At 53.2% G+C, this 69,723-nt stretch overlaps 2 protein-coding genes across 2 annotated transcripts in view; one reads left to right on the top strand and one right to left on the bottom strand.

Annotated features, from left to right (window-relative positions):
• Positions 1-16,069: 16,069 nt before the first annotated feature.
• On the bottom strand, positions 16,070-28,067 carry MMP9 (matrix metallopeptidase 9). Its single transcript, XM_056845656.1, has 13 exons — positions 27,918-28,067; positions 24,967-25,205; positions 23,821-23,969; positions 23,500-23,631; positions 22,474-22,647; positions 21,623-21,796; positions 20,153-20,326; positions 19,763-19,918; positions 19,075-19,363; positions 18,177-18,316; positions 17,256-17,406; positions 16,367-16,470; positions 16,070-16,179 (listed from the first exon to the last, which is right to left on the bottom strand). The coding sequence occupies exons 1-13, from the start codon at positions 28,065-28,067 to the stop codon at positions 16,070-16,072; spliced, it is 2,142 nt and encodes a 713-aa protein (XP_056701634.1).
• A 32,446-nt stretch (positions 28,068-60,513) lies between these two features.
• The window catches only part of ZNF335 (zinc finger protein 335), a 16,722-nt gene continuing 7,512 nt past the window's right edge, over positions 60,514-69,723 (top strand). The window contains 14 exon segments of the mRNA XM_056844345.1: positions 60,514-60,728; positions 60,928-61,204; positions 61,385-61,462; positions 63,357-63,632; positions 64,268-64,405; positions 64,487-64,645; positions 66,722-66,971; positions 67,056-67,233; positions 67,327-67,439; positions 68,155-68,173; positions 68,390-68,506; positions 68,604-68,680; positions 69,282-69,442; positions 69,639-69,723. The exon segment at positions 69,639-69,723 is cut by the window's right edge and continues 152 nt beyond it. Of these exon segments, the coding sequence (XP_056700323.1) occupies positions 60,522-60,728; positions 60,928-61,204; positions 61,385-61,462; positions 63,357-63,632; positions 64,268-64,405; positions 64,487-64,645; positions 66,722-66,971; positions 67,056-67,233; positions 67,327-67,439; positions 68,155-68,173; positions 68,390-68,506; positions 68,604-68,680; positions 69,282-69,442; positions 69,639-69,723 (2,135 nt within the window). The 5' untranslated portion in view covers positions 60,514-60,521.

The raw sequence follows: 69,723 nt of genomic DNA, 5'->3' as shown, positions 1-69,723 counted from the left end.
GCCGCTGGTGGGCCAGTCCTCCATGAATTCATCTAGGTCCCTTTTCAAGCAGTCTGTGCCTGTGGCCATCCCCACATCCTCTGGCAGCGAGTTCTAAATTTTAATCACTCGCTGAGTAAAGCATTTCCTTTTGTCCATCCTGAACCGACTGCCCATCCGCTTCACTGGGTGGGGGCCCTCAAGTCCTGGTATCTGCGGCATGCATCATTTTACAAACAAAGACTGTATCCCCCTTAATCTGCTACCAGACAGGCCCAAACAAAACAGCAACAGAACACCTCTGGTGGTCACCTGCAGCTCTCAGCTCAAACCAGCTCATAGCATCATTAACAACCTATGCTGGACAATGATACTCCTCTCTCACAGGCGTTGGGAGGCAAATCTTTTCTTGCCTACAGACAGCCTCCTAACCTTAAACAACTTCTCACCCTTGACAATGTCCTTCTTACATGATCATGGGTTCTGCGACCAGGGCCTGCAACAAACCACAATGCCAACTGTGCCCCAGTAGTCACTCTGACAACACAATTACCAGACCTAACAAGACCAGCCACATCATCGTAGGTTCAGCTACATTCAAGTCCAGTAGCACTTTAAAGGCCAACAAGACTATTGTGGTCTAAGTTTTCAAGAGTCAAAACTCTCCCATCGGTCTCTAAGGTCCTACTGGACTTGAATCAAGCTGTTCTGCGGCAGACCAACATGGGGCCTACCCTCTGAAACGATCATGTATCACCCTTTGGTCATCTCTTTTCTAAACCGAAATGTCCCAGATTCTTCAGCCTTTCCTCAAAGGGAAGGGGCTCCAACCCCCTAATCATCTTGGTTGCCCCTGTCCTGTAATGTCTCCAGCTCGTTGATGTCCTTTTCAAAATATGATGTCCAGAACTGCGCACAGTATTCCAGAGGAGGTTGCCCCATACAGAGGAACTAGAATATTGTCAATTTTATTTTCAGTCTCATTCCTAATAATCCCCAACACAGAGTTTGCCTGTGGCAGACGGGGTTGACATTTTCATCGAGCTATATCCACTATAACCCCAAAGTCTCTTTCCCTCTCAGTCTCAGCCAGTTCAGACCCTATTAGCCTATACTTGACGATGGGATTTTTGTCCCAACATGCAGCACCTCACACTTACCAACACTGAACATTTATTCCTACTCTCTGCTTCCTGTTATTTAAACTATTTTAATCCATAAAAGGTCCTGTTCTCTTATCTCGTGACTGCTAAGTTTACTCAGAAGTCTTTGGAGAAGTAAAAAGGTAAAGGTAAAGGTCCCCTGTGCAAGCACCGGGTCATTCCTGACCCATGGGGAGACGTCACATCCCGACGTTTTCTAGGCAGACTTTGTTTGCGGGGTGGTTTGCCAGTGCCTTCCCCAGTCATCTTCCCTTTACCCCCAGCAAGCTGGGTACTCATTTGACCGACCTCGGAAGGATGGAAGGCTGAGTCAACCTTGAGCCGGCTACCTGAAACCGACTTCCGTGGGGATCGAACTCAGGTCGTGAGCAGAGCTTTTGACTGCAGTACTGCAGCTTAACACTCTGCGCCACAGGGCTCCTTTTGGAGAAGTACCATGTTAAAATGTCTGCGGGATAATCCTTGTCCGCCTGCTTGTTCACTTTCTCAAAGAACTCCAGGAGTGAGTCAGGAGGTGGAAACGAAGAGCCCCGAAGCCCCTCGCCAGGACCGGCGGGAGGAAAAGCTACCCCTGATTCTCTGCAAAGAAAGGAAGCCCTCAGACGTCCGCTCCTGTCCGAAGCTGCCACCAGCTAAAGGTGAAACAAATATTTACAAAAGCTGGCCAGAGTGGTCAATTACAACACATTTTTGACCGAGAAATGCTGAGATGAGTGAGAAATGAGTAAGATGATTTGCATCTTGAAGGGGAAAATGTTAATTCAGATGCTTTGGACGCCAGCTTTTCTTTGGCAGGCTTCGAAAGTGAACTCTGAGAAGCCTTGTGTCGCCATGATATTTATCAAGGGCCGCAGTACAAAGACGGCATCCTGTCAACAACCATCAGAACATCTAACGTGCAATGCGACTAGAGTGTGCCCACAATACGAAAGTGGTGGTTTTCAGCCTGTCTTCCAGAAAACCCCAGAGCCTCCTTCTCTGCCCCACTGCCTCTCCTCCTTCTTTGCCCCTCAAAAGGCATACTTAGTCCTCCCTCTGTCTCTGCCCCGTTCCCCATGTCTGCCCCTCCTTGCCGAATCCAACACACAGGGCAGCTGACAGCCACAGGGTGGGAAACAGGGGCCAGGTCTCAATCCCGGGAGGAGCAGAAGCAACACAGACGCAGCAGCACAGATGTTCTCTCATCTCTGGGCCCACTTTGGATGGGCAGGCCTGAGCTCGGTCATTCTTAAACCGGTCCCCCACCCTCAGGCTTACCTAAGAATCTTACAAGATTCTTCAGAATTTTGGGGGACATTTGGGATCTTAGCTGGCCCTTTCCCCTCACTTGCAATGGTGTCCAAAAACAGCGGAGAGTTATTTTATACTATTCACCCCGTGTTGAGGATAAAAGCCTAACTCTACGGTTCCACCCCAACATCTTCACGCAGCAAATAGGAATCAAGCAGAACATCAAAGAGTTGGCTGAAATCCAAGGGGGGCAAAGCTCTCAGGAGATGTATGGCCAAGATCTGCGCATCGCATGCATAGATCATACACATAGGATCCCTCTCTGCTTAAACGACCATCTCTCCCAGTATGGATCTGTGCACCTGTTGGAAGTGAAGGACTTTGTGCTGTCTGTTAACCTCCAACTTCAGAGGGGGACTCAAGAGAGAGTCAGAGAGCTAGAGAGGTCAGGACCCTGAACATCCTTCCTTTCCACTGCTCTGATGCTATCCCTTTGATGTGTAGATTGCTGCTCTGAGGAATCTTCCTTCCTTCCTTCTGACACCTTCTCTCCACACGTCTCTCTCTTCTCCATCTTGGCACCATGAGGGCAGGCCGTGCCTCCTTCATCTCTATCCATCCTACTTAGTTAGTCTAGATTAAAATCTTGTCTCTACTCTATCCTCTCTAGAAGGAAGTTCCTTACAATAAAGGGCTTGTATCTGTTTTGGAAAGTTAAAGAGGCTTCATGTGTAACTTTGATTCTTAGCAGCACACTCAAACTGGCTCTTGTACAATTCATTAGTGGGAGAACTCAATTTTAAGTTACTTTTTGCCAGGAAAGGCCATTCAAAGCGTGAAGTCCAGTACCCTGAGCATGGTGGAAAGTTGGAGGTTGTTGACAGAATGGAAATGAATCCCGTCCCTTTGCCAAGGAAAAGCCTGGAGGGGGCAGGAGACACCGAGTCCATTGGCAGAATGACATCAAGGTCTGACAAACAACGACACGGTTCCAGGTAGGCGCTTCAGAGACAAGGCCTCGGAGGTCTTGCTGTGCCAATCCAGAGAACAGCCAGGTGCCCCGTCAGTCCCCATCTTCATGGCAAGGCTGTTCTGCTCTCCAGAGAAGTAGTGAAAGAGCGGGCAGGAACCGTGAAGTCTGTCCTTTGGAGGCATGAGCCCCCACCATCCCTCCTTTAGCTGGGGAAGGGCAGCAAGCCTCGCCCTCCAACCTCCCCCCTCTCACTCTTCTCTCCTGAGCTGGGTGGGGGTGCAGAGTTCTCCATCACGGCTCTCTGCCTGCCTCCCTCCATGTCACAGGCGTGCCAGGCGATGCAAGGGCCAAGCGGCCAGTGAGGAGGTCAGAATTCCAGCACCTGAAGGGACTATAACTTCATTAACTGTATCTGCATGCAACTTGGCTTTTTGCCAGCCTTCCTGCATCAGTGACGCAGTTTAAAAAACTTTTGATGGACAGAGGGTTTGATTCAGTATAAGGCAGCTTCATGAGGTGCCTTGTAGGTTGTCTTGGAGCCTTTGGCTAGAAAGGGGCTGAGGGCATTTGCAGCTAAGGTGGCTCCCCAGGCCGGGAGGTCCTGGACCGCAGGGGCAGCCTGTCCAGCACCGTGACAATTGGAAACCACCAAACACCAAGCACTGCCAGCTGGAGCAGCACAGAGGCCAGTGGAGTGGTGGTGCTCAAGAGCAGGGCACGGTGGCTGTTAGATGGAGGTAAATTGTTGTGTCGAGCTACGGCAGGCGCACCCAACCAAAGTAACAAAGCAGCACAAGCAAGCCAGGCACTAACCCTGCAAGGTAGGAAAGGAAAATCCCAGTTCTGCCAGTAGCTGGGCAAGTCTGCAAGGGAGTGCTCCACAGTGTAAAAGTGAAAGCGGACCCCTGCTGACGCCCTCCCCCCAAAAGGCAAAGGGCCCCACAGAAATGCTGTTCCAAGCTCTGCTCATGGCGGCTACTTCACACCTTGTCTTGAAAGCACCAGACAACCCACAAGCACCAGAGCATGACTCAGGTGTGCGCGCAACCTGCCCCAATGCACACACAGAACCCCACCACCCACTGCCTAATTTTGTCCCCACTTAAACCATGCTGGATCCGGGCTTGGAGTTTTGTCAAAACTGGTAAGGCAAGAAGGGCTTGGAAAACGAGTAGCAGGTAAAAGGAAGAAAGCCCAACCCCAGGGCAGCCCACCCAACCCAAAAGGATTTCTACACAGAACTGCGTCCATCTCATACTCCACACATGGGTGCGGCCACACATTTACTGCCAGGCCTCACCTGGCGAAATTGGCACAGCAGAATCATTTGCTCTTTCTGAAACATTTACACTGCCTATCCAGAGACCTTCACAAAGTTTTAAAAAGTCATAAAAACCACTACTGTAACATTATAAATATTAAAACAAGTCATTAAAAATTCAGTAACAGTCTAAAACAAGATACCCGAATCAGACCTGAGACTAGAAGTGGGCCATAAAGACGGCTTAAAAGGGTGGCACAGAGGCTAGATGGCCATCTGTCAGCAATGCTGATTCTATGACCTTAGGCAGATGATGAGAGGGAGGGCATCTTGTCCGTCTTCTGGGCATGGAGTAGGAGTCACTGGGGGTGTGGGGGGGTAGTTGGTGTGTGTGGGGAGCGGTGGAGTCTGATCTGGAGAACCGGGTTTGAGTCCCCACTCCTCCACATGAGTGACGGAGGCTAATCTAGTGAATTGGATTTGTTTCCCCCACTCCTACACATGAAGCCAGCTGGGTGACCTTGGGCAAGTCATTCTCTCTCAGCCCCACCTACCTCACAGGGTGTCTGTTGTGGGGAGGGGGAGGGGTGATTGTAAGCCGGTTTGACTCTCCCTTAAGTGGCAGAGAAAGTCGGCACATAAAAACCAACTCTTCTTCTAGTTGTGAATTTCCTGCATTTTGCAGGGGGTTGGACTAGATGACCCTGCTGGTCCCTTCTAACTCTATGATTCTATGAACTCTTTCTGTTCAAATGCTGGACAAAGAGAAACCTTTTGGCCGGACACCTCAAGAAGGTGCCAGGCAAGCCTCAAGGGAGGGGACTTCTAGGGGCAGGCTGCCAGCCCTAGAATCATAGAATCATAAGAGTTGGAAGGGACCACAGGGTCATCTAGTCCAACCCCCTGCACAATGCAGGAAATTCCAAACTACCTCCCTGGGCAAGTCCTGCTTCTGGTTGACCCTGTGGGATAGGATCCTCTCCTTTGAGAGGGTTTGGGAAGAAGGTCGTAACTAGCAGTCTGGACAGTAGAGGAGAAGACTGTCCTTCAAGTACTTATTTATTTATAGCCCACCTTTCTCACTGAGACTCAAGACACAATTAGAAACAAAAAGAAAAGAAAATACATGCAACAAATAAGCGCAATCCACCATGCAGTGTTTTTGCATTGGGTTTACCTTGCATTGCCATAGCCAAACACGCTGAAACTGAATCCTAACAAAACTGAGGCGAGGCTGGTCAGAACATCTGAGGTCTTGGAAGGTCCTGCGCTGTCTACATCTGATGGATCAACTGACCCTCCCGGACTCAGCTAAGAGGGTTATACTGGACCTGGCAGACTTGCTGGAGAAGCAAGAGATTTCAACTGTGAAAAATTGTTCTTCCATCTTCACTTCACCCAGGGAATGGCTCCCGACCTTGACCTGGCCAACCTGGCCATGTGGACCCATGCAAAACTGACCTTGAGGCTTGACTACTGTAATGCACTCTACATGGGTCTGGCCTTGAAGACAACTTGGAAACTCCACCTGCCACTGAATACCGTGGCCCATTTACTATCAGGAGCTGGGCAGCGTCTGCACATGGGCATACCCGGTCTGCAGGGCAGCTGTGCCGGTCTGCAGTAGAACAGCTAGATTTGAGTGCAGGAGCATCTTAGATGCGTCAAACAGGAATGTTCAGGAGGGCATTTTTATAATAGGGTGGCAGTTAATGTCTGAAGGGTGCCAGGCACTCTTCGTTGTGTATTTTATGCAGGGCATACTGCGTCGTTCTCTAACTTTGTAATCCAGCTTTATTACATGCAACATAATTTTCACTGCCTTCTTCTCCAGTCCTGCAATTCCTGCTCTCCTGTGTTGTGTGTGTGGAGGCCTCTAATTTTGTTTGTTGTGTTACACTTTTTGCACTACATGGTTTTTAGCTGTAATCTGCCTCGAGTCTCAGAAGAAAAGCTGGGCTATAAACTAAGTAAATACTGGGTTACTGAATTATAGCAGGGCTTCTTAATTTTTTTCCACTCACGACCCCTTTTTGCCCGAGAAATTTTTATGCGACCCTGGGTATATAAGTATATAAAATAGGTATACAACCAAACATTTACTGATAATAAATCATAAAGAAATTTATTTTAAAACAATTCTTTGGTATAGGTTCGGAAACCTTTTACTGTTGACAAATTTTTTGCGACCTCCACATTCAGTTACGGTACCCCATATGGGGTCACAACCCATAGTTTAAGAAGCTTTGAATTAGAGAACAATGTAAAAAAAAAAAAAAGCAATATAATACATTCCATACCCAATGCAATATTAAAAAAACCACTTATAAATTTCCAGACATCAAAACTGCAGCTGTATTCCCAGCACTCTAACTGGGCCCAGGAAAAAGCGAGCACCCTCTGCCCATCTCCCAACACCAGCATGATACAGTCCTGGCATCCCCTCTCCCAGCAGTAGCCTGGTTGCCACATTTTAGACCAACTGAAATTTCCAGTCTTCAAAGGCAGCCTCAAGTAGAGCTCATTACAGTAATCCAGCCTAGATGTAATCACAGCATGGATCAACAAGGCCAGATCACGCTTTTTCAAATAACAGCCGTAGCTGGCGCCTCAGCCAAAGGTCATACATGGCACAGAGAACTGAGCCTCCAATCATAAGCCACGATCCAGCAACACCTCCAAGCTATGAACCTACTCCTTGGGGGGGGGGGGAATGCAACTCAAGGACCAGATGACCTCATAGAATCATAGAGTTGGAAGGGTCAGTAGAGGCCATCTAGTCCAACCCCCTGCTCAATGCAGGATCAGCCTAGAGCATCCCCGACAAGTGCTTGTCCAGCAGCTGCTTGAAGACTGCCAGGAAGGGGGAGTTCATCACCTCCCTAGGTAACCGATTCCACTGTTGAACAACTCTTACTGTAAAAAAAAAAAATTCCCTAATATCCAGCCAGTACCTTTCCTCCTGCATTTAAACCCATTATTGCGAGTCCTATCCTCTGCTGCCACCAGGAATAGCTCCCTGCCCTCCTCTAAGTGACAGCCCTTCAAAGACTTCAAGAGAGCAATCATGTCCCCCCTCCACCTCCTCTTCTCCAGGCTGAACCTTCCCAAGTCCCTCAGCCTTTCCTTGTAGAGCTTGGTCTCTAGACCCCTGATCATCCTCATCATAGAATAATAGAGTTGGAAAGGGCCATAAAGGACATCTATTCCAACCCCCTGCTCAATGCAGGATCAGCCTAGAGCATCCCTGACAAGTGTTCATCCAGCTGCTGCTTGAAGACTACCAGAGAGGGGGAGCTCACCACTGCCCTAGGTAGCTGATTCCACTGTCGAACAACTCTTACTGTAAAAAAAAAAAAAAAAAAAATGCCCTAATATCCAGCCGGTACCTCTCTGCCTGCAATTTAAACCCATTCTTGCTGCCAACAGGAACAGCCCCCCAGTCCTTGAGCATCTTCTCCGCTGACCAAGAGCACCTCAGTCTTGTATGCACTGAGCTCCATTTACCTGGCCCTGGTCCAACCCATCATCTCCCCTGGGCATCTGTTCAGGACTTCCTGCAGACCCAACTGACGGAGCTCACCAGGAGAAACAGAGCTGGGTGCCACCTGCATATCCACACCCCCAGGTGATTCCTCCCATCGTTGAACAGCTTCGAGGCCACTTAACCAAGTGGCCACAAGAAAAGCAACTTCTGTAGAGCGCGCATCTTCTCCTGCACCCCGTGAGTCTGGGTCCTGCTGCCCCAAAAGTGTGGTTGCTCTCACCAGAGACCTAGTTCTGGTCCCCCTCTCTCCTCATCTCCCAGCGCTGCCTTTCTTTTGACCACTGTTCCTCTACAGCACTGCTAGAAACTTTCTGAGAGCTGAGCTTGCGGCGTCTCAGCAATGACAGCTCCTGTGCCAGGAAACTAGAATCAGCTTTCCCAGACCAGAACTGAACAGCCCCTTTGAAAGATCTCCTGTCCTTGGTAGGCTGTGTTATGAGTGAAGGGCCATCAAGTCGCAACCCATTTACGGCAGTCCCAGCAAGGGGCTTCCAAGGCGGGTGAGAAGAAGAGGTGGTGTGCCGTCGCATTCCTCTGCAGAGCCTTCCTTGGTGGTCTCCCTTCCAAGTACCCACCCTGCTTCGCTTTTGAGGTCTGATGAGACCGGGCTACACCACGGCTGCCTTCTCTCCCTCCCTCTCTCAGTAGGTTAATACATTAAAATAAACCTTACTAAACGGGGTTTATCTCAGGTCTTGCAAGCCATGTAAAGGTAAAGGTCAAGGTCCCCTGTGCAAGCACCGGGTCATTCCTGACCCACGGGTTACATCACATCCTGACGTTTACTAGGCACCCTGTGTTTACGGGGTGGTTTGCCAGTGCCTTCCCCAGTTATCTTCCCTTTACCCCCAGCAAGCCGGGTACTCATTTCACCGACCTCAGAAGGATGGAAGGCTGAGTCGACCTTGAGCCGGCTACCTGAAACCGACTTCCGTGGGGATCGAACTCAGATCATAGGTCAGGTCTTGCAAGCCAGTCTTGACCTTATTTTCCACCAAGCTGCACGGGTGACAGCCAGGCAGTAATATGCAAACAGCGGGGACAGTAGACAGCCGGGGGGTAGGGTGGGGGACCCAGTGCCTGGAACCAGGGCTTCGCCTTTGGGGGATCCAGGCTCAAATCACTGCTCCAACACAAAGCTCACGGAACCGTCTTTGCCCCTCACCAGACTGCTGCCTGCTTAAAACACCACCCTTTGCTCCTTGGAGGAAGCCTGTAGGAAAGCTCTCCTCCTGTTAAGCCTCCACCCAGGACGGCGGGCAGCTCCCTCCCAGATGTTCCCAGCAATGTCAACAGAGTCATGTCTCAGTTCCAACCACTGCGGCTCCTGGGCACCCCAGAAGAAGAAGAGTTAGTTTTATATGCTGACTTTCTCTACCACTTAAGGCAGACTCAAACCGGCTCACAATCCCCTTTCCTTCCCCTCCCCACAACAGACACCCTGTGAGGTAGGTAAGGCTGAGAGTGCTGTGACTAGCCCATGGCCTCCCAGATGGCTTCGTGTGGAGGAGCGGGGAATCGAACCAGGTTCTCCAGATCAGACTCCACTGCTCCAAACCACTGCTTCTAACCACTACACCATGCAGGGCTCGAGACCACACCAAGCATCCCTTACCCCCTTGGTGGGCTCGCCCTTCCCTTGGGCCCCCATCCTGGAGACCCCAGAGGACAGTCCTGGCACCACTGCCTCCACCAGGCATTCCCATAACAGTGACAGGGTGGCAGGGGCTGAGGCAAAACATTTCGGGGGCACCGACTCTGCCCCCCATGCAATGTGGGCTCAGGACTGTCTGAGAAGGGGCACGCCCTCCCTGCCCAGTCCAGGTTGAGAGAGGCTCCCAGGCCGGAAAGGTGATTCAGGTACAGAGAGTGACACCTCATCATCAAGAATGCCCCTGAGCACATGCAGAGTGCCGTTTCTGCCACCACCCCACCTCTGAGATTAAAAGTTGGTTTGCACTTCAGCTCCCCCCCCCCGCAATTTGTTACAGAAGTTCCCATCACGCTGCCCGCCCGGGACTGCCTGGCCCTCTGCCTAGGCTCAGAGGCCCCGGGCCCCGGCCCCACCGCGCCGCCCGGCAGCCCTCCCCTTCCCTCCCCTTCCCTTCGCGCCAGCCAGTCGCCCTTCCGCGGGGGAAGAAGGTCGCGGCGGGAAGCGCGGCGGCGGCGGCCGGGCTCGGGTGGCCACGATCGATAGCGCGCCGGTAACGGGAGCCGGGAGCCGGCCGGGCGGCACAGACGCCGCAGCGGGGGGGTGGGGGGGTGGGTTTGGGGCTGGGGGGGGTCTGCCTGCCTGCCTGGTGCCAAGCGGCGGGGGGGGGGGCAGGGCCGGGGACCCCAGGACGCCTCCCCCAGCCGCGCCGCCAGCAGCCGCGCTCCCCGGGCGCCGGCGGGCCGGCTGCCTGGGCCGGGGGGGGGGCGTGCCTCCTCGACGGGCGGGGCGGGGCGGGGCGGCCCCCAGAAGGGCGAGCCGGCCGGGCCCCTCCTCGGCCGCCCCGCCCCAGCGCCAGCCGCCGCCCCCGGCACGGGCAGCCCGGCCTCGGCGCAGCCCACCTGCCGCCCGACGGCGGGAGGCTCGGCCCGGCGCCGGGTCCCGCCAAGAGCCCCCCGCCCCGCCCGCCTCCCCCCGCGCCCAGCCCCTCACCTCGGCGGCCCGGCGGCGCTCCGTCCCCTCCGCCTCCGCCCGCCGCGGCGCCCGGGCGCGGCTCCTCGCCGGCGGTGACCGTGAAGCGGCGGCTCATGGCCCCCCGCGCCGCTCCCTCCGGCCCGCCACAAGTGGCTGCTCCGCCCGCCCGCCCGTCCGGGACCGTGCGGCTCGCTGCCCGCCCGCGGCTCCCGCTGCTGCCGCCGCCGCCGCCGCCGCTGCTCCGCCCGCGGCCTCGGAGCGCCACCCGCCCCGCGCGGTCCTAGCGCGGCTCTGCTCGCGCGCGCCCCCGCCGCGCCCCCGGGGCCGGAGCGCTCCTCTTGCGCCCCGAGCCGGGGGGGGGGCGGGAGGCTCGACGCCGCCGACGGCAAAAAAAGCAACGCCCAGGAAGCCCCCCTTGGCGCCGCCTCGGGGCCTCTCCGCCAGAGGATGTGGGGCGAAGACTGGACGGTGGGGTGGGGGGCAGCCTAGCCGAATGGCACTTCCATGCTCAGAGGCAGTAGACCTGCTGGGGGCCAGCGTCAGAGGGGGGTTGCTCCTGACCCTTCCAGGAAATCTGGCCTGCCCGCGCAGGAAGCAGGATGCCCGACTCAGGGAACCCTCCGTAGACTCGGAAGGGGCCACCAGGGACATCTAGTCCAACCCCCTGCACAATGCAGGACATTCACAACTACCTCCCCCACCCACACCCCAGTGACCCCCTACTCCATGCCCAGAAGATGGCCACGGTGCCCTCCCTCTCATCATCTGCTCCAGCAGGGCTGCTCAGACGTTCCTCTGGGAGAACTGCCTCATGCCCTGGGACTAGGATGTTGCCACAGTATGTTGTGGAAGGGAGTTCCACAGTCCCCAGGCAAACTCCTGGCAACAAGCATCCCTCTGCATGAAATAGCAGCTGGAGAGGGGCAACGGGTGCCCTGATTCACCCCTACCTGTCTTGTAGATGATGGTTTATTGGTGGTGGTGGTGGAAAATGACAAAAAATACAGTAGCACAAGAGCCACACCAAAAGTATAAACATGGCACAAAGTACCTGGTTGTAGGACAAAACCAATTACATCATCTAAGCCATTTATTTAAACAAATTGACATCAATAAACAAGTTGGTACATAATCAAATATACGTATATCTGTGTAACTAGTTTTGCCCTGACCTGGATGGCCCAGGCTAGCCTGAACTCGTCAGATCTCAGAAGCTAAGCAGGGTCAGCCTTGGTTAGTATGTGGATGGGAAACCACCAAGGAATACCAGGGTTGCTGTGCAGAGGAAGGCACTGGCAAGCCACCTCTGTTAGACTCTTGCCATGAAAACCCCAAAAGGGGTTGCCATAAGTCGGCTGTGACTTGACAGCACTTTACACACACACTGGTTTTACAGAAGTCAAACCTCCTCCTCCTCCCTTCTCTAAGCCTTCCTTGACATGAAATCCTTTCAGAGATAAGTGGAAGTCCTTTTCCATTCTGTAATCTTTCTCAAAGATAAATTCTTGGCAATGATCAATTAAATCCATAGGATTGCCAGCTCCGGGTTGAGAAATACCTGGCGGGAGATTTTTGGGGTGGAGCCTGAGGAGGGCGGGGGGACTTCAATGCCATAGAGTCCAATTGCCAAAGCGGCCATTTTCTCCAGGTGAACCGATCTCTATCAGCTGAAGATCAGTTGAAATAGCAGGGGATCTCCAGCTGGTACCTGGAGGGTGGCAACTCTACCTTCTGTAGCCACCACCTTCTCTCTTCAGGAGGGGTTTCTCAGCTGCCTCTTCCAAAGCTGTCAGAATTGGACCCTCCCACAAGAAGGCATTTCTTTCCTCCTGGGTCCAGTCAAACACCCCTGACCAGCAAAATACTCTTAGCCACAAGGCCCAAGGAGGAGGCCCAGGTAGGGTGGGCTGGGCAGTGTGAAGCAGCTTGTCCACGTGTCTCCGCCCCAAAAACCTCCCACCAGTGGCAAAGAGGGACCCGGCAACCCTAACAGAAAATCTTGGAGGAGATGGATTATCTGGACCCCTTTCAGCTTGGATTCAGGCCCAAGATTGGGATGGAAATGGTCCTGGGGGCCCTGACTGACCTTCGCTGGGAAGTGCAAGAGTCCAGAAACACCTCAAAGACTAACAAAATTGCTGGCAGGGTGTGAGCTTCCGTGAGTCACAGCTCACTTCTTTGGATACCTCTTCAGTGTGTCCCGGTGGTTCCTCCTGGACCTCTCCGTGGCGTTCGATACCATCAACCTCGGTATCCCTCTGGAGAGGCTGGCTGGGCTGGGAGTTGGGGGCACAGTGCTTTGGTGGTTCTGCTCTTACGTGACAAAACAACTCCAGATGGTGGTGTGGGGACAATGCTGCTCAGCCCCATGGCATTTATGACATGAGGTCCCACCAGGTTCTATCTTGTCCCCCATGTTGTTTAACATCTGCATGAAACCACTGGGAGAGGTCCTCAGAGTATTTGGAATAAACTGCCACCAATAGGCAGAGGACATGGAATATAATTACGTTGTTTTAATTGTACGCTGCCTTGAGCAGGAATATGAAGCGGCAGCAAGGGAATATCCTAAATATAAATAAATAAATAACCCCAAGAGGTCTCCTTAAACCAAATGAATTCTTTTCACTGTGGAAAATGTGGTGCGTGTACTCATGCAGAGATGCTGCTTTGGGGAAAGTGTGCCTGAAGAACTGAGTCAAATTGAGGTGTAGAGATGAAGTTTTAGGACTACTGGGCAAACTCAAAACTGTGTCTTCAGGTCCAGGTGGCACACCACATGCTGGAGGGTTCTTCAAGAGCTTGAATGTGGGTTTTTTGATCTATGAAAAAGTACATGTCACTGTTCGCTAAAATCAGCCTCCAGTTCGTGCCAGAGGGCTGGAAAGTAGCTTTTTTTAAAAAGCAGCCCAGAGGAAATCCAAGGAATTAAAGGCCAGGTGGCCTAATGTCTATTGCAAGTGAATTAGTAGAATGTTGATATTAAAGAGAGAATTATTAAGCACATTGAGCAACAAAGCACACTGAGAGAAAATCCACATGGATTCTGCAAAGGGAAGTCCTACCTTGTGTATCAGTGAGAAAGGCACACTAGAAGTAACATACAGTGAAATCCGGCAGGGGGGGATGTGCTCAGGGATAAGGGTCAGTTATGCCGGCATGGGCCCCCAGCGCAGCTCTGCCGCTCTTGGGAGCCGGTGCAGCCCCATGGTGGCAGCTGGTCAGCGCAACATAAGAACATAAGAAAGGCCCTGCTGGATCAGACCAAGGCCCATCAAGTCCAGCAGTCTGTTCACACAGTGGCCAACCAGGGGCCTCTAGGAAGCCCACAGACAAGATGACTGCAGCAGCATTCTCCTGCCTGTGCTCCACAGCACCCAAAATAATAGGCAGGCTCCTCTGATACGAGAGAGAATAGGTATGCAGCATAACCAGTATCCATTCTAACTAATAGCCATGAATACCCCTCTCCTCCATGAATATGTCCACTCCCTCTTAAAGCCCTCCAAGCTGGCAGCCATCACCACATCCAGGGGCAGGGAGTTCCACAATTTAACTATGCGTTGTGTGAAAAAATATTTCCTTTTATCTGTTTTGAATCTCTCGCTCTCCAGCTTTAGCAGATGACCCCGTGTTCTAGTATTATGAGAGAGGGAGAAAAACGTCTCCCTGTCCACTCTCTCCAAACCATGCATAATTTTATAGACCTCTATCATGTCTCCCCTCAGCCGCCTTCTTTCCAGGCTAAACAGCCCTAAGCGTCTTAACCGCTCCCCATTGGACAGTTGCTCTAGTCCCCTAATCATTTTGGTTGCTCTTTTCTGCACCTTCTCAAGCTCTGTAATATCCTTTTTGAGGTGTGGTGACCAGAACTGTACACAGTATTCCCAGTGTGGTCTCACCACAGATTTGTACAAGGGCAGTATGATACCAGCAGTTTTATTCTCTATTCCTCATCTAATTATGGCCAGCATGGAATTTGCCTTTTTTACAGCAGCCGCACACTGGGTTGACATCTTCATTGAGCTATCCACTACCACCCCAAGATCCCTTTCTTGGTCTGTCACGGCCAGCACAGATCCCATCAGTGTATATGTGAAGTTGGGATTTTTTGCCCTAATATGCATCACTTTACACTTACATTGAATCTCATTTGCCATTTTAATGCCCATTCTTCCAGTATGCAGAGATCCTTCTGGAGCTCTTCACAGTCCAATTTTGTTTTAACCACCCTAAATAATTTGGTGTCATCTGCAAACTTGGCTACTTCACTGTTTAACTCCAACTCCAGGTCATTGATGAACAGGTTGAAAAACACCTGTCCCAACACAGATCCCTGAGGCACCCCACTGCTCACATCCTGCCATTGGGAGAACTGGCCATTGATTCCTACTCTCTGCTTCCTATTTTTCAGCCAGCTCTCAATTCATAAGAGGACTTGTCCTCTTATCCCATGACTATGAAGTTTGCTTAGCAGTCTTTGGTGGGGGACTTTGTCAAAAGCTTTTTGGAAATCCAAATACACAATATCCACAGGCTCATTCCTGTCCACATGCTTATTGACACTTTCAAAAAACTCTAATAGGTTAGTGAGACAGGACCTACCTTTACAGAAGCCATGTTGGGTTTTGCCCAGCAGACCTTGCCCTTCTATATGCTTGACAATTCTATCTTTAATAATGCTTTCCACTAATTTATCCGGAACAGACGTTAAGCTAACACTCTCTCTCTCTCTCTCTCTCTCTCTCACACACACACACACACACACACACACACACACACACACGCACGCACACAAACTGGGAGCCCCCTTTGCCCCTGCATGCCCACCCACCCCCATTCCTCCCGCCCTATCCCCTCTCCCCAGAACAGACAGGGCTCGAAGTGGTCTCTTTATTTCAGATGAACAAGACACAAAAGCTGCCACGTGAGACAGAGGTGGGGGGGGCTTGCTGTGCTGAGCTGTGTTGTGTGTGTGGGAGGGGGGGTCTTTGTCGGCCACTGGGAAATTCCTCCGGCTGCCACCGAGTCCAGAGAGCCATGCCACGCACTGCAGCAGGATCGCGGCCAAGCAGGCTCCCTGCCTCTGCACCAGTGAGTCTGTTGTGCTGCAGGCAGGCCCGGGATGGCTGGCAGGTGACGGAAGCTGGAGTGTCCGCTCTGCCACCGCCGGACAGGATGCCAGCCTCCGCCTGTGCCAGCGCCCCTTGCCGGCTCATGGCTGTCTCCAGTCGCTTCCAGCCATCCCCAGGTGGTCCCCGAGGAGGGTCCCTGAGGCTGGGGACCGGCCCTACTGTTCAGGACAGTTCAAGATGTCATACTTCAGGTAGCCCACCTTGTCCACTTGGTATTGTGGGGTCATTTGCCAGCAGAAGGGGTCCTGGCAGAAGAGGTACTTGCCTGGTGGGTGGAGGAAGGGCCGTTAGCAAAGACAAGCAGGAAGCCGCAAAGAAGCCCCCTCCCCCCGCCCCCGCCACAGTGCCTGGAAGGGGCTTGTGGCCCGAGCGCCTCCTTCCCCCAGGAGAGGATAGAGAGGCTGAACAAGGGGCCCTGGGGACCCCCATCTCCCTCTGCCCGGCTGCCTCACCTTGGTACGAGAAGATGTTCTGTGAGTCAAGAGGAACCCCCGCAAAAACGTCGTCGGTGCGTTTTGGGTAGCCTCGGTCCACCCGCTCCGCCTTGGCGTCCAGCCTGGAGGGAAAAGCAGAGCTGAGCAAGAGGCGGCGGAGGGGACCCTTTCCCTTCCCAGTCCTCCACGAGGGGACGTGGGGCAGCTTCGCTTCGGAAGCCTCAGAGGTCAAAAAAGGGTCACTCCACGTTTCTTTGGGTGTTCACATGAAGCTGCCTGGGACGGGTCCATCGATGTTGCTACTGCCTACTCAGACTGGCAGTGGCGCTCCGGGGTCTCAGGCAGAGGTCTTTCACATCACCTCCTGCCTGGTCTTTTTAGCGGAAGATGGTGGGGATCGAACCTGGGACCTTGTGCATGTCAAGCAGAAGCTCTGCCATGGAGCCATGGCCCTTCCCCAAGCCCACAGGCAGGGGGAGCTGTTCCCCTTAACAGCATTCTTTCTCTGGGGGATTCAGTGGGGGGGTTGCTCGTGCCCCCAGGGGGGCAGAGGGGGGCTGTTTCCCCCCTCCCTATCATGAGACAGACATGCAAGCCCCCTCTCCAGGACCTGACCAGGGAAGGGTCTTTCCCAAGACCCACTTCCTGAGGTGCCGGGGAAAGCAGGCGCTGGAGCATTGGGCCATGGCTCCTCTCCAGAGGCGGGGGTGGGTGGGCTGGGTCTGCACTGGGGAAGGATTCCCTGAACTGGTTAGCTAGCAATCCCAAGGGAGACTGGCACACGCCCTTCCACCTTCCTTCTGCCCTTTGCTTGTGGCAAGCTGTGGTTCAGACTGCACGGGCAACGCTGGGCAATTGGGCAGGGGGCTTGACCGGATGACACCCCCCCAGCCCAGAATGCCGGTACCTCCAGAACCTGTCTCCACTGAAGAGCAGAACTTTGCCACGGCCTTTTGGTAGAGCCCCAAAGATCTTCAGCACGTCTCTGCCGATGCCCAGCTTCTCAATGCTCCGTGGGCCCAAAACTCTTGTCCCCTGGTACACCCAGAAGCGCTGGCCTGCAGGATGGAGACAGCACCGCTCTAAAGTGGCTGCTCAAAGGCCCTCTTGGGAGGCTGCTCAAAGAGGCCGGCAGAGGCAATCTCTGGGCCCCAGAACTGCCCCGCTCGCTCAGCAAAGGCAATGCTGGAGGCCCTGGGACCTCTCCGCTTAGAAGAAGAAGAGTTGGTTTTTATATGCTGACTTTCTCTACCACTTAAGGGAGACTCAAACCGGCTTACAATCACCTTCCCTTCCCCTCCCCACAACAGACACCCTGTGAGGTAGGTGGGGCTGAGAGAGTTGTGACTAGCCCAGGGTCACCCAGCTGGCTTCATGTGGAGGAGTGGGGAAACAAATCTAGTTCACCAGATTAGCGTCCAGCCCCTCATGTGGAGGAGTGGGGAATCAAACCCGTTTCTCCAGATCAGTGTCCATAGCTCCAAACCACCGTCCTTAACCACTACGCCACACTGGCTTACGGTGTAGACACATCCTAAAATGGTACAGGATTGCCAACTCCAGACTGGGGACATTCCTGGAGATTTGGGGGTGGAGCCTGAGGAAAGGAGGATTTGGGGAGGGCAAGCACCTCAGTGGGATATAATGCCATACAGTCTACTGTCCAAAGCAACCGTTTGATCCAGGGGAACTGATCTCTGTCACCTGGCCATCGGTTGTAATTCCAGGAGATCTCCAGGCCCCACCTGGAGATTGGCAACCCTACCACAGATTGATGTCTTTTGGATAGAACCCAAGGAGCGGGTGGGGGGGACAGGATCCCACGCACCAGAGAAGAAGAAGAGCTTCTTGGTCAGCTTGTCCTGGAAGGCAGCATCGATCACGTCTGGGAGGCCTGGCCAGGTGTCCTGGATCCTCAGGGGGCCTTTGATCGGCCCCGCTCCCCCCGCCAGCTTCTTCCAGTATTGCCTGGAGGGGAGGGGGGCAAAGGGCCTGTGAGCTGGAGAGACTGAAGCCGGGAGGGATAGGGAACCCAGGAGCTGCCACTTCCCAAGCTCTGCCCCCGTTCGATCCATGTATGGACGGATGGGGGCCACTGATGTGCCCCCGCTGGCCTTCTCCCAGGCTCACACATAGGCTGCACACGGCCACCAGGATCTGCCCAGGGCTGCCAGCTCCAGGCTGGGAAACTCCTGGAGATTTGGGGGGTGAGGCCTGGGGAGGGCGGGGTCTGAGGAGGGGAGGGGCCTCAGCGGGCTTTAATAACACAGAGTCCACCCTCCAAGGGAGCCATTTCCTCCAGGGGAGGAAAGATGTCCATCTAGACATTAGGAAGACAAAAGAGTTTCCGTCTACATTAGGAAGGATTTTCTGACAGTTAGAGCGGTTCCTCAGTGGAACAGGCTTCCTCGGGAGGTGGTGAGCTCTCCTTCCCTGGAGGTTTTCAAGCAGAGGCTAGATGGCCATCTGTCAGCACTGCTGATTCTGTGACCTTAGGCAGCTCGTGAGAGGGAGGGCATCTTGGCCATCTTCTGGGCATGGAGTAGGGGTCACTGGGGGTGTGAAGGGGAGGTGGTTTGGAATCTCCTGCATTGTGTAGGGGGTTGGACTAGATGATGGGAACGGATCTCTGTCTCCTGGAGATCAGCTGAAATCCTAGGAGTTCTCCCTCCACCCCTGGGAGGCTGGCCGATCTATCTGTCGCCCACGGACACACAGCTACTCACCCATTCTTGAAGAGGTGCAGCTCCTTCTTGATCTCAGTCACAGCGTCAAAGCCCTGGACTCGGCAGGCCTCGCTCGTGGGCTCCACTGGGGTGGACGCTGTCACCGAGTCGTCCTCGTCCGAGGTGGATGTGTCATCAGGCTCTGTGGTGGTTCGAGTGGGGACGTCGGGGCTTCGGGTGGGGGCGTCGGGCCTTTGGGTGGGGACGTCGGGCCTTTGGGTGGGCACATCGGGCCTTTGGGTGGGCACATCAGGCCTTTGGGTGGGGGGGCTGGGCCCAGTCCCAGAACCTGATGGTGAGGAGGGTGGAGAGTGGCCGGTAAGGCAAAGGAGCTGTGCCCATCTGGCGTGGCACAAGAGCGTTGCAGCTGGGGGGAGAGCGGGCTCACAGAGGGCCTAGCAGGTAGTGAAGCCGCCAGGCACCTGGTGAGCCCCATTAAGCAGTGCCACCCGTCAGAGCAGGGGAGGGCCACATGCCAGCCAGTGCCTCCGAGGAGGTAAGAGAACCTTGAGAAAATAATATTTTCCCTTCTTTGTGTTGTTTAGTTTAGGTGCTTGCACCTTGCAGCTGATCAACCCGGACCTGGTTCATGAGGCAGCTTTCAACCAAGTGAAGGTTCCTGATGAAAAGCTGGAAGGGTGTCTGGGTTGGCAGAACACACGTGTGGCCACGCCCTGCTTCCACTCACCATAGAGGAACTGGATACCGGCCACATCATCTGAGTGCAGGTGGAAATCCGCAATGTAGCTGTACATGGGATACATCAGGGCTTCCTGCACGCTGGAGTGTTCCAGTCCCAGCGAGTGGCCGAACTCGTGTGCCGCCACCAGGAAGAGGCTGTACCCTGGAAGGCACAAAGCAGCTGCAGGAGGAGGCAAAGCTCTGCCAACACCCCCCCCCCAAAAAAAAGTTTTATCAGAGCCCTCCCTGAACTCCCCAGTGCCCCCCATGGTGTTTCCCCCAGGCACCAAGCGTGGCTGGCTGCTCCGGCAGTTCTAAAACAGGGCGGCACACCCCAGTGGGGGAAGCAGGCCCCTCTGTGCCCGGGTCAAGGGCAGGAGACCGAGATGGGACCAACCTTTGTCAGGGCAGAAGCCCCACTTCTTATCCGTGTCGTAGTTGCTGGTGGTGGCGCACCAGAGCTTCCCATCACTACGCCCCTCGGATGTGCAGGCGCTGTACATCTGGCCCAGAAAGGTGAAAGGGAAGACACACAGCTCGCCCGGGGAGTTCCCGCCGATGACAGCAGAGTCTGCAGAGAAGGGGGCAATGAGCGCGGGCTGGCAGGGAGCCCTCCGTGTGTGTGAGTGTGTCTTTCTGCACAGCAGAAAAGGTGAGTAGAAATACAGTTGACCATATGGCTTGAAGCTTATATTTCTTTCCTTTTCTTTCCAGGTAACTTTTACAGAAGACGACGTCTTTCCAAAGGAGAAAACTTCAAAGGAGAGAAGACGGCCCGGCAGCCTCATTCAAGAACCGTTTTGCACTGCTCAAAATGAGCTAGGCTTTTCCAGTTCTCCAAAATAATATTCTTGTAAACTTATCCTCATATAGACAGTGTCATATCACTATTACTTCCATCCTGATGGATCAGATCGCTTTGATCTGTCTGAGAACATGTGTAATTGTGGTGTATATTTTGTGGTTTTGGTACTATTTGATATATATATTCATTGACTTTAGCACAGGGGTGGGGAACATCAGGCACTGGGGCCATTTAAGGCCCTCGAAATCATTTGGTCTGGCTCTTCGTGGGTTCTGGCAGATCTCTAGCTCAGAAGGATCTAAGACTGGCAATCTGCCCCCTCCCGCTGACAGGAATAGCCTCTATTCAAGGCGTATGTGAGTTTGTTTTGCTGAGAAAAGGAACCTTTTTTCACCTTGCAGAAGAGTCATTAGCTATGGAGCTGCTAGGACCGCCCAAGAAACTGTGTTAACCCTTTCCCACCCGGGCCGTAGAGAAACATATTTCCTCTGTACTACAAGAGGACTGGGGCAGAACTTGCGACAATGGAGGGGTTAAAGGGGGCAGGGCCAGAATGTATGTGTGGAGGGGCGCGAGTTCTTAGTCAGTGTATCCTCATTTCACCCCTGCAGGCGGAGGTAGCAGGAGCCAGCTGTAGAATCCGGCCCTGACCATGCGGATAAGGAGCAACTCCAGCGTGCGGCTGGATGGCTACACCTGGCTGGTGCAACAGACCATCCTATGCCACCAGGTGGGCGAGTGCGCCACTGGTTGGATGCCTGCCTGCTTGCCTGCACGGGTGGGGGGGGTCATCTGGGGCAGCTGTTTGCTTGGGGCTTGGTCAGCTAATTTTTAAGTTGATAATTTTGTATGGCCCTTGGCAAAAAAAAGGTTCCCCACCCCTGCTTTAGCACAATAGCATGAGGTTATTTCTGTTTTGTACCCAGCAGCAATGTCAGGACCCCGCTCAGAAGAGCCCAGGCAGAGCCCGCTCCCTTCACCAGGGAGCTGCCCCCCTGGCCAGCCACTAGGCAGCCTGGAGCCCTGGCCTCTCTTGCTGGCAACACGAAGCACCCCCAGTACCTCTGGTGGGGCAGAAGCCGTATTTCTTGTCGCGATCAAAGTTGTCGGTGGTTGCGCACCAGCGGTAGCCATCAGAGCGCCCCTCTGTGGTGCAGCCGTCATAGGATTTGTCCTCGAAGATGAAGGGGAAGACACACTTCTCTCCGTCGCTGTTCCCTTCGTACGTGTACAGGACTAGAAAGCAAAAGCCGAGGAAAGGGCCTCGGATAAGACCGGCTCCCGCTGCAGCCCCCGGGGGTGGGAAGGCATCGTTCGGCCCTGGCAGGACTCTACTAGACCACGGGGGTCCAGCTGCCTTGTGGTGCCTCTGACCTGACGGCTGAGGGAGCCCCCTTCGAGGAGTTCTAGGAACCCTCCTGGCAAGGGGCTCATATTTGCCCCAAAGGGGAAAGCGTGAGGGGGCCTGCAAGGTGGGAATGGGCTGCTCCAGGAACCCCTCCCTCCACAGACAGATGTTGCCCCCCCCAGCAAGACACTCCACAGCTTGCAAACGCCCCAAGGGGAAGGGCCTCTGGCGCCCTGCTCTGCCTTGGCCAGGGAGGAATCTCCAGCTTGGCAGAGCTGCAGGGAGTGGAGCCAAGACCCTCTCCCTGGCCATATGCCTCCCCACCCCCCTCTCTTGCCGGGCTGACTGCTCCCACCTTCTGGTGGTTAGCCCCGATGCCCTGCAGTGCTTGGCCCATTTCTTCCTCCCTACATAGGGGTGGGTGGGGGTGAGCCTCCTGCCGCACAGCCAAGGAAGGACAGCCCCCAGGCACATGGCGGGAGGGGCTGCAGGGGGAGGTTGTGGGGTGGGAGGCCCGGGTATGCACCCCTCCCTCGCCCTCCAACCACAGTCAGCTCTGACTCACGTTCGCTGGGGCAGAAGCCGTAGAGCTTGTCCTTGTCAAAGCTGGCAGTGGTGGCACACCAGGGCACGCCGTCAGAGCGCCCGTCTGTGGTGCACGTGGAGTAGGACTTTCCCTCGAAGACATAGGGGAAGTGGCAGAGAGCCCCGTTGGCATTCCCATAGAAGGTCTTCACCACTGCCCAAGGAGAGGAGAGGAGAAGATCATAGAATCATAGAATCATAGAGTTGGAAGGGACCACCAGGGCCATCAAGTCCAACCCCCTGCACAATGCAGGAAATTCACAACTACCTCCACACCCCTAGATGAAGAAGAAGAGTTGGTTTTTATATGCCCGACTTTCTCTACCACTTAAGGAAGAATCAAACCGGCTTACAATCACCTTCCCTTCCCCTCCCCACAACAGGCACCCTGTGAGGTAGGTGGGGCTGAGAGAACTGTGACTAGCCCAAGGTCATCCAGCTGGCTTCACGTGTAGGAGCGGGGAAACCAACCCGGTTCACCAGATTAGCGTCTGCCACTCATGTGGAGGAGTGGGGAATCAAACCTGTTTCTCCAGATCAGAGTCCACTGCTCCAAACCACCATTCTTAACCACTACACCACGCTGGCACATGGAGGGAAGGGCTGCAGGGTGGAAGTCAAGGAGACAAGGAGATGCTGTGGGCCAGAGTGAGATGAAGGAGGGTGGGGGGCAGGCCCATCTCCTGAGGAGAGACTTGGCCAGCCTGCCTGGGGGGCCAAGTGGCTGGAGGAGGTGGTCTTGCTCCCTCTCCCATGGGGTGGTCTGGGGAGGGAGCCAAGTAGGGTTGGGAAATTCTTGGAGATTTGGGGGCGGAGCCTGGAGAGGGCGGGGTTTGGGGAGTGGCAGGTCCGCAGCAGGGTACATTGCCACAGAGCCCCCACCTTCCAAAGGTGCCGCTTCCTCCAGGGGAGCTGATCTCTGTGGTCTGGAGATCAGTTGTAATCTCAGGAGATCTCCAGCCCCCACCTGGAGGCTGGCAACCCTAGAGCTGGGGGCCCGACTCACCACTCCCGGTGCCCAGAGTCCAAAATTCATCATCGTCAAAGTGGGCGTCTCCGCTAAATCGGTCTTTGCCTGGAGGGAAGGCGTGGGCCAGGAGCCCGTCCTTGCCGTCAAAGGGGTAGCCGTCACCATGTTCTGGGGACACAAGCCAACAGGCGGCACGGTGGTCAGGCTCCGTGTTCGAGACAGAGCTCCCCCCCAAGCACTTCTGCCTTTGTGCTTCCACAGATGCAGCCTGTCCCCCCTCCCATGGCTCGCCCAGTGATCAGAGACCCACCCTGTCCTCCCTCTCCACTGGGGGAGGGGGCAAAGGCACCCACCAACCTTCAGTTCCAAAGCGGATCTCAATGTCAACCTTCCCGCTCTCCTTGCGCGTGAAAGTGAGGGGTGTGACGTCACTCCACACCTTGAAGGCCCTTTGGAAGGCATCCTCGATGATGGAGGGGTCCAGGTCAGGTGAGTAGTTCAGCACTCTGGGGAGGGGAGACCACGATCAGAAGCCGAGCCAATGGGATGTGATGGAACCAGCTTGTGCTGGGGGCGGGGGGAGGGATCAACTGGCCGCCTGCTGCAGCTTCCTGACTCAGTCTCTGCCGCTCGCTCCAACGTGCAGAAGGTGGGGCACTGAGCAGCCCAAAGAGTTCCAGAGCTCCAGGCCCAAGACCTGACTCCAGCCTGGAAGCGGGAGGGCGGAATTGGCCAGCATCTGTCTCTCCCTCCTTGCTGCTTTGCACAGACATGCAGAATTAGGAGCACAGAAAGAGAGCCCCTCCTGACAGACCCATTGACTAAAGGAGCTCATCTGGAGGGTACATGAAAGAGGGCCTTTTTTCACACAATGCATAGTTAAATTGTGGAACTCCCTGCCCCAAAATGTGGTGATGGTTGCCAACTTGGAAGGCTTGAAGAGGAGAGGGCTATCCATGCCTGCTAGTCAAAATGGATACGAGTCATGATGCATACCCATTCTCTCCAGGATCAGAGGAGCAGGCCTGTTATCTTAGGTGCTGTGGAACACAGGCAGGATGGTGCTGCTGCAGTCTAAGTCTTGCTTATGGGTTACCTAGAGGCACCTGGTTGGCCCCTGTGTGAACAGACTGCTGGACTCAATGGGCCTTGGTCTGATCCAGCAGGGCCTTTCTTATGTTCTTATGGTGGCAGCCCCACAACTATGGATCGACCTCCCCAGGGAGGTGTGCCTGGCCACCCCACTTTTGATCTTTAGGAGGCAGCTGAAGACAAGTTTTATTTAGGACTGCATTTGATTAAAGCCGTCCTAAATTGTGGTTTTAAATTTTGGTTTTATGTATATTTATGTACTCTATTTTATCTATATTTTAAGCCGCCTTGAGCTCCGTAAGGAAGAAAGGCAGCTAATAACTGTTTTAAATAAAATAAATGAATAAGTGGTGGCCAAAGGACCCCTCTTTGTGCTGGGGCATTCTGGGGCTGGGGTATGCCTGAACTCACTGGTACGTGATGTCGTTGTGGTCCCACTTGAGGTCTCCCTGGAAAGTTGCAAAGCCGCCAACGTCCGGCACTCCGCAGCGAGGAGCTCGCATGGCATCCACGGTTGAGGCGTCCAACTGCCCGGTCTCTTTCAGGCCCAGCCGCTGCTGCATCTTCTTGAGAGCAGAGGCCAGGGTCACCTGACCGCCGCCTCCCGGAATCTCATTTTCTTGGAAATATCCATAACGCTGGAGGTAGCTCTGGGGAGAACAAGAGGAAGAACATGGGCATCAGGTGACATGGGCAGAGAGAGAGAGACAGGTACACTCACCCCCACACAGTGTGTGGAAAACAGAGAACATATTTTTGAAACGGTGCTCCCAGAGACCATGAAATGCAGAAGGAAGCTATGGATTGGTGCCATTCCTCTGCACTGGGAAGGCATTTCAGTCTCCAAGGGCACGGCTGCTACAGGTCATGAAAGTCACTAATTTCCACATAAAAACGCCAACAGGAGGCTGTAGTATTAGGGTTGCCAACCTCCAGGTGGTGGCTAGAGATCTCCCACTATTACAACTGATCTCCAGGCAACAGAGATCAGTTCCCCTGGAGAAAATGGCCACTTTGGCAATTGGACTCTATGGCATTGAAGTCCCTCCCCTCCCCAAACCCCGCCCTCCTCAGGCTCTACTCCTAACGTTTCCAGGTATTTCCCAAACAGAAGCTGGCAACCCTATGGAACTGCTGGACTAGAATTTATCAACAAAGTCCATTTGATTCAAGTTGAACCCCATTGGCATTCTGGGTTTCTTCCCACTACGGGGGTTGAATCAGAATAGCCTCTCCAGCACTGCCAAAACGCCCACTGCTCCGAACAGGTCTGCTGTCATTGTGTAGCCCAGGGTCCCCCAACCTTTGGAGCCTGTGGGCACATTTGGAATTCTGACGTGGCATGGTGGGCACAGCAACAAAATAGCTGCCACAGAAGGTGGAGCCAGCCACAGAGTGATTGCCACAGCTTCACTTTGGTAACACAGCATAGATCCTTGTGTTGGGCGGCCTCTGCTGCCAAAGAAACATTTTTTTAAAATCTGCACATCCAACCAAATCAGAAGCCTCGCTGGGCAAATGCTTCACCTGGCAGCACTCACTTCCTAAAAACATTTGGTGGGCACCAGAAAAAGTGTTGGTGGGCACCATAGTGCCATTTGCACCATGTTGGCAACCCCTGGTGTAGCCAGTTAGGCTATGTGCAGAAACCTCCCAGTCCCACACCCACCTCTGTATTTTGGGGTCTCTTGACCCGCTGAGTGCACAACATTTTTCTCCATGCCCCTTTATGTACACAGTTGATGCCTGAGGCCAGCCCTATATGCCTCTGCCCCAGTCAACTCTGCCACAACAAATTGAATAGTTTTTAAAGTTGCATGGGATGAAACAGACTCCCATGACCATCCCCACCCCTAAAAATCACCCTGCACAAATGTGCAACCCATAATTATGTGTGAACTACTCATCGTAAGCTACAGCCACTCCTGCTGGCGGAGAGGGGTTATATGGACAGTTCTCAGCAGGACTTCCTCAGACACCAAGGAGACCACCCCAAACCCAGCTCCCTCCAGGAGAGCTTGGATAGGGGTTCAGTTCGCATTTTAATCCTGGTGGTCGGTTCCCCAGAGCAGCTGGAGCCCGCTTGGCAAATCATCGGCAGGTGCACAGAACCCAGTGCCTGCTCTGCATAAATAGTCCATGACAGATGCATCAGTCAGGAATTAAAGAGGAGGTTTGCACAGCTCAGGTGTGAGTTTCAGGAGACTGCAGAGAAACCTGCCAAGGCAGAGTTTGGATTCGGAGCTCCCCCCATCCTTCCTGACTGTTTATGTGCCCACGAGACACACCCTGTATCCCACCAGCAGCAGTCCCTCTGATGAGATCAGGCTAGCCTGGCCCATCCTGGTCAGGGCATAGCAACCCCTAAATGGACTGCTGCTGGTGGGATCTCAGAAGCTAAGCTGGGTCGGCCCTGGTTAGTAATTGGATGGGAGACCACCAAGGAAGTCCAGGGACGCTATGCAGAGGAAGGCAATGGCAAATTGCCTCTGCACGTTTCTTGCCTTGAAAATCCTACGGGGTCACCATAAGTTGGCTGCTACTTGACGGCACTTTACACTCACACACACATAAGTCAGATGTGACTTGATGGCAAAAAACAAACAAATACCTGCACTGCCCTGACCTGGATGAGAGAAGAGAAGAATAGTTGGTTTTTTCTATGCCGACTTTCTCTACCACTTAAGGGAGACTCAAACTGGCTTACAATCACCTTCCCTTCCCCACAACAGACACCCTGTGAGGTAGGTGGGGCTGAGAGAGCTGTAAGAGAGCTGTGACTGGCCCAAGGTCACCCAGCTGACTTCATGTATAGGAGTGGGGAAACCAACCTGGTTCACCAGATTAGCATCCGCCGCTTATGTGGAGGAGTGGGGAATCGAACCCTGTTCTCCAGATCAGAGTCTACCGCTCCAAATCACTGCTCTTAACCACTACACTATGCTGGATGGCCCAGGCTAGCCTGATCTCATCAGATCTCGGGTCAGCCCTGGTTGGTACTTGGATGAGGACCACCAAGGAACACCAGCATCGCTACACAATGGCAAACCCCCTCTGTATGTCTTTTGCCTTGAAAAACCCATGGGGGTCCCCATAATTCAGCTGTGACTTGACGGCCCTTTCCAGCACCCACACACAGACACACAGACACCCTAATCTCCCCAGAACTGGAGCCCCACTTCCACCTGCCCCCCCACGTGCAGAGCCCTCTTGGCCCGGTGGGAGCATCAAGGGAGGCTTCTGGCTTAAGAAGTAGCCGGGCGGAGCTCCAGTCCTCAAACGCCCCCACTGCAATCGGGGGGCCTTTGGGCTCTGGCAGCGAGGCTGGGCCTCCGAGAAGCCTGGCCGGCAGGAGCACTTACGTTTGCCAGCTCCACGTCTGTCATCTTGCTGACCAGCTCCCCAGGGAAGGAGAGGACCACTGGCTCCTGGGACTGGACCGGGACAGCCCGAGCGGGACAGTCCAGGGACAAGAGCCCCAGGAGGAAAGGGGCCAGGTGAGCGAGCCCCATGTCTGTGTGTGGGGCTGGCAGCGATGCAGTCCTCGGGGCCTGGAGTGGGTGCCTTTTCTGGAGCTGTCTGCTCTGCACAGCCTCTCCCAGCCCATTTATACTCTGGGGAGGGAGGGGGTGAGTCACCCTCTGCCCCACGAGTCACTCACCTCTCTCTAGGGAATTGCAGAACCCGGCTGGGGGGGGGGGCGGTTTGCCACTTCCTGCGGCTGTCTCAACAATTTGTTTACTAACCCACAGGATGTGTGAAATCCGGCAAGGACAGGCGAGTAGGTGGGGTGTGTATGTGTCTGGGTGGTGCCCATCTTCAGGAAAAGGGGGAGAAGCACCCCCTCCTTCCCCCCTTGTGAGAGGCTGTGGGGTCTCTCTAGAATCATGAGGTCTTGTCTTTTAGCCTCTGCATCCCATGGCCTTTACGAAGAACGCCAGAGGTGCCCTGTTTGATCAGACCAGTGAGGGTCCATCTAGTCCAGCATCCCATCGCACACAGTGGCCAAGCAGTTGGCCTGGACGGCCAGCACACGGGGCCCCTGGGACCTGCCCTCCGTGAACCTGCTCAATCCACCCCAGAGAGAAGGAAATGCACAGCCAGGCTCTCGGGGGTTTGCCACTTCCTGCGGCTGTCTCAACACTTTGTTTACTAACCCACAGGATGTGTGAAACCCGGCAAGGACAAGCAAGTGCTGAATGTGTCTCTCTCTGTGTGTGTGCGTGCCTGGGACATGGTCATCTGCAGGAAAAGGGGTAAGACGTTTCCCTCCTCCTTCACCCCAGCTCAACCCTTAGCGAGAGGCTCTGGAGTCTTGTCTTTCATTTTAACTTCCCTGCTAAGCAGTCTACAAAGCTTTCTGGACTAGGGTTGCCAGCCACCAGGTAGTAGCTGGAGATCTCCTGCTATTACAACTGATCTCCAGCCGATAGAGATCAGCTCACCTGGAGAAAATGGCCGCTCTGGCAGTTGGATGCTATGGCACTGAAGTCCACTCCTCAAACCTCGCCCTCTTCAGGCTCCCCCCAAAAAACATCCCTCCGGTGGCAAAGAGGGACCTGGCAACCCAATCAATTGTGTGTGTGTTAAGTGCCGTCAAGTCACTTCCGACTCATGGCGAGCCTATGAATGAAAGTCCTCCAAAATGTCCTATCTACGAATTAGCACTCTGCATCTCCTGGTTGTTAAGAAGAAATCTTATGCTGTAGTCATGAGGGTTTTAGAAATCATTAAGGACCTGTGTGTTGGAGCAACTGGCTGCAGAGCCCCACTAGTCGGGTTGCCAACCTCCAGGTGGCAGCTGGGGATCTCGCGCTATTACAACTGATTTCCAGGCGGCAGAGATCAGTTCACCTGGAGAAAATGGCAACATTGTCAATTGGACTCTATGGCACTGAAGTCCCTCCCCTCTCCGACCCTGCCCTCCTCAGGCTCCACCCCCAAAATCTCCTGGTATTTCCCAACCTGGAGATGACAACCCTACCTACTAGATGGGTAGTGACCCAGGACATGTTTCTGAGCTGAGCTCCAGATCTCGTGTGAAATGTAGATGTTGTTGCATCAGTTGGGAACAGTGCCCACAACGCGATTAAGTTCAGCATTCGTGGAATGGAACATTGTCCCCTAAGTCCAAAACAATCACTTTTAATTTCAAACTTTATGTAAATGAAGGCCCTGGTCAGGGGCAAGTTGAAGGACAACCAAATCCATCCAGGGACTATCTAAAATGATCCTAATTGATGCCCAGATAGAATGCACACCGCAAGTCAAGAAAGGCATCTAGAAGGATGACTAACAACTCGAATCAAGAAATCCATAAAAGGGCAACAAAAGTTTCCTTTCAAAAGGGGAAGTTCTGCCCTAACGGAGGCAGACAGAAAGAAGCACAGATTCTGTCAAAACCTGTGTAAATTGAAAGTAAGGTGAGCAAAAAGAATTTGAGGAGCAGATTGCTTGAAACGTTAAGACAAACAATAAGCATTTCTGCAATTTTATCAGGACCAAGACAGACGGGCCTTTGGATGACGAAGGAATGAGAGGGTTGCTTGAAGAAGTTGGGGAGATGGCAGAGAAAATGAATCAGTTCTTTGCATCTGTTCTCACTGTGGAAAACATGGGGCTCTTACCAATAGTACGACCACTATTTTCAGGAAAGGAGTCTGAAGAACTGAGTCAAATTAAGGCGATGAGAGATGAGAAGGTCCAGGAGTACTAGGCAACTGAAAACTAGTAAAGTCATCAGGTCTCGTTGACATATACACCTGAAGATTCTTAAGGAACTCAAATATGAAATTGTTTATCTACTAACCAGCATCTCTAGATTCCAGGAGCACCCTAGAGACCAACAAGATTTTCAGGGCATGAGCTTTGAAGAGTCAAAGCTGTGGGAGGAGCTGTGGCCAGTGGCAGAGCCTCTGCTTGGCATGCAGAAGGTCCCAGGTTCAATCCCCAGCCTCTCCAGTTAAACGGACCAGGCAAGTAGGTGATGTGAAAGATCTCAGCCTGAGACCTTGGAGAGCCGCTGCTGGTCTTAGTAGACAATACTAACTTTGATGGACCAAGGGTCTGATTCAGAATAAGGCAGCTTTATGTGTTCATGTGTTCCCTTTGTCAGCATATGCAACCAGTCACTAAAATCAGCCTCCATACTAGAGGACTGAGAAATGGCAAATGTCACCGCAGTTTTTCAAAAGGGGTCCAGAGAAGATCCAGGGAATTACAGGCCAGTTAGCCTAACATCTGTTCCAAGGAGATTAGTAGAAACTGTTATTAAAGAGAGAACTATTAAGCATATCAAAGAAGAACACCTGCTGAGAGAAAATAACCATGGTTTTTCCAAAGGGAATTTCTGCCTCACCAACGTTTTGGAGTTCTTTAAGAAAACTAACAAGCATGTAGATAACAATGACCCGGTAGACATTATATACTTCCAAATTGGTTTTGACAAAGTGTCTCACTAAAGACTTCAGACTAAACGTAGGAGTTGTGGGATAAAAGGACTAAAAGTTGGTTAAATGGCAGGAAGCAAATGCCTTTTATGAAGGGACGTTTCCCCGCAGTCAAACCGCACCGACTGCTTCGGGGCTTCCTTTCGAGTATGCATGCCTTTCCCACCCATCAGAGGTCACCTCACTCTCACTGCATGTGTTACCCATGTTTTCGGGATGCTGTTTTAGCCAGAATCTGGAAAATGCGGGCAAAAGGCGCAGGGAGAGTGAGGCGATCTCTGACGGGCAAAAAAGGCATGCCGCAAAGCAGTCGGTGGGGGTGACTGCGGGAAAACCCTGCACAAAAGGCCAAAGACTAGGAACAAATGGACGGTTCTTGCAGTGGAGGGGAGTGAGCACAGGGGTCCCACAAGGATCAGTACTGGGTCAAAAGCTATTTAATTGGTTCATAAATGATTTGGGACTGGGCTGAGCAGCGTAGTGACCAAGTTTGCCAATGACAGAAAATTATTCGGGATGGTGACAGCTAGGGTTGTGCGAAAAAATATTTGGTAAATTTCGGGTTTGGGTTTATTGGGGCTGATTTCCCCCCGTAAACCCAGAATAAGCCGAATACCCAGACTGGTAAATGTGTATTTCAGCTTTATTTCCGGGTTTACCGAAAAATTCAGGCCAATTATAGTCCTATGGGGGCTCCTGTGGGGACATTTTTGGAGGTAGAGCCCCCAAATTTGCAGTGTAGCTGCAAGTGATTCTCCTTGGACGGACACCGAAGTTTAGTGAACATTGGGACAGGGGGTCTGATTTTATGGGCCCACAAAGGGGTCACCCCCATCCTTCAGGCATTTGCGAGCCGAGCTGTTTTCAGGTTCAGAAGTTCAGTGTTGCTGAGATAGCAGGGGGTGTGATTTGCACTGATTTAAATAGTTCATTACAGAGCGGGCTCAAAGAGTTGCTGTCAGAGACCACTTAGCTTCAGTGTGGGACTTGTCCTGTGGGGTTCTGCAGGGCACAGTCCTGTCCCTGTTACTATTCAATCTCTGTGTAAAGACCTTGGGAGAAATCATTTGCAGTTTTGGAGATGAATGTCATCAGTATGCTGATGACATCCATCTTTATATCACTCTACCCAAATCTCCCGGTGATGCAGCAGAGGTCCTGAGCCACTTCCTGTCTGCTGGGGTTCGATGGCTAAGAATGAACAAAGTGAAACTGAGTCCTGACAGGTAATGCTGGTTGGGGTAACTGGTCTTGGCAGACACTGGGCTTCCCACTTGCAGGAGGCAGTGGCAGATGCAAAGATGTGCTATTTCTCTCCTGCCATGGTGTCAGCAAGTTCACAACCAGCTCAGTTATTTAAAATATTTCAAAACTCGCTGACTCCTAGGGCTGACCCCTTAAATTCTCAGGACCTGATGATTAGTTGTGACACTTCTTGCATAGTTTTTCACCAATAAATTCTCTGAAATATGTTCTAATTTGGAGGGTGGTTGTAATATTGTTCAGACAGAAGGAATGTCCTGTACACTGGTCTATTTATGGATCATTTTGACTCAATTACCTGGATGGATGTTAATGAAGTGATGGCCACAGGTGTAGGCAGCTTTAAAGGGGGATTAGACAGATTCATAGAGGAGAGGGTCCAACGCTGGGTACTAGCAATGGTGACTAAAGGGAACCTCCACATTCAGAGGTAGTCAGCTTCTGAATACCAATGCTAGGAGGCAACATTTCAGGGAAGGTCTTGGCCTCTATGCCCTGTTGTTGGCCCGCCAGAGGAACTGGTTGGCCACTGTGTGAGACAGGATGCTGGACTAGATGGACCCTCACTGGTCTGATCCAGCAGGCCTCTTCTCATGTTCTTATGAAGGCCTCAACTTCTATGCCCAGTTGTTGGACCTCCAGAGGAACTGGTTGGCCACCAAGTGAGACCGGATGCTGGAGTAGATGGACCTTAATTGGCCTAATCCAGCAGGGCTCTTCTTATGTTCTTTTGACAGGATCTTGGGATCTGTGAAAGCCACCACTGGTGTCCACCCTGTTTGCTGAAATCTTGTAAGGATCACATCATAAATAAATCACGGACTCAGGGCATCTTTCCTCAGTCATAAAAGAGGTGGTTAGGTGTCCATGATTTAAAAAAAATTTCTAGAGAAGAATGTTGTGGCCAATTATCGTCCCCTCTCCAATTTGCCCTTCCTGGGCAAGGTGATGGAAACTGTTGCAGAACAGCTCCAGGTCTTCCTGGATGACTCAGCTCTAGACCTCTTTCAGTCAGGATTCAGACCAAGTTATGGGATGGAGATGGCACTGTTGCCTTTACTTGATTATCTCCATTTGAAGGCAGACAAAGGTCACGCCTCCTGGTGGCTCTTATTGGATCTATTGGCTGAGTTTGGTACTGTAGGCCATACCATCTTGTTGAGATGTTTGGAGGTAGGTATCGGGGGATGTGCTCTGAATTGCATTAAATGGTTCCTTAGGGAGTGAACTCAGAGGGCTGCTGTTGGAGACCGGTTTTCATCAGTGTGGGACTTGTCCTGTGGGATTGCACAAGGCACAGTCTTATTCCCCCCTGCTATTTCATCTCTATGTAAAGAATTTAGGAGAAATAATTTGTGGTTTTACAGTTGAGTGTCATCAATATGCTGATAACATCCAACTCTATGTTTCTTTGTCCATTCCTTGACCCTGTAGATCCATGCCACAGTAACCTTGAGTCTATTGTAATGTGCTGTTCATAGGTCTGCCCTTGAAGACAACCTCGAAACTCTAGCTGAAACAGAATTCCACAGCTTATTTTTTATCTGGAGCTAGATGAAGAATGCATATAACCCCTGTTCTGCAGTTGCTCCATTGGTTACCAACTAGTTTCCAGGTTCAGTCCCAAGTATCAGCTAATCACCTACAAAGCTCTGCATTGCCTAGAACCAACATATCTAAAGGATTGCTTCTCCTGATATGCCCCACCACAACAGCTGTGCTCATCTGAGAAAGCACCCTGAAGGTGCCACCCTGCAAGTGGGTAAAATCAATAGCAGCCCATACCTGAGCCTTCTTTGTGGTGGCCCCCACCTGGTGGAGTGGCCAGACTGAGGAGGTCAGGAAGGCTCTGGTGTTTCTGTCATTCCGCAAGTTAAGTGAAACAGGCTTGCTCAGGGGGGCTTTTTAAACAAAGGGAATAGGGCTGTAATATGGTTCAGGGGGACAATTTCACAAAAGAACAAGAGCTGCTTCATGCCTCACCCCACTGTCCCCCTGCACTCATGTATCCAGCCTGTCCACAGGACACCTCTGCCTGGATACTGGCAGCCTTGGCTCTCCCTGGAGCTTGCTGTGGGCAGGAGAGATCCTTTTTCTCTGCCGGGCTCACGGATGTCAGGCTTGTCCTGAGGAGTGACTGCTTCAGAGGTGGGGGCTGCTATTGCCAGACACGGAGGGTGTGGGTTCGACCACTGGAGCCCAAGCGCTCGGCTCAGGAGAGACCAAGAGCCATCCTGTGCGTATGTGTGCATGCACGTGCATGGAGGAAGTTCTGAGAAATCACTCCTCTTGCTTCACTTTGCAGTGGCCCCAGGACATGGAGTTTTTTTCAGGGGGGAGGGGGAGGGAAGGTTAAGAGAAGTGAAGAAAGAGGTTTCTTCCAGAAGCTGCTGTCCCCACTCTTTATGTACCACAATTGGAGAGGGCAACGGGTTGCCAGCTGACCAGGAGAACACTGGGCCGGACCCCTCAAGGAGGGGCTGGGCTCAGTGACAGAGCATCTGCTTGGCATGCAGAAGATCCCAGGATCAATCCCTGGCATCACCAGTTGAAAGGGACCGGGCAATAGATGATGTGAAAGATCCTGGAGACCCATTGCCAGTCTGAGTAGACAAGCCTGACCTTAGATTTGCCAGGTCCCTCTTCACCACCGGCGAGATGTTTTTGGGGCACAGCCTGAGGAGGGTGTGGTTTGGGGAGGGGAGGGACTTCAATGCCATAGAGCCCAATTGCCAAAGTGCCCATTTTCTCCAGGTGAACTGATCTCTATTGGCTGGAGATCAGTTGTAATAGCGGGAGATCTCCAGCTAGTACCTGGAGGTTGTGAATAAGAAACAACAGAATGGCCAAACAACAAATGATATGCAAGGGTGAGCGTTGTTGTAAGTATATAAAAAAGTGCAACAAAGTGCAAAAACATATAACAAAATACAGCTTATATACAAAGTACAAAAATACAAAAGTACAAAGATGTCCAAGAAATATAGTCCTTTTAATTCACAGTGTGAACCTAGTTAAGGTGCCTCCAGGGCAATCCATCTGTTTGCTTTATAGCATGTTCTTGAACATAAAGAGCTGTTGTAGAGTTCCCTTGAACTGTATCAAGAGTGTAGGAATACAGGGATCCAGTAATCTTCCTGTTTCAATGATTAATCTTCCTCAGAATAGGACGTGGACTGCTCAGTGGCTAGCTCACAAGTCAAAATGAGAGTTCAGTTGTAATAGCACAAGATTTCCAGCTAGTACCTGGAGGTTGGCAACCCTACCTAACCTTGATGGACTTATGGTCTGATTCAGAATTTGGCCGCGTCATGTGTGTGATTTCCCAGGCAAGAAATTGTTCATGATAAAGGCATCCTGGCTTCCAAACTGAAAGGACCACTTTTAGTCCATCCGTCACGGTTCTGATGGTCACTATTCCCACAAGCGCTCACTGGAGGGAGCTGAGCCCAAGAGGGAGCTCAAAGCCGCGGCTGCTGAGGGACGGCTCCTGAGCACCGCTGGGCTGTGTGGCTCATCATGGCAGCTTCTGCCACCACACCCCTGTGAGTCTCTCAGGCATCACAAGACTCTTTGTAACATGGATTAGGAGGAATTGCTGATGTCCCTTCATGCCTAAAACTATCCCCCCAACATGGAAATAGGGCGTGCATCTGGCCCTGGTTCAGTTGCTGTTAAAGGCACAGCAGTGAACGCATGAAGCTGCCTTATGCGAAATCTAGGGTTGCCAGGTCCCTCTTTGCCACCGGCAGGAGGCTTTTGGGGCGGAGCCTGAGGAGGGCGGGGTTTGGGGAGGGACTTCAATGCCACAGAGTCCAATTGCCAAAGCGGCGATTTTCTCCAGGTGAACTGATCTCTATCGGCTGGAGATCAGTTGTAATAGCAGGAGATCTCCAGCCACCACCTGGAGGTTGGCAACCCTAGCAGAATCATACCCTTGGTCCATCAGTGCCAGTATTGTCTACTCAGACCAGCAGCACCTCTCCAGGGTCTCAGGCAGAGAAGGGTCAAGATAATTCATGCCATAGTGTTCCCTATTACTATGTATAGGGTTGAAAGCTTGACAGTAAAGAAAGCTGGCAGGAAGAAAGTACATTCCTTTGAAATGCGGTGTTGGTGGAGAATTTTACGGATACCGTGGACTGCCAAAAAGACAAATCAGTGGGTTCTAGATTGAATCAAGCCTGAACTTTCGCTAGAAGCTAAAATGACCAAACTGAGGCTGAGACCAAACTGAGAAGACCAGGCTCACCGGAAAAGGCAATCATGATAGGAAAAGTTGAAGGCAGCAGGAAAAGAGGAAGAAACAACATGAGATGGATTGACTCAATCAAGGAAGCCCCAGCCCTCAGTCTGCAGGACCTGAGCAAGGCTGTTACTGACAGGCCCACTGGGAGATCATTCATTCATAGGGTCACCATAAGATAGGAGTAGGGTTGCCAACCTCCAGGTACTGCTGAGTAAACAATAGTACAAGGCTCAAACACTCAAATAGCAAAGATGTATATTTGAAGGTTACAATAGTGAAAGTGCAGGAAGTGACAAAAAGGAAACTTAACACAAAATCTATACACTAAGATCTAAGGGTCGATAAATATGATAAAGTCAATAATTATGTCTCGATAGAATCTTTAAAAGTTCATAATAAATATATTCAAATCCTTGCGTTGTGGAGACAGAAGTCAGGAGAAGACGGAACGCGGTCCGGATGCCTTGCGTTTTCGCCGCCCCTCAGGGCGGCTTCTTCAGCTCTCTGTTATAAACAGAAACTGTTCTCCTTAAATATTCATTCAGCAGTTTCTTAGATATAAAATCTCAGGTGGATTCTTCCTGCTCCCAACTGGGCTGCTCAGTGAAAAGGTCTTTCACTATTGTAACCTTCAAATATACATCTTTGCTATTTGAGTGTTTGAGCCTTGTACTATTGTTTACTCAGCCATACTTTGTTAGTACTTGTGCATATTTATCTCAGCTCAACCTCCAGGTACTAGCTGGAGATCTCCTGCTATTACAACTGATCTCCATCCAATAGAGATCAGTTCCCCTGGAGAAAATGGCTGCTTTGGCAATTGGACTATGTCATTGAAGCCCCTCCCCTCCCCAAACCCCGCCATCCTCAGGCTCTGCCCCCCAAAACGTCCTGCCGGTGGCGAAGAGGGACCTGGCAACCCTAGTCAGAAGTGACTTGATGGCGCACTTACCACAGAGAGACATACGAATGGCGCTGGGTACCCAAGTGCAACATGTGCTTCTTGGGGCTGGCACAAGCTGTTTTTCAGCCCATGGGGGTGAGATTCAAGGATTTGTCCCAACAATGTCCCTTCCTTCAGCCAGCACTGACAGGTGGTGAGAGAGCCGGGGGACTTCCCTTGCCTTCAGCCCAGACGGGGTGGGGGTGGTGGGAATCCTGTGTGTCACTGCTAGTTTCCGAAGTGTCACAGGGAAATCCCCAGGGGGAGGGAGGAGGGGGGCTCTGGGAGCGGCAGCCCAGGGCAAGTGCCTGAGCAAATGGCACCAGCTGCTCTCTGGGAATGGCCCCCATGGTCGCCTTCAGCTCCCGGGAGAAGGGGGGCTCAGCAGAGCCCATTCCATGCAGGTGAGCAAGAAGTGGGTAGACCAAGGTCCACCAGCTTGGGCCCAGAGACCAGCTTCCCAGGTGCTTGGCAAGGAAGAGCACACCAGCCCCTCCCGGGAAGGCAGCTGGACTTCTTTGAGGACTGGCACAGCCACAGGGAGAAGCTGTGGCACAGTGGAAGAGCCTCTGCTTGGAATGCAGAAGGTCCCAGGTTCAGTCCCCAGCCCGTCTAGTTGAAAAAGCCGGTAGGTGATGGGAAAGACCTCAGCCTGAGACCCTGGAGAGCCGCTGCCAGTCTGAGTAGACAAGACTGACCTTGGTGGACCCTGATGGACATTCCAGAGCCTTATTAAGGAGCCCCTGAACCAACACACAATCGGGTTTTATTGCAAACTGTTTATTCTTTTCCTTTTGATTGCATGTATTACAATTCCCAGCAAACTATACTCTTGAAATTAAGCAGTACATTTACTTATATTGGCCTTGTTATTTCAGGCCTGCCCTGACCTAGAATCATAGAGTTGGAAGGGACCACCAGGATCATCTAGCCCAACTCCTGCACAATGCAGAAAATTCACAACTCACTCACTCCCACCACACCACCAGTGACCCACACTCCATGCCCAGAAGATGGCCAAGGTGCCCTCCCTCTCAGGATCTGCCTAAGGTTATAGAATCAGCATTGCTGACAGATGGCCATCTAGCCTCTGCTTAAAAACCTCCAGGGAAGGAGAGTTCACCACCTCCCGAGGAAGCCTGTTCCACTGAGGAACCATTCTGTTAGGGAATTCTTCCTAATGTCTAGACGGAAACTCTTTGGATTTAATTTCAACCTGTTGGTTCTGGTCCAACCTTCCAGACCTGATTATCCCTAATATGAAATTTAAAGCTCACCAAGACCCTGTCCCTCCCTGGCTACTCACAGGGGTTCTTGCGAAGGGTTGCCCCACTTGGCATGCCCCAGCTTCTGGCATTCTGTACTTGATTGCTTCTGTGCTGCTGAGACACTCTCCGGACTCCGAAGCACATCCGAGTCCATTTCCCACGTGAGAGTGTCCACGGCCCCTCGAGAGCCTCTTGGCTGAACTCGACAGCCGCAAATTGTTTCTGAGCATCTCATACAGTTCTGTCGCCCAGACTATTTCCCACCATGGAGTCCAATGGCCAAAGCAGCCACTTTCTCCAGGTGAACTGATCTCTATTGGCTGGAGATCAGTTGTAATAGCGGGAGATCTCCAGATAGTACCTGGAGGTTGGCAACCCTATTCCCCACTCCTCCACATGAGTGGTGGACTCTAATCTGGTGGACGGGGTTGGTTTCCCCACTCCTCCACATGAAGCCAACTGGGTGACCTTGGGCAAGTCACTCTCTCTCAGCCTCACCTACTTCACAAGGTGTCTGTTGTGGGGAGGGGAAGGGAAGGCGTTTGTAAGCTGATTTGAATCTCCCTTAAGTGGTAGAGAAAGTCGGCATATAAAAACCAACTCTTCTTCTTCTTCCCTGGGGCCAGGTGTGCCTCCCAGGGCAGACCCTGATGCTGCGGCTGCATGGCCAGAGGGGCAGCTGAGCTGACTGGTGCCCCACTGTCTCTGGTAGAGTTGCCAACCTCCAGGTAGTAGCTGGAGATCTCCTGCTATTACAACTGATCTCCAGCCGATAGAGATCAGTTCCCCTGGAGAAAATGGCCGCTTTGGCAATTGGACTCTATGGCATTGAAGTCCCTCCCCTCACCAAACCCCGCCCTCCTCAGGCTCCACCCAAAAAACCTCCGGTTGCAAAGAGTCCACTGCTCCAAATCACCACTCTTAACCACTACACCACACTGGGTCTCCGAAGCAGGTCTTTCATACCACCTCCTAACTGAGCCTTTTTAAGGGAAGGTACTGGGGATTGAACCCAGGGCCTTGTGCATGCGAGCTGGATGTTCTACCACTGAGCCACGGCCCCTCCCCTGCACAACAGGCAGTTTGATGGGGAGAACCCATCGCTCTGACTCAGAACACCCGCTTCACACGCAGAAGGTTCCCAGTTCAGTCTCCAGCATCTCCAGATATGAAAGACCTTTCTCTACCTCCTACCCCAGAGAGGAGGAGGAGGAGGAGGAGGAGAGTTGGGTTTTATACCCCATTTTTCTCTACTGAAAGGAGTCTTACAAATTCCTTAGGCACCTTGTGAGTTAGGTGGGGCTGAGAGAGTTCGGAGAGAACTGTGACTGGCCCAAGGGCACCCAGCAGGCTTCATATGGTGGAGTGGGGAACCCAGTCTGGTTCTGTAGATTAGAGTCCACCACTCATGTGGAGGAACAGGGAACCAAACCCCATTCTCCAGATTAGAGTCCGCTGCTCTGCCCATGAGCCCTAAATGGAGCAGCCTCACACTGAGTGAGGGTCAGCCCCTTTGCACATCAGGGCCAGCCTGGTCTTCCCTGGCTGGCAGCGGCTGTCGCTCAGTGGTAGAGCATCTGCTTGGCATGCAGAAGGTCCCAGGTTCAATCCCTGGCATCTCCAGTTAAAGGAACTAGGCAGGCAGGTGATGTGAAAGACCTCTGCCTGCGACCCTGGAGACAATACTGACTTCGATGGACCAAGGGTCTGATTCAGTATAAGGCAGCTTCATCTGTTCATGTGTTCAAAGAATCACTACACCACGCCTTTGCCAGTCTGAGGAAACAAGACTGAGTTTGAGAAACCAACAGTCAGACTTTGCAGAAGGCTTCATTTAGGGCTCAGAAGCTCAGCATGTAGAAAGTCCCAGGTTCAATCCCTGGCATCTCTTTTTTTAACAGAAGAGCAGCTGCCAGTCAGAGCAGACACCCATGGGTGGGGGGCAATGGACCATGGATCAGTGGTCCAGTTGAATATAAGGCAGCTCTGTATGGACAAAGGAGGTCACAGTGCCCTGGGTCTCTGGACCATTCAGGCCTATTCTAACTAGCTGCAGGATTCCACCTTCAGACCTGGTCCTGTGCACGCTCCCCCTCAGTCCTGCCAGAGGCAGCTGCAGGAGCTGGGCCTGGGGGGAGGAAGGAGGGGCCAGTCAGGTGCTTGAGGTGGGGAGACGGGTCAGCCAAGGCCGCTCGATCATGGGCCGCTGATTCCCTCCTAGCCCTGCGATGAGTGTCCAGGTTCCCAGAGGCCAAAAGGGGAAGAGGTCCCTGGAAGCTCTGAGTCAGCCTCCCACCACCAGCTGTGCTCCTGGGGAAAGTCCCCTTCCAAGCAGGCTCTTCTGTGCAGGAGCCAGCTCCCTGCCAAGGAAGAAGCCCCTGGGCAGAGGCTGCTAAGCAAGGAGGCCCAGGAGCTGGAGACGGGACGGAGACCGGGGGCCTGGGCTTGCTGGAAAGTTGTTTTGCAGGGGCTGCTCCCCCCTTTTTCCTGGGCCTCGGCCACGACTCAAAACACCTCTCCGGGTGACTCTTGCAGGAAAACACACAAAGTCAGAGGGGCAAGCCAGACGTGTACGGGGAGTTTGGTGTCTGGAGATCCCAGCCTTTGGGAAATTCCGTTCTCCAGCACGCGGTCTGCGCACCTGAGAACTGGCTTTGAAAAATCACCGGGATCTTCTCACACAGACCTCCCCACACACATCTGGTTCAGCCGGCTAGCGAAGCACCCCCTGAACCCACGTGGCCCCCCACCCAGCCAGAACAATGGGCTCATCTCAAGGGGATTCTTTGATGGGACCAGCTCCTTTTGGAAATGTGGGAAACAGGATGTGTGATTCAGGGGGGAGAGGAAAGTTTAATCACTGGATTACGAAATACAGAAACTTTCAGTCTGGGGGCAAAACGGGCCGTCACCTGAACCTACATGATGCTTTGCAGAATCAAAACCCAGTGTGGCGGCCCCAATGGATTCTTGCAGGAAAAATGAAAGAGTTGTGCAGAACCTAAAAGATGAACACAGTAAGGCCACAGTCTTCAAAACACTTTCCTGGGAGTAAGCCCCACATGGTCTGCAAAACGATCAGCGCATGGGAGCCCTCTGACCTCCACCGGCAGGCTGTCTCACAAGGTGGGGGCTGTAGCGATGAGGGGGATGCAGGATGTCAGGAATAACACCCCAAGAGGCCTCTGGCCCCAGAGAAAGCACATTCATGTGGGAACCGAGCCAAAAGATGCTCCTTACAGGCAGAGAGGAGGTGTTTCCCACACACACACACACATTTTATGGAGACAAATGGAAAGGAGAAGGATAACTGCTTGACCACCTGCCAAGGAGAGACAAGGTAGATGTCCCGAAGCTTCTGAAGCAGGGCAGGCGGGGGTTGGGCCAGGCACCTGGTTCTGCCTTGATGGAACGTGAAGCCAAGCGAGGCACCTCTGCAGTATGTTATGCGTGGAAGGAGCCCCGAGACTTGGCTGGCCTCACCCAGAGGGCAGCCCCAAGGAAGGTGGCAGCCCCACTCCTCGCTCCCAGAAATGGAATGCCTGGGGTGGGGGAGGGGGGAAGTTTCCCAGAGGGGTTTGCTGGCCTCCCTTTCTCTGCAAAGAGCCTTGGGGGCTGGGCAAAGAGTGAGGTGGACGGGAGTGGGCACAAGAAACCCCTGAAAGCGGAGCAAGAGCTGGGGGGGAGCTCAGAACAGTGGGGCAGGAGGCCCTTTCCTGGCACGCTGTGGGGCCTGCCCAGGGGAGCCAGATTCAGGGGCACATTGGGGCCAGTGCCAAGGCCCAGAGGAAGGCAGCCTCTCCCTCTAGGGTTGCCAGGTGCCTCTTCGCCACCGGCAGGAGGCACCTGAGGATGGCGGGGTTTGGGGAGGGGGGGGACTTCAATGCCATAGAGTCCACTGGCCAAAGCAGCCATTTTCTCCAGGTGAACTGATCTCTATGGGCTGGAGATCAGTTGAAATAGTAGATCTCCAGCTAGTACCTGGAGGTTGTGAATAAGAAACAACAGAATGGCCAAACAACAAATGATATGCAAGGGTGAGCGTTGTTGTAAGTATATAAAAAAGTGCAACAAAGTGCAAAAACATATAACAAAATACAGTTTATATACAAAGTACAAAAATACAAAAGTACAAAGATGTCCAAGAAATATAGTCCTTTTAGTTCACAGTGTGAACCTAGTTAAGGTGCCTCCAGGGCAATCCATCTGTTTGCTTTATAGCATGAGTTCTTGAACATAAAGAGCTGTTGTAGAGTTTCCTTGAACTGTATCAAGAGTGTAGGAATACAGGGATCCGGTAATCTTCCTGTTTCAATGATTAATCTTCCTCAGAATAGGATGTGGACTGCTCAGTGGCTAGCTCACAAGTCAAAGTGAGAGAAGTTCAGGAAGATTACCGGATCCCTGTAAAGATTTCCATTTGTCTCTGTTTAGTTTTTGAGTATCCTTTTGTAATGTTTCAGTTAATTGTGCCATTGTTATGTATTCGTAAGCTTTATCAATCCGGGTCTCAATTTTGGTATTCTGTTTGTTTTCCATAAAGATGCTAAAACTACTCTTGCAGCTGTAATTAAATATTTTAATATATCCTGTTGGTCCTTGTCGATGTTATCTGGAGTTTTACTCAGTAGAAATAATTTGGGATCATATGTTATAGTTTGACCGATAATGCCTTCTACGTTCTTATGTATTTTCTTCCAAAATTTCTGGACTGATTTACATGTGCACCAGCAATGATAAAAAGTGCCTCTGGCTTTGCGACATTTCCAACATAAACCAGATGTCAAATTGTTCATATTTTGAATATCGCTTGGCGTAAGGTACCACCTATGTAACATTTTCAACCAATTTTCATGAATCCCTTGACATAAAGTAAATTTAAGGTTTCTACGAAATAGCTGTTCCCACTCATCGATTGTTATAATCTCATTTAGATTCTCCATCCATTTAATTTGGCACGACTTCACTTGTTCATCTTCTGTATCATATGTCACCAATAGCTTATAGATTTTACCTAGTAGGTGTTGAGTCGGTTTACTTATCATCTGTTCAAATTCTGTTTTTACCTTCAATACTCCCCTGGTTAGACAGTCTTCCTTGAATCTTGAAATTAGCTGGTGATAGGTTAGCCATGGCATCTGCGGGTGACTATCTTGTATCTCCAATAGTGTTTTAAGTGTGCCGTCTATTTTCACCAAGTCCTGATATTGTATTGTCCCATACTTTTTCCTGTCCATTACAGTACCGAAAGCATTAAAGGGCGCCATCAATAATTATCCATTAAAACTTAATCTTGGTTTAAATTTCTGCCAAACTGCCACCATGTTTTCTACAATTGAGTGACCCCCAATTTCTTCTAGATTTTTCTTCCAGTTTTCCCCCCATAATAAATAGTGCGCTCCACATTGTAAGCCTGCAAGTTCCAATTTGATACTCCTTGAAGGCTTACAATGTGGAGTATCAAATTTGTTGCACTTTTTTGATATACTTACAACAATGCTCACCCATGCATTTTATTTGCTGTTTGGTCATTCTGTTGTTTTTTATTCACTACCTACTTGACAACAGGCTAACTTTGTATTGATTCCAGTACCTGGAGGTTGGCAACCCTATCTCCCTCCCGTGATGCCAGCTGAGGACCTGCATGCCTCCGCTCACCACATCAGAGCCTGCCCGAGCGATGGGCAGACCCCAGCTCTGAGTTGAGAGCAGGGCTGGCTGGGAGTTTCCTCCCAGGGCAAGGTCTCCAAGCACAGTCGCTCACCGCTCCTCAGCTCCTTCCTCCAGCGCCCCCAAACCAGGCCCGTTTCCCCAGCTCCAAACAGCAGCCCATTCCCAGTCTCTAGGAGCAAAAGTGTTGCTCGCATCCAAGCGTCTGGCCAGCCACACGCTTTTGTTAGCTGGTGGAGGCAGGAAGGGGTGCCCCTCATAGCTCTGCTGGGTTTACGACCTGCGGACATGCCGGCTGCCTGTGGTCATGGCGAACCGCTGCATGCCTTGGGAGAGGAACTGCACGCTCAGCGTCCCAGGCAGCCGCCCTGGGATTGCAGCTGCGGTCATCTGTGAACTCGGCTTCCTAAAGGTGAGCTTTCCTCTGACGCCTAGGTTCATGGCCAAAACATGCGGTGGGTTCATCACGAGGGAAGCGGCTCAGGATGAGTCGCCCTCCCAGCTAAATCATGGGACTTCAGGGGCAAGAGGTGCTGCCAAGGAAAACAAGGTGGGCAACAGGCACAACTGAGAGCCAGTGTGCTGTAGTGGTTAGAATGTTAAGAGACCCAGGTTCAAATCCCCACTCTGCCTGCTGCCAACACACACTCAACCTAACCTACCTCACAGGGTTGTTGTGAGGATAAAACAGAGGAGAAGAAAATGATCTAAGCCACCTTGGACTCCAATTGAGGAGAAAGGTGGGGTATAAATGAAGTAAGCACATAAATAAATAATCCTCAATCCTGGGACCAGGTGTAGCCAAGAAGACACATCTACACTGTTATTTGATTGATTGACTGATTGATTGATTGGTCATATTTATATCTCACCCTACTTAGGTTAGAGACTGGGCCTTTCTGTGGGAATGGTTTTTAAGGAGTGGATGAATAACTACCTCTTTGAGCAGCTGAGGGAAGGGTGTTCTGAGTTAGTGATTGATTTATGATAGACACGAAGGGCTCCTTGATGTGATCTTGCCATAATTTTAGAAGGCAGAATGGAGAAGGACACAGGGCTCAAGTGGTGGCCTTGACAGATCCCAAGATCTTGTCAACATCTGTCACAGAAACTGGGTCAAAAGGGAGCTGGGCCTGTTGTGCAGTATCTGTTAATTCTCACCTAAACTGATCACCTTGCTTATCCGTTGCCACCTCTGACCTCTCTCGTCAATCATCCATCATCCACACCTGCTAATCCTGCTGCAGGCGCACCAAGAGCTTCTCTCACTTGGAAGCTTTATGAGGGGACCGATTCCTGGTGTGACTCACTGTCTGCCTGAACTCTTCCTCCCCCCACCACCTTGCAACCCTCCCCCTTAAGCAGGCTCTCCACATGCCTGGCAACGTGGGCTGAGACGCATGAAAGCTCCCATTTTAATCAACGTCGTTATTCTTTTGGGCTCCACTGGACTTTTGTTGTCTGAGGGAATGCTTCTCTTGGGGTTAAGAGGGCCTCGCGGAAGGCGCAGTGAGCAGCACCAAGGCGGGCGCTCTCCATGCGCGCAAGGGGCTTCAAACCAGAAGTTGAAAAGCAGCCCAAAAATAGGACTGGTGCAGCGGTGGTCCCAGAGACACCCAAGAATCCTCCACCACCCTCGGCAGGATCCGCACAGGGTCCTGAGCTCAGAGGAGGCCTTGTTCACCATTTGATGGCTCAAGGAAAGCCATTGTGCGGGGACTCCGAAGTTGAGCTGATTCCGGCTGAAGGGAGGCAGCGGCAATGGCGCTTCTTGCAACCAACTACCGACTGTGAAGGCCACAGTGCTTCTGCTTGGCTGCAAGGAATGGCTTCTTTCCCCTCTTCTGTAGCCGCACACTGTGCATGCACAGGGGCCAAAGACACCAGGAAAAATGGTCCCTTCTCAGGTCTACCCACTATTGATGTGGTGTGCTGAGACTGCAGGAGAGATGGGAGGGAGGGAGGGAGCCTCTTCCAAACACCCACTGCAACAGCCCTTGGGATGCAGACAGATTCCCCCCACCCACCCCAGGGCACTGCTGCCTAGTTCCTTTTGCTGTCCTGACTGAAGAGTACCCAGGGGACACATCCAGTCCCTGGCAGATCCAGCCATGGTGGTAGTAGTAGTAGTAGTAGTGGAGGAGGAGGTGGTTTTTATATGCCGACTTTCTCTACCACTTAAGGAAGAATCAAACTGCCTGACAATCACCTTCCCTTCCCCTCCCCACAACAGGCACCCTGTGAGGTAGGTGGGGCTGAGAGAGCTCCAAGGGAGCTGTGACTAGCCCGAGATCACCCAGCTGGTGTCATGTGGAGGAGTGGGGAATCAAACCTGGTTCTCCAGATCAGAATCCACTGCTCCAAACCACCGCTGGCTCTCTGTGCTGTGGCAGGAACCACTCAGTTTAACGTCCCAAGGCAGAAGCAGTCTGGGGCCATTTTTGCATGGTAATTAGCAGTGCGTTCCAGGCTGAATTGCCCCGCATATTTTTTTGAATTTTGCACGCTGAACCGTCACTCCGGAAATAACTGCGAAGCCGGTGCTTACTAGCTTCGCATTACCAAAGAACCCATTTAACTCGAACTTTGGTGTTTGCCGTGAATAATCGCCCTCAAGGAACAATGCAAAACAACAGAGGCACGTTAGCTATGCATATGCCAATGGCTATGCAATCAGGAACAAAGGACCAGGCGAATGGGGGGGTGGAACTTCTCCTTTTGCATTGGGACAGTGAAAAGGCATTTTAAAAAAGAGCTTTGAGCGAGCATCAAAATTGACCATGCAAAAATGGCCTGGGTGTCCCTTATGTATGAGATGACTCTCCCTGGAGTTCAGGGCAGCTAGAAAGGGGCTGTGGGTCAGTGGGAGAGCATCTGCTTGGCGCGCAGAAGGTTCCAAGTTCAATGGACCAGGTAGCAGGTGATGTGAAAGACCCTTCTCTGTGTGAGACCCTGGAGAGCAGCTGCCGGTCAGAGTAGACAGTACTGACTTTGATGGACCAAGAGTCTGATTCAGCATAAGGCAGCTTCATGTGTTCCATGTGTAGAAGGAGCAGCCTCCGCCAGTGCAAACCTGGCTCCATCTTCTCTCATTCCAGCCAGCGTCAGCTCACACCTGGGTCAGTGACCCCATCTGTGGCAGAGACAGAAGGGTCAAGAGGGGGCTGCCAGGCAGAGTGGTCCTTGCACTGGTCCCTGGCTTGGATCCCACCCCCTCCCCATGACCCAGGGGCCTCGGGCTTCCTGTCGCCAGTCAGGGCTTGTTGTACCTTCTTGTTTTTCCGCCACTGTGCTGATGTCTCCCCTTTGTAAACCAATCTGAGCGATGAATCAGCAACCCCCAGGTGGGCTGGAAGCCAGGAGCTGCAGGGCGAAGCCTGCAGAAAGGAAGCTGCAGGGAGCAGGGGGAGGGTGTAGGTTGGGTGGCAGCCCCTGGGCAAGGGGGAGGGGGCCAATCCTGGCAGCTCTTGAGCCAGGGGCAGTGGGGCTTCAAGCTGTTTTGCAGCCCGAGGATGGGGTGGCACTGTGCCCCCCCCCCCATGGCCAGCGTGAGCCTACCCTGAGTTGGGGCGTCTGCCAGCGCCCACTACCACCGGCCCCTGCCCTCCTCCTGCCTGCGCACCCTTCCCTCGCCTACTCGTTTGCAAGCGCTAGCAGCCTCCACCCCCCCACACCTCCACCCCGTGTTCCTGGCTGCCTGGGCTGCCCAGAACTGCCAGGGTGTGTGGGTGGGGATGGTCCCGGCTGCACACACCTGCCAGCACCATGGAAGAAAGGGCAGGCGGAGGGCTGTGGGAGGGGCCACAACCAGCCAGGGGAAGGAGGCACAACCAGGTGGGGCATCTGTGGGTGGGGGCAAGAAGGGAGGTGTGAGCGAGGAGTCCTGGGGGGGGGGCTTGGAGGGGAGGAGGCCCTGAGCACTCTCTGCCCAGGGACCATCAAAACCTGGAGCTGGGCCTGCCCCCTCAACCCCCTCCACTATCACTGTCCCACCCAGGAACTGGGGGGAGAGAATTCTCCTTATCACTTGGCTGCACCTACTCCCTTTAGAAATCGTGTGAGCAAACCAAGAAGCCTGCACTGTTGCACAGTCAGGCTTCCCACACTCAGATCCCTTCTTGGGAGGAGGCTCCAGACATCATCTCGGTTGTCCCCACAACAGACAAAGAGCTGTGGCCAAACCTGCAAGGGGAGCAGCAGCCCTGAACTGGCCCCCACTGCAGGGAGAGCCAAAGGGCAAGGAGGGCTTCCTCTGGTGCCCTGAGGGGGGGGGGGGGTTACCGCACTTTGTATTCCTAGCGACGTATTAAGAGTTTGAAAATGTTGTAAAAACCATCGCTTTAAAAGGGTTTTTGGATACCAGGGCTTATAAATGGTTGGAAGACATCTTCACAGCTAAAGGGGCCAAACAAAGAGCGAACAGTATTTTTTTATAATGTTTTCAAACTCTTAATACATCGGTGGGAATACATAGAAAGTGCAAACAGTATTTTTTATAACATTTTCAAACTCTTAATACATCGCTGGGAATACAAGTGCGGTAACAGCCAAAGATGGGAGGCAGCTGGCTACCCAATGGGGGCAGGCAGGACAGGAGGAGGGGGCCCCCTCCCAAGCTTCACACCTGGCTGAGGCATCTGCTTCCCCTGCTGCTGGGAGGGAGAGTGCCCTGCGGGGCTTTGGCTCAGCGGCAGAGCATCTGCTTGGCCCCAGGCCCAATCCCCGGCATCCCCAGTTAAAAGGACCAGGCGGTAGGTGACACAAGGGCCTCCAGCCTGAGGCCCTGGAGAACCACTGCCAGTCTGAGCAGACAGAACTGGCCTTGGTGGAAAGAGACAGACGGGCCGAAGGGGAGAGGGCCAAGCCTTCCCAGCCCAGGATCCACTGGCACATGTCCCAACTCTGCCTAATTTGACTGGGGGGTGGGGTAAATTGGGCCCTCCCTCTCCACACAGAGAAAGATCTGAGAAACTTGCTGGTCTCTCTTGCACTACTCCAAAACTTTCAAAATGTTTCAGAAGCCCAGCAATGGCAGTGGGGGGGGGGGAGGGGCATGTGGCTTCCTTCAGCCGCCAAAGGAGCTTTGAATTGGGGCTTCTCACTCCCGGTTCTTCCTCTAGGACACTGTACTGCACCTCTAAGTCACGGGGAGGGGCTCAGTGGAAGAGCCTCTGCATGGCATGCAGAAGGTCCCTGGTACAATGAAGAAGAAGGAGGAGGAGTAGGAGTTGGTTTTTACACGCCGACTTTCTCTACCACTTAAGGAAGAATCAAATCGGCTTACAATCACCCTCCTTTCCCCTCCCCACAACAGACACCCTGTGAGGTAGGTAGGGCTGAGAGAGCTGTGACTAGCTCAAGGTCACCCAGCTAGCTTCATGTGTAGGAGCAGGGAAACAAATCCAGTTCACCAGATTAGCCTCCACCGCTCATGGGAGGAGTGGGGAATCGAACCTGGTTCTCCAGATCAGAGTCCACCACTCCAAACAACCCTTCTTAACCACTACACCATGCTGGCTCTCTAATGCGAAAGACCCTTCTCAGCCTGAGACCCCGGAGAGCAGCTGCCTGTCTGAGCAAGCAAGGCAGAGCTTGATGGGCCAAGGGTCAGATCCAGCATAAGGCAGCTTCGGGAGTTTGCTGCCCGGGGCGCCTGCAAGGGCATCATCCGGACCTCTGGCAGACTCCTTTGAGCCCCGGAGCCGAAGGGAAGCGGCCCGGGCCAGGCTGGTGGTTTGCGGGCCATGCTTGGCAGCCTCGCAGCAGCCAAGAGGCTGAGCCTGGGACCGTGTAAGGAGGTGAGGGGGCAAAGAGGCTCCAAGCTCCCTGCTGCACTTCTGTTTTCAAACGCTGCTGCAGCTCCCTCCAAGTCCAAACCCAATACTGTCTCCACTCAAGGAAGTGGAGCAGATAACAACAACAACAACAACAACAATAGTAATTTATTAGACTTGTAGGCCACTCTATCCCTACAAGTCACTGATGGAAGCAGAAGAGGGGCCCCCGGGCTCCAGCCAGCCTGGCTCTTTCCCAAGTGGAGCCCAGGGCTAAACAGAACCTGTCCCCAGACTAGGGTTGCCAACCTCCAGGTAAGAGCTGGAGATCTCCTGCTGTTACAACTGATCTCCAGCCAATAGAGATCATTTCACCTGGAGAAACTGGATGCTTTGGCAATTGGACTCTCTGGCATTGAAGTCCCTCCCCAAACCCCGCCCTCCTCAGGCTCTGCCCCCAAAACCCTACCCCAGACAGCCTCCCTGATTCAGGCTTCCATCCCCAACCCCCCAACCCTGGCTATTGAAAGGAAGAGCAGCCAGGCCAAGTGTGGAGCAACCGGTGTGAAGTAAAGCCTGTTTCTGGTGTGGGGGGGAGGGCTTTGTGCAATCTCCCATCACAGGGCTGGTTGCACAACGGCCCCTTGCCCAGGTGGAAGTGGGTGAGGCTTGCCAATGGAGCTGCCAGGCATTTGCCCAGCAGGACCTAATAAGGAGCTGGCCCACATCTGCAGGAAGAACTCCCCCAAGACCTGGGGGAGGGGTGGGGAGAGGAGGAGCTGGGCTGGGCCAGGCCCAGGGCAGGCACCAGTCCATGGGCTCATAGCTATTGCCACTTTCACAGCCCAGCGATCAAAGCCCTAGCCGGAAGCAGGACAGATAGCTGGGGTGGGGGGCTGAGGCTTCTCCTTACCCCTCTCCAAAGAGAGCCCTGATGGTCAGCCCCGACTTCCAACAGAGAGCTCAGAACAATCCCATTGATAGAGGGGTGCATTTCCCCTTATATCTCCTCAACGGAAAGACTTTTAAAAGAAAGGTGGGAATTCAGGGAACCTGTTACACATATTGTCAGGGTGTTATATTGACATAATAGGATGCAATTGCCAATTTTTTTCAAAATTATCAAGTCCCCCAGTGAGGGTGGGAAGAAATGGTCACCAGGGGGACAGGGGCAATTACTGCCAGGAGAGTGGGGGGAATCGCCCCACCCTTGTGGCAGCAGCACTCCTGGCTTTATTTCCATTTCCCCCAAAACTTCATAGCAAAGCAGGTCCCAGAGAGACTGAAGAAAAGCTGGGGAGACCCTGGGAAGCCCCTTCTAGCTCTGCCGGGAGCGGCTGGCGCCGGGGAGGGGAGCGCTTTTCTTTGACTTATCCAGGCAGGATCAGGATTCCCTTGGGATGGAGGGGGGCGGGGCCGGAGGGGCGCCCCAACCTTGCTCATTGCAGGGGGGGCACCTCCAGGGCTCTGGGGCGGGGAGCTCGGAGGAGGCCGGAGCCGGCAGAAGGAGGAGGAGTGGGCTTTATACCCCGCGTTTCTCTCTTTGACGGAGTCCCAAAGCGGCTGACAACCGCCTTCCCTCCCACCACCGGATCCCGGGGCGCGTGAGGAGAGAACTGCCCTGGCGCTCCGTCTCCCGGGGAGAGCCGTCGGGCTCGGACCCCCGGAGGCGGGCGGGCGAGAGAGGCCGCGGAGGAGCGCCAGAGCCCGGCTGGTTGCAGGCCCACCCCCCGCCGGACGCGGCTCCCCTCCGCGCCCCGGTTCGGTCCCGGCAGCAGCTGCGCCTTCAAGGCTCGGGCATTGGGCGGTGCGAAAGGCGCTCCTCGCCCGGTGACCCCCCCCCCCCGAGAGCCGTTGGCCGGCCGGGGGCAGCGGCTGCTAGCCGGGCTGCGCCCCTGACTCCTCCCGCGGGAGACGAGGAGCCGCAGCAAAGCAGGATCGGGGTCCTTTCAGGCGCCGGGCGCCCCCCGCGCATCCGCTCCGCCCGTGGCCGCCGCAGCCCAGGCGCAACTATGGGTGGGGGGCGCAGGCAGGCAGGCTCTCCCCCCTCTTCTTTGCGCAGGGGGCGCCTGGAGCGGGCGGACGGAGGGAGGGAGGGGAGCCCTCTCTGCGCTCCTGGTGGGAAGCCGGCTCGAGGCCGCCCTCCTGCGAAAGGCGTCTGGGTCGCATTCTATTTCATGCAGCCTTCCAGGAGGACTTACAACATTTAGTGCTATTATTGGGGCTGTTCTTGCTTATTGTGGTTTTGCTTTTCTTGTTCCCAGCTGCTCTGGAGACCTCTGCCAGTCAGAGTATCACTCTTGTAAAGATCTGAAAGGATGCCAGAGACCGGGCTGTTCAGCACCCTAAAACGGGCCGCAGGAGGCCTTCCGTCCAGACAGCGGTTGAGAGTTTCTTTAGACTTCTCCGCCTGTCGGGAAGCAGAATGCAGTTGGCAGAGGAGCCCCGGATTTGGGGTTTAATCTGGGCCATGCAGAATCCTGGGAGCAAAGCTGGATATGGCTTTATTTGGATTCTTTATCGAAGGGAGCCGCCTCCTGCTTTCCAATTCCAAAGGGATGCCCCAGGCAGCCGACAATAATAGCAACAAATATCATAAAAACGCTGAATGACAAACACGTCAAGTCCACCTCTTGGGTGCAAAGACCAAGAAAGCACTTCTGTGGGTTCCCCGCTGTCTTATATCACACAGAAGGTTCCTGGTAAAGCACCGCAGGCCAACATCGGCCCCTGGGCAGATTTCCGCTGGCCGGCAGCCAGCCAATGCAGAATGCTGCAGCTCAGCTATTATCAGGAGCCCAACGGAGCAGGCAGATCGCTCCCGTTCTGCACTTCCGTCACAAGCTGCTCATCAGCCCCTGGGTTCAATGGAAGGGGCTCGCTGTCACAGACAGAGGCCTTTGTGACCTCCGACCCTCAAATCCGCAGGACCACCTCTCCAGCCATATCCCTCCATGACGGCTCCGCTCATCTCAGCAGGGCCGTCTGCAGGTGCCACCCCCTCAAATGAGCAACATCAGCAGCTGCCCATCACAGGCACTCTCAGTTGTGGCCCCCAACATTCATGCAATCATTGGGTTGGAAGGGGCCACACAGGCCATCTAGTCCAGCCCCCTGCTCAATGCAGGATCAGCCTAGAGCATCCCTGACAAGGGCTTGTCCAGCCTCTGCTTAAAGACTGCCAGTGAAAGGGAGCTCACCACCTCCCTACGTAGCTGATTCCACTGTCGAACAACACTTACTGTAAAAAAATGTTTCCTAATATCTGGCTGGTACCTTTCTACCCACAATTTAAACCCATTATTGTGAGTCCTCTCCTCTGCTGCCAAGAGGAACAGCTCCCTGCCCTCCTCTAAGTGACAGTCCTTCAAATACTTAAAGAGAGCAATCCTGTCCCCCCTCGACCTCCTCTGCAGAACAAGTTTTCCTGGATGATTAATCTACTGTGGACTCTTTTCAGGCTGGTTTCAGGCTGAACGATGGGACAGTGCTGGTGGCTTTAGTCAATCATCTTAATGTAGACAAGGGCCATATGCTTCTTTGCTGGTTTTACAGGGCTTATCAGCAACATTTCACACTGTGGGCCCATGCCATCTTGTGGAGACATTTGGAGGCAGAAGTGGGTATCAGAGTATTTGTCTTGGAATGGTTTAAATCTTCCTTCAGGGACCAGAGGGTTGCTGTTGGAGACCAGTTGTCACCAGTGTGGGGTTTGTCCCGTGGGGCTCCACAGGGTGCAGTCCTATCCTCTATGCTGTTCAATCTCTACGGAAAACTCGTAGGAAAAATCATTCCTGGTTTTGGAGTTGGGTGTCATCAATATGCTGATACACCCAGCCCTGTATCTCCTTATCCAAATCCCCAAGTGATGCGGAAGTCCTAAATTGCTGCCTGTCTGCTGTGGTCAAACGGATAAACATGAACAATGAAACTGAATCCTGACAAGACAGAGGTAGTGTAAGCAGGGAAGGCTAAGGCCTTGAAGGACATTGTGCTTCCCACTTTCGATGGGGTCCAGTTGACCCTAGTTAGCTCTGTTAAGAGCTAAGGGTCATTCCGGATCCAGCGATACTGATGGGGAAGCAGGCTAATGCAGCAGCAAAAAATGCTTGCTTCCATCTTGAGCTGGCCTCCCTACCCCCTCCATGCTGCTATCAACTGTAATTTGGGGCCCCTGACTGTTCCTCCAGGCCCACCGTGTCCCTATGCTCTAGCAATGAGCGCCACTTGTTTTAATTATTTGATTAATAATCGGAAATTGGTTTTTATATGTTTTGTGTGTATTATCATTTTATTATACTGTATGTTGTTTTGACGTTAGCCGCCCTGAGCCTGGCCTTGGTTGGGGATAGAGGGCAGGATTCAAATTGAATAAAATAAATAAACAAATAGAGCCTGGAAGAGCATTGCCGCCTGCCATGCCTCAGCCTATCTGGCCACCTGGATCCATGTCACGTGGAGCCTGGGCGATTTAAATGTACGCTTGAAAGTCAACTTGGAACCTCAGTTTGTATAAAATTCCACAGCTGTCAGGCCTGTTCTACGCTGAAGCTGCCTGACTGAGATTGTTTTGGTTCCACCAGGTGCTGTTCAAGGACAGCTCTGCCAACTGCCGAATTCCTAGTCTGCCTAGTCTCCATGGGAATTCACCCTCATTAGGAGGAGGGTTGCCATGACTTCTATTGCTATCTTGATATGACCAGTGCTCTTTCATATAGGCCCTGCATCATGCTTCTAATCCCCATTAGTGCCAATCTAACTGTTTGCTGCTGTAAACCTGTACACCTTCCAAATAAATCAACTCTCTTTCGGACTATTCGTCTGTGAATGTTGTTTATGGGATTATCACGGGACAAGTGCTCACAACAGCTCAGTTACAATCAGGAGCTAGGTGGAATATGCATATTACACCCATTCTGCAGTCACACCCATTGCAGTCACTCCAGCTCCAGGCCTCAATTCCAGGTAATGAGGCTATCACATATAAAGTCCTTAATGTCTCTGGACTAACATATAGGCAGCATCACCACCCCTTCCACTCTCCACCATGGCAGCTGTGCTCATCTGAGCAGGGCTTTCTGAACATGTCACCCTGCAGGTGAGTAAGATCAACAGTTGCCTGTACACTGTCTATTCTCTATGGTGGCCCCCACTTTGCTGAATGGCCTGCTTGAGGAAGCCAGGAAGGTTCCCACACCTCTCTCATTCTGCAGATTGTGTAAAAGAGAAGTGTCCAAGAGGGCATTTTCATAAAGGGAAGAGGGCTGCAGTATAAAGGCACTGTTCAGGAGGCTGCTTCTTTATGAAAGGAACAAGATCGTCGTCCATTTCACTACTGCATGTTTTATCTGGTGCTTACTGCATTGTTTTCTGTTTTTGTAATTCTATTTTCTGCATTGTTTATGATACATGACATCTAATACCTTTTTTCTTTTTGTGTTGTTTTTCCTAATTTCTGTAGCCCTCGCCCTGTTGTATTATTTATGGGCTGTCTGATCACATTGTTTATATCACATGATCCCCCTTGAGTCTCATTGATATAGGTGGGCTGTATGTAGATAGCTAAAAAAATGTGAAAGCCCTTGAACTGAATAACTGCTGAATAGGTGTAATATGCATATTTTGCCTGGCTCCCAAGAATAAATGAGCTGCAGTGTTCTGTGCCAGCTGGAGTTTCTGAGTCATCTTCTAGGGCAGCCCCACTCAGAGTACACTGCGATAGTCCAGCCCGGAGGAACCACCTGGAGTTGGGAATCCATGCCTCTTCCAAGTACTTTGCCCAGGATGGGTAAGTCTCATGCACGGTCTTGTCAGTAACGTCCTTAGCCAGTCCCTTTCAAGGCTGGAGGCATCCATAAAATGCCTCAACCACTGAGCCAGCCTGCCTCTAGCGGTTGTTAGCAGCTGGGATAGGCGCCGATCAGGTGGGCAGGCATCACAGCTCCAGACTTGCAGCCCACCTCCTCAGGTTACTCTTACGTGAAAGGTCTTGGTAAGGGCCAGGATGAAACCTCAGGGACGTTCCGTGGTCTGTCATTCATGTGGACTCCAAGTTAAACCCCTGCCAGTGACATTGGCCTTTCCTCTGAGGGCAGAGGCGCAGGAGGCCTCTTTCTTCGGCGACGCCCTTGCCGGGCGGCCCTGGCAGCGAGGCCACTCCGGAGGAGGCTACCGAAGGGTCCGCAGCTGGTGTTCTGCCGGCTTTGGCCCGAGAGCTCTTCCACTCCGCTGCTCGGGAGGCCAGCAGCCCCAGCGCCCCCCCCCCCCCACGCGCCGAAGAGGAGCGACCCCCGCCCACGGCAGGGACACGGAGGCCACCAGGCCGCCCTGGGGGGGGGGGGCTCCGCGTCGGGCTGCCACTGCCGCCAAGGCTCCCGTTGCCAACCGCCGCCGGGAGAGACCCGCCCCAGCCGGCCGGCCCTCGGCTGCTGCTTCCGCCTCTTCTCCGCCGCGCCGCGCCCATAGGCAGGGCCGCCCCCTCTTCCGCCCTCGGCACGTGATCCCGTACAAGTCACGTGGCGGCTCGCGCTTTTTTGTTCAACGATTCCGCCGCTCACGCGACTTTAACCCTTCCGCGGTTGCGCGATAAAATAGTCCCGCGGGTTCGTAGGTTTCCTCACGGAGGCGCAGTTCTAAAAGGGCGGAGGGGAACGTTCCTCCTCCGCCGCCGCGATCCCGGAGCGGCGCTGCCCTGGCCGCCCCCGGCCTCCGACCCGGTCGCCCCGCGGCAAAAGCAGTTCCGGCAGCGGCGGTGACGACAGCGGCAGCGGGGTCCCGACAGAGGAATCCCTCCGCCTCCTGAGGAAAACGGCGATGGCGGCTTCGCGGGTGCCGGACCGGACGGAGTCCCCAGCTGGAGAGCGAGAGGCCCTCGCTGAGGGGGCGGCTGGCGGTGAGCAGGGCCTGGCGGGGCGGCGGAGGGCTCCGTCGCCCTCGTCCCGCTCAGCGGCGGCGCTCCGCCGGCCCGCCCTCCGCGCGTGGACCCTCGGCAAGATGGCGGCCGCGGCCGAGCGGGGGCTCAGGCAGCGCCAAGGGCAGCCCGCCTCGGCCAGGGCCCCGCGCGAGGGAGGGAGGGAGGGAGGGAGCGAGCGAGCCAACGAGGGCGAGGCGCGCGCCAAGCCAGCCCCGAGTGCGGCTGGGCCAATGGGGGCACGGGGCGGGCTGCGCCAATAGGGAAGGGGCCTGCCCGGGGGGGGGGGCTGCGGAGGGCTCTGCCCCGGTGCATGGTGGGAGAATCCCTCCATCCCTCTGTCCGGCGGGCGGCGCAGGGCTGCCGTGCAGGCTCCGTCCCGACTCAGCCAGGGCGAAAGGCGCAGAGCCGCCGGGCCCGGTGGCGGGATGGCATGTAGGGCTTTATGGCGCCCCTGACTGGAGAAGGGATCCGTTCCGCCTGCAGCCTCGGCCAGGTGTTCTTCACAGCCACGCCAGACAGTGTGGTCGCCTTGACTTTGTGCAGGGGGTGGACTAGATGACCCTCGAGGTCCCTTCCACCTATGTGTTTCTATGACACATGAAGCAGCCTTATACTGAACCACACCTTTGGTCCATCAAAGTCAGTATTGTCTACTCCGACCGGCAGTGGATCTCCAGGGACTCAGGCAGAGGTCTTTCCCATCACCTATTTGTCTAGCCCCTTTAACTGGAGATTCCAGGGATTGAACCTGGGGCCTTCTGCATGCCAAGCATAGGCTCTGCCACTTAGCCACAGCCCCTCCCATTATGATTTATGCCTTGTCCGGCTAGATTTAAATCCCCTGCCTTAGAGGCTAATGTGATTTGTGGAGTATAAGCTATTGGATCACTGGCAACTGAGATCAAGTTAATTCATGTCATCGTATTCCCTATTACTATGTATGGGTGTGGAAGCTGGACAATGAAGAAAGCTGATAGGAAGTAGATTCCTTTGAAATGTGGTGTTGGAGGAGAGTGTTACGGATACCGTGGGCGGCCAAAAAACCAAATCAGTGGGTTCGAGATCGAATCAAGCCTAAACTGAACCTAGAAGCTAAAATGAGTAAACAGGCTATTGAACTTGGGTCACATTATGAAAAGACAAGAATCACTGGAAAACACAATCATGCTAGGAAAAGTTGAAGGCAGCAGGAAAAGAGGAAGTCCCCAACAAGAGATGGATTGACTCTATAAAGGAAGCCACAGCCCACAATTTGTAAGACCTGAGCAAGGCTGTTAAGGATAGGACGTTTTGGAGGACATTGATTCATAGGGCTGCCATGAGTTGGAAGCGACTTGATGGCACTTAACACACACACGCAAACTATTGAGAGGCAATGTTCCCTTCATCAGAAACACTAGACTTTGCTATCCAGCCTTAAAAAAAAGGAAGAACAGGCCATCTGAGAAGTTCCTTGGGCATATTTTGCAATGTAGTCTACACTTACCTTCCTGAGTTCGGGTGTGACAGTGTAGAGATTGGGTGCCCTTGAAGTTCAGGCATGACTGTTGTTAAGGTAGGCCATCTTCCTTTGTACTATGCAACTGTCATATTTTACCTGAGGCATGTGAAGGGCTTGTAATTAAATTATTGATCAGATATAAGAAAAAACCTAAAAATGTGAAGTTGGGGTGCCTACAAATCTCAACTTTTATAGGTGCAACTAGGTAGCAGCCTTCAAGAGGTGAATAGAGTAAGTAGATGACAGGCTGCTTAAAACATGAACTGTCTTGCTGCGTGGTCCAATGAGGCAGATTGTTTGATTTCTTGTCTGAACTAAGAGGCTGGAAAATGGGATGTTCTTATTGGAAGGGACTTGAAAAGATGATACAACCTTCTCTTTGGGAGTTTACTCTTTCTTCCCCATTCTCGTTTTTGACTAGTATGAAATCTCCTGGATTCTGGTCGTTTTCTGGCCTCCCTCAAGCACAAGAGCAAGAGTTGCATCTGGCTTTCACTGAAGTTAGGATAAGATTGTTCAGGTGTGTTGCAAATGACAAACTCTGTGGCACAATGGGGAACTAAACAGTACCGTTACATACACGAAAGCACATAGAATCCAGTTCCTTTTTTTAAGACTTGGCACACCAGTCTAATTTCTAATCAACAGCAGGTGGAAATTTATCAATTGATTTAGCTGTGTAATACAAAGTAACCAATTAATCTGTTGTCTTGCTTGAGTATCAGTGAAGCAGACTATTCCATACAATTATCAGAACTCGTTAATAGACTTGAGCTGTTCCTGTTACTTAATTCTTTCAGGGGTAAGGTGAAGCTGACACTGGGAGTGGCTGAGCTTTAGTCTTTGGGATACCTAACAGTGCCATACTAAACGGTGCGAGAGCCAGCTTGTTGTGAGAGCCAGCACAGTGTAGTGGTTAAGATGGGTGGTTTGGAACGGTGGACTCTAATCTGGAGAACCGTGTTTGCTTCCCCACTCCTCCACGTGAGCGGCAGATGCTAATCTGGTAAACCAGATTGGTTTCCCCACTCCTACACATAAGGCCATCCTACACATAAGGCCTTGGGCTAGTCACAGCTCTCTCAGCCTCGCCTACCTCTCCGGGTGTCTGTTGTGGGGAGGGGAAGGGAAAGTGATTGTAAGCCGATTTGATTCTCCCTTAAGTGGTAGAGAAAGTCAGCATATAAAAACCAACTTTTCTTCTTCTATACATCTAGGTCAGTAGAGGCCAGTGGGCTGTAACTCTCTTTAGGATTACATAGAAAATCTTCCGAAGATCCTCTAACTAAATGTGTGCTTCCTATACTATGTCCCCATACACATCTTGGCTACTGTCCAGCGTTAGTCACTGGCTGCCTGCACGTTGTGCACAGGAGGCTGTTTCTGTTTGGAGGACACTTGCTGGGTGCCCTGTGGCAGGACCAGTGAGTTGTCTTCACGGTGTGTAAATTCCCACAGCCAGGTGGAGGTGTGTGCATTGTTGTCACCTGTGGCTTATGACTGATAGGAGCCAAATGGACCCTTAGAAGCTGTGAAGTGGGCCTAACTGTCCTTGTGCCCCATCTGCTCCTTGTTTCTTTTTGTTCTGTGCTGGGAAGTATTCGGACAGAGGGCTCCGGGGTTGGGAGGATGGCCCATAATGTTCTAGGCATTTGGACAGGGCAACCACTTCCCATGAGAATGTGAGGACTTCCACTTCGCAAAGCTGCTGGTGATTAGGATGAGGCCAAGTGCAGGTGTAGATCCAGACAGCCGCTGCCTGCTCTGTGTGTCCCAAACTGGGGAGAAATGCTTTTCCATGGGCAGCAGACTGCTGCCTCTTCCTTGTGGCGAACTGCTGCTCCCTTGCGGGGGGTGGGGAGCAGAGGCTGTGATATGTGCCGTGCCCCCAAAGACCAGAAGTGCCAGTTGCTTCCTCCCCTTGCCAGGTCTGGCCATGGAAGCTGAGAACGAAGTGGAGAGCAGCAGCGATGCAGCCCCTCGGACGGAGCAGCAAGAGGAGCCCTCCGAGAGCGGCCTTGGCGTGGAGACCTCGGAGGCGGTGTCTGCAGACAGCAGCGATTCTGCCCTGGGGCCGGCCACTCTCTCGGAAGCAGACGAGTCAGGGGTCGGGCAGAGTTCTGACAGTGGGGGTGTCTCCCTGGTATGGACCATGGGGCTTCTGGGCCAGTCTGGGGGGGGGGGGGCAGAGCGGCCACAGATACTGGGGGGACGGAAATGCAGCCTCTGCAGGCCAGGGCCACTGCGGACAGGCTGAGGCTGCTCCTGCCTCTCCCCTGTTCTCCATTCCCGAGCTCCCTTCTCTGAGCAGGAAAGCAGCTTGTGCTCTCTGTCTCTGGCAGGCCGAGGTGTCTGAGAGCAACTCTGGGAGAGACTCTGTGCCCAGGGCCTACCTACCGGACTCCTCCTCCATCGCGCAGTCTACGCTGATCTCCAGCATCTCCGCTGCCGCCGGCCAGTCCCTCCTCATCTCACAGTCTGCTCAGGGCCTCGTGCACTCCAGCGTGCTGGTGGAAGGGGCAGCGGTGGTGTCAGATTCCACAGCCTCCACCTCCTCTGACCTGGGCTCTGCCATCGACAAGATCATAGAGTCCACCATTGGGCCGGACATCATTCAGAGTGAGCCGTGGAAGGGTCAAGGCAGGGTGGGGATTGGGAGTGGCAGCAGCCATCGGGACGAGGGACTTTGGTGGGCCCTTCCCAAGGAGGCTGGCTGCTTTCAGTCACCCGCAGCTCAGCAGGTTGTGTTCCCTGCTCTGGGAAGAGAAGTTGATTCCTCTGTGTCTGTTCCTGGTACAGGGTGCATTGCTGTGACAAGTGAAGAGGATGGTGGGGCACAAACAACCCAGTACCTCATCTTGCAGGGGCCAGACGACGGTAGGCAGAGGTTGCTGGGCTTCCAGTTCCTCCTTGCAGGTCCATCCTCCCATTCCTTCCTGTGTGGGTGTGGGATCCAGGGCTTCAGCAGTCCCAGCCTCCGCCAGGGCTCCTAATCAGCCAGTCACAAGTTCACAAGGTTGGAAGAGGCCACAAGGGCCATCCAGTCAAACCCACTGCCATGCAGGATCCCACAATCAAAGCACTCCCGACAGATGGCCATCCAGCCTCTGCTTAAAGACCTCCAAAGACGGGGACTCCATCACCCTCCGAGGCAGTGCATTCCACCGTCAAACCACCCTCACCGTCAGAAGGTTCTTCCTAATGTTTAGGTGGAATTGCTTTGTTTAAATCCATTACTCCGTGTCCTAGTCTCTGGAGCAACAGAGAACAAGCTAGTTCCCTCATCAACATGACATCCCTTCAAATATTTAAACAGGGCTGTCATGTCACCCCTTAACCTTCTCTTCTCCACACTGAACAAACCCAGGTCCTTAAGTCTCTCCTCATAGGGCATGGATTCCAGACCTCTGACCATTCTGGTCGCCCTCCTCTGGACACGCTCCAACTTGTCAACATCCTTCTTAAATTGTGGAGCCCAAAACAGGACACAGTATTCCAAGTGAAGTCTGACCAATGCAGAATACAGTGGTAGTATTACTTCCTTTGATCTAGACACAATACTCCTATTGATGCAGCCCAAAAATTTCATTGGCCTTCTTAGCTGCCATATCATAAGAAAGTTCGTTCATAAGAAAGTTCTACTGGATCAGACCAGTGAGTGTTCATCCAGTCCAACATCCTGCCTCACACAGTGGCCAACCTGTTCCTCATCCACTTAGAGAGGAGTGACTAGTGGAGTGCCTCAAGGATCTGTCCTGGGCCCTGCGTTGTTCAACATCTTTGTAAATTATTTGGATGAAGGAATAAAGGGGATGCTTATTAAATTTGAGGACGATACTAAATTGGGAGGCTGGAGAATTGGGCTAAAACTAATAAAATGCATTTCAACAGATAAATTTAAAGTTCTGCATTTAGGTAGGAGAAATCAAATGCATAATTATAGGATGGGGGAGACTTGTCTGAGCAGTAGTGTGTGCGAAAAGGATCTTGGGGTCTTAGTAGACCAAACATTGAACATGAGTCAGCAGTGAGATGCTGTAGCTAAAAAGGCAAATGCGATCTTTGGCTGTATCAACCGAAGTATAGTGTCCAGATCACACAAAGTGATGGTATTGCTTTACTCTTCTCTGGTTAGACCTCACCTAGAGTATTGTGTTCAGTTTTGGGCTCTGCAATTTAAGAAAGATGTAGACAAGCTGGAACATGTCCAGAAGTGGGCAACAAAGATGGTGAGGGGTCTGGAGACCAAGTCCTATGAGGAAACGTTGAAGGAGCTGGGTATGTTTAGCCTGAAGAGGCGAAAACTGAGAGGGGATATGATAACCATCTTCAAGTACTTGAAGGGCTGTCATATAGAGGAGGGAGCCGAGTTGTTTTCTGTTGCCCCAGAAGGTCGGACCAGAACCAACGGGTTGAAATTTAAAAAGTTTCCGTCTAGACATTAGGAAGAATTTTCTAACAGAGCGGTTCCTCTGTGGAACAGGCTTCTTCGGGAGGTGGCAAGTGCTCCTTCCCTTGAGGTTTTTAAGCAGAGGCTAGATGGCCATCTGTCAGCAATGCTGATTCTATTACCATAGGCAGATCAAGAGAGGGAGGGCATCTTGGCCATCTTCTGGGCATGGAGTAGGGGGTCACTGGGGGTGTGTGGGGGTGGTAGTTGTGAATTTCCTGTGTTGTGCAGGGGGTTGAACTAAATGACCCTGGTGGTCCCTTCCAACTCTATGATTTATTCCTTGGGCGGGCCAACAAACCAGGTGCCCTTTATTGCCAGGTGCCCCTGTGATGTCCCACCTGGCCAGCTCGACCTTGGCCCCTGGCTTGGTGGTGGAGTCCCTGGTGGACGGCCCCACCTCCACGTGCGTGGAACCCCCGGCCCCGCTGGAGCAGCCGGCCTGCCTGGCCCAGTCCGGGGAGCCTGACCTGGAGAGCCTGGAGGAGCTAATGGAAGTGGTGGTGGTGCAGCAGTACAAGTGCAAGATGTGCCACTACAAGAGCGGCGCCAAGCAGACCCTCATCCACCACATGCGGGAGCGGCACTTCCAGCTGGGTGAGTGGGAGGGGGGCGGGTAGGCTGAGGGTGTGGCCTCACCTGGGGAAGGGGGCAGGCGGAGGGCGACCTGCCCCAGGGGGGCTGTTCGCTGCCAAAGAGGGCCAGCATCTGTGCCAAGGGGACTTCTGTTCTCAGGCTAAAACCCTCAGGATAATTAAGCCTCTTCCTCAGCTGATGGGCGTCTCTTAGCCGAGGGAGGGCGGGGGCAACTGGCAGAGCACCGAGGCTCCCACCCCTTCCCCTGGAAGGCTGGTTCATCCCCCTCCCATCCGTTCTGGGCTCTGTGACTTCACGCGGCGGCCCTCCGTCTGCTAAGGAGCAGGTTGGCCAAGATGGCAAGGAAGCCTCTGTCTACACGCCAGTTGAGATTGCTGGGGCACAGCGTACCCTGCTAGCTGGTGGTTTCTGAGCTTGCACAGCACAGTGGTGAACGCGCAAGAAGAAATATGCAGCCCTGCAAACGGCCAAAGGGGAGGCCTGACACGTTTTTGTGCTCACTGCATTGGCCAGCCCCAGTCAGGGTGCTGAACGGTCAGTCGTCGGTGGGAAGGTCCGCATTTCCTGGCTGCAGTGCGAGGGTGTTCCCTGCTGGGCTGCCGTCTGTAACTCTCTCATCCCCTCCTGTCCTCCAGCCGCAGCTGCTGGCTTGAAAAAGGGGCGCCCGCGTAAGGGGGTTTCTGTGCAAAAGGCCCCCGAGAGGGCAAAGCCAGAAGAGGAGGAGGAGGACGACGATGACATTATGGATGCAGGTGCTGTGGATGACCCAGAAGGTACTGTGCGGCAGCCCCTCCCCACCTTTGGCCTGCCCCCCCTTCTTGGCTCTGCAGCTGACTTTGCTCCTCCTGCTGCAGATGACAGTGACTACAACCCAGCTGAGGACGAGCCCCGGGGGCGCGGGCCCGGGCCGAAGCTCAGCCGCCCTCTTCCCTCCTCCAGCGAAGAACGGCTGCGCCGGCGTCCAGGAAGGCCCCGCAAATTCCCTCGCCTGGAGACTGTGCCTCTGCCCGAAGGTAGGAAGGGGATGTGGAGGGAACCCCGGTACGTGAGAAGGGATGGGAGTGGGGGCCGTGCTTGGTCAGCTCACCAGCCCTCTCCTGCGAGAGCGTTGGGTCTGGTAGTAGAGACCAAAAAAGGTTGGACGTATTTATTTAATTCAAAAACTTTTTTTTTTGCAATTCTGTTTCAAAGTAGTCACCGCAGTTTACAAAATAAACAATGAAAATATTAACTGCAAAGTGAGAAAGAGGAGGAAGCAAAAGCCTCTCTGTCGGCCAGTCTTAAAACAGAGGCATAGATAACTTCAGCATTAAAAGGGGAGGTGGCAGTGGGAGAGGGGCCGTGAGTCAGTTGGCAGAGCCTCTGCCTGGCTCACAGAAGGTCCCAGGTTCAATCCCTGGTAGCAAAAGACCAGACAGTAGGTGATGTGAAGGACCCTCCTCTGCCTGAGACCCTGGAGAGCTGCTGCCAGTCAGAGTGGGCAATACTGGTTTTGATGGACCAAGGGGCGCCTGATTCAGTATAAACTTCATGTGTTCAAAGAGTCTAATAAAGTAAAAGCAAAATATTGTCGAAGGCTTTCACGGTCAGAGTTCATTGGTTCTTGTAGGTTATCCGGGCTGTGTAACCGTGGTCTTGGAATTTTCTTTCCTGACGTTTCGCCAGCAACTGTGGCAGGCATCTTCAGAGTAGTAACACTGAAGGACAGTGTCTCTCAGTGTCAAGGGTGTAGGAAGAGTAATATATAGTCAGAAAGGGGTTGGGTTTGAGCTGAGTATTGTCCTGCAAAAGTATTGTCCTGTAAGTATCAAATACTTACAGGACAATACTTTTGCAGGACAATACTCAGCTCAAACCCAACCCCTTTCTGACTATATATTACTCTTCCTACACCCTTGACACTGAGAGACACTGTCCTTCAGTGTTACTACTCTGAAGATGCCTGCCACAGTTGCTGGCGAAACGTCAGGAAAGAAAATTCCAAGACCACGGTTACACAGCCCGGATAACCTACAAGAACCAAAGTAAAAGCAGCTTGTGAGATTTTTCAGACCCTTCTATTTATTTATTTCAGTATTTTCATCCTCCTTTTCTCCCTAATTAGGGGGGTGGGGACGGACCCAAATCGATTTACAAAATAAGAAAATACAATTTACAAAACATGACATAAAGAAATAAACAGGGCAGGGAAACCTGGGCTAGGGGTGTATCTGCTAGCCTGACTCCAAGAGGTCTCAGGCTGTGAACTGAGGGCGCAGAACCCTCTGGCCATGCCCAGGAGGATCCCTGTACTTGGGGCCATCCACTCTGCCCTCTGGCAACCCCTGGGGAGGGCCTGCTCAGCTGGGAACTCTTTGCGATTGTGGCAGAAGGCTGAGACAGAGCTGGTGCTGGGGAGTTCTCTCCCATGTACCAGCAGTGGCTGCTCAGTCCAAGAATGGCTTTTTGCATGGGCCAGGCTCTCGTGGCCATCTTTTTGTCTCATGCGATCTGTAAAGTGATCCATCCTTGAGAAATGGAGCCTGAGAATTTTTCTTTGCAAACCTGCCATGTGTGCCGGGACATTTCTTATAAAGCCCAAATACCACTTTGCGGACAGATCCTCCCCCACCCAACCGCCTCACTGGGCGTGTGATCCAAACCACAGCTATTCAGCAAGTCAGTGTTTGGGACGAACGGTGAAGAGAGGTCTTTGTAGACACTGAACAAGTCACCCACTAGCAAAGGTTTTTCCTATCTGGTATTGGTGAAGTTGGGATTCTTGGGTGGGGAGGGGTCCCAATGCCCATCACTGTGCTGCTGTCTTACACACTTACTTATCCCTTCTGACCACTTTGAGTGAAAAGCAGAGACCCTACAAAAGATGTTCCCAATTTCCATTTTACAGTGTGGTGCTGGGGCTGCCTGAGGTGGCACTCAGCCCATCTTCCAGGTCTGTGCCAGCTTCTGTGGTGCTCACTGTTTACTTTCTCCCCTTTTTCAAAAGTGTATCCTTGTGCGTTAACGGTATCTAGATAGTGCTCTGTGCCTCTCCCCTCCCTCTGGAGGTCCCGTGCCTTCCCACTGAGAAGTGTGTTTCCGTCGGGCAGGTGAGGAAATGGATCCAGTGGTCTCCTCTCAGTGCGCTCCTCGGGGAGACCTGCAGAGCGCTGAGGCAGCCAGCTCCTCGGCCCCGGCGCCCATTGCTGGAGAGCGGGTCGCAGAGCCCGCCGTCAGCCAGTCTGACTTGGAGAACAGAGACCCCGCCTCTCACCAGGAGCCGGAACAGATTTCCCGCCGGCGAGGGCGACCCTCCCACCGTTTCCTGGGCAAGAAATTCTGCAAGTACCTGGGGCGCAGGTGAGAACCTGGCCGGTGTGGCTGGTTGGCCTGGGGTCGGGCTGGCCGGCCGGGCCTGAGAGCCTCTGGGTTCTGCTGCCGCAGGTACTGCTACAAGTCTGCCAAGCCCCTGATGCGCCCCTTCTTGTGCCGGATCTGCGGCTCCCGCTTCCTCACTCATGAGGACCTGCACTTCCACGTCAACTCGCATGAGGCCGGCGATCCCCAGCTCTTCCGCTGCCTGCAGTGCAGCTACCGTTCCCGGCGCTGGTCGTCTCTGAAGGTGGGCTCCGTTTCTCCCCCCTCTCCCTCGGTCCTTTGCTCCCCAGACCTGCCTTGGTGCCTGGGCCTCAAACCTTCTCTCTGCTCCCGGCAGGAACACATGTTCAATCACGTGGGCAGCAAGCCATACAAATGTGAGGAGTGCGACTATACCAGCGTGTACAAGAAGGACGTCATCCGCCACTCTGCTGTACACAACCGGGACAAGTAAGTGTCCGTCTGTGGCAGCCTCTGGTGGCAGCTCCAGACCTCTCCTGCCTTCATGTCAGCAGCGGCAGGGGGTCTTTATTGAGCCGTGTGCTCTGGGGACCCCTACACAATTAAAAGGTAAAGGTAGTCCCCTGTGCAAGCACCAGGTCATTCCTGACCCATGGGGTGATGTCACATCCCTATGTTTACGAGGCAGACTATGTTTACGGGATGGTTTGCCGTTGCCTTCCCCGGTCATCTACAGTTTTACCCCCAGGAAGTTGGGTACTCCTTTTACCGACCTTGAGCCAGCTACCTGAAACTGACTCTCGTTGGGATCGAACTCAGGTTGTGAACAGAGCTTTTGACTGCGGTACTGCAGCTTACCACTCTGCGCCATGAGGCTCTGTTGTGCAAAATAATTACTGTTGTGCAAAATACATTTTATTTATATTGCATTTTGTCTCCCTAATTGGGACCCAAAGTGACTTATCACATCATTCTCCCCTCCTGCCTGCACCTTATCTCACAACAACCACCTTGTGAGGGAGTTTAGGCTGAGAGATTGGGATGGTTGCCCTCTGACCTTCTATGCTAGAGTGAGGATTAGAACCCAGTTTTCCCAGGACCTCGCCTGAGACACGCTCGCCCTCAGTGGCAGGAGCCGGTCCTGCTCTCCATCCCTCGGCCGGTTATTTTCCAGCTGACTGATTTACTTCCTTCTCTCTTTCAGGAAGAAGCGAGCCGACCCCGTGAGTGTCCTGCTTTCTGCCCACAGAAAGATCACCATTGCCCTCACAACGGCCTCCTAAATTGGCTGTGGGGGGCAGGGAACTGGAGACAGCCTTCCGATGGGCCCCTGGCCCTGTAGGGAGATCAGAGACTCCCCAGCCGGAGATGAATTCCCCTCTTGGCCCCGGGGTGAGCCTGGCTTTCCCCTGCTCACGTGCTGCCTTCTGTCTCTGCAGCCGCCCAAGCGAAGCTCCTTCCCTTGTCCTGTCTGCAGCCGGGTCTACCCCATGCAGAAGCGGCTCACCCAGCACATGAAGACACACAGTGCCGAGAAGCCCCACATGTGTGACAAGGTGCGAGCGTGGGCCCAGGGGCACGAGCTGTTGCAGGAGGGGGTGGGGCACGGTGGCTCAGTGTGACACGGACAGGCCCCTCTCTGTTCTCTTGCAGTGCGGAAAGTCCTTCAAGAAGCGCTACACCTTCAAGATGCACCTGCTGACCCACATCCAGGCTGTTGCAAACCGCCGGTAGCGCAAGGAATGGCCTGGGGGGGCATGAGTAGGGTTGCCACTCTGGATTGGGAGATGCCTGGAGATTTTGTGGGTAGAGTCTGGGAAGGCTGCCTTTGGGGAGGGACCTCACATGAACAACATATGAAGCTGCCTCATACTGAATCAGACCCTTGGTCCATCAAAGTCAGTATTTTCTACTCAGACCGGCTGCAGCTCTCCAGGGTCTCAGGCAGAGGTCTTTCACATCACCTACCTGCTTAGTCCCTTTAACTGGAGATGCCGGGGATTGAACCTGGGACCTTCTGCATGCCAAGCAGAGGCTCTGCATGCCAAACTGAGCCACAGCCCCTCCCCAAAGAGTTATGTGTTGGCTGGGTATCGAACCTGGGTCAACTGCTTGGAAGGCAGCTATGCTCACCACTGTACCACCATTGCTCTTACTATACCTCAGCCAGGTATAATACCAAAGAGTGTGCCCTCCAAAGCAGCCATTTTCTCTAGGGAGCTTGATCTCTATAGTGGGAGATGGTTGTAATCTGGGAGGTCTCCATTCCTCACCTGGTCATTGGCAACGGTATGCACGAGCCCACGATGACCACTGCCTCCTCCCGGGCAGGTTCAAGTGTGAGTTCTGCGATCACGTCTGCGAGGACAAGAAGCTCCTCCTCAACCACCAGCTGCTGCACATCAACGACAAGCCCTTCCGCTGCAGCCTCTGCTCCTACGCCACAGTACGCGAGGACTTCCTGCTCTCCCACATGGCCGTCAAGCACACGGGTGAGTGTGGCGCAGCAGCGGGCCACAGGGAGGGGGCTGTCTCCGGAGCTTGCCGGCACCTCCTCCCGTATCCAAAGTGGACGTGGGGTAGCAGGTGGGGCTGTGGGGAAACTGCGAGAGTGGAGGGTGGTGGGAGCCCTACTGGCCCTCAGTGTCCCCGCTGAAAGCCTGGGCCTTCCCCCCCACCCACCCACAGGAGGCAAGCCCTTCGCCTGCGAGTTCTGCCACTTCACCACCAAGCACAAGAAGAACCTGCGCCTGCACGTCCAGTGCCGCCACGC

This window comes from Euleptes europaea, chromosome 2, assembly GCF_029931775.1.
Source record: "Euleptes europaea isolate rEulEur1 chromosome 2, rEulEur1.hap1, whole genome shotgun sequence".
Classification (NCBI taxonomy): domain Eukaryota; kingdom Metazoa; phylum Chordata; class Lepidosauria; order Squamata; family Sphaerodactylidae; genus Euleptes; species Euleptes europaea.
Note: the sequence above shows the minus strand (reverse complement) of the source record. Positions and strands in the feature narration are given on the sequence as shown.

What these genes read in the sequence shown, in the direction of transcription:
- MMP9 (XM_056845656.1), bottom strand. Translation starts at nt 28,067, where the DNA reads ATGGGGCTCGCTCACCTGGCCCCTTTCCTCCTGGGGCTCTTGTCCCTG. An exon ending in CAGACGTGGAGCTGGCAAAC is followed by an intron (nt 25,206 to 27,917) that starts GTAAGTGCTCCT and finishes TGTTCTCCCCAG; the next exon opens with AGCTACCTCCAGCGTTATGG. An exon ending in GATCCGCTTTGGAACTGAAG is followed by an intron (nt 23,632 to 23,820) that starts GTTGGTGGGTGC and finishes TTGTGTCCCCAG; the next exon opens with AACATGGTGACGGCTACCCC.